At 44.3% G+C, this 72089-nt stretch overlaps 1 protein-coding gene, 1 long non-coding RNA gene and 1 pseudogene across 2 annotated transcripts; all 3 read left to right on the plus strand.

Annotated features, from left to right (window-relative positions):
• Positions 1 to 8951: 8951 nt before the first annotated feature.
• On the plus strand, positions 8952 to 19915 carry LOC100721869 (leukocyte immunoglobulin-like receptor subfamily A member 4; annotated as a pseudogene).
• Positions 19916 to 25634: 5719 nt separating this feature from the next.
• LOC134476920 (uncharacterized) lies at positions 25635 to 27810 on the plus strand. Its single transcript, XR_010048749.1, has 2 exons — positions 25635 to 25731; positions 26936 to 27810. It is a non-coding gene; the product is annotated as an uncharacterized LOC134476920 (long non-coding RNA).
• A 6764-nt stretch (positions 27811 to 34574) lies between these two features.
• On the plus strand, positions 34575 to 58611 carry LOC101789089 (leukocyte immunoglobulin-like receptor subfamily A member 5). Its single transcript, XM_063254037.1, has 4 exons — positions 34575 to 34611; positions 35241 to 35568; positions 58078 to 58368; positions 58524 to 58611. The coding sequence occupies exons 1-3, from the start codon at positions 34575 to 34577 to the stop codon at positions 58304 to 58306; spliced, it is 594 nt and encodes a 197-aa protein (XP_063110107.1). The 3' UTR covers positions 58307 to 58368; positions 58524 to 58611.
• Positions 58612 to 72089: the final 13478 nt, after the last annotated feature.

Consider the following 72089-nt stretch of genomic DNA (forward strand, 5'->3'; position numbering starts at 1 on the left):
TTTTGTCTTCCAATAGATTTAGTGTTTCTGTTTTAATATTCAGATCTTTGACCCATTTACATTTTAATTTAGTACATGGTGATAGACATGGGTCTAGCTTTAGTTTTCGGCAAATGGAGAGCCAGTTTTTCCAGCACCATTTATTAAAGAGACTGTCGTTCTTCCAGTGAACCTGCTTGGCTCCTTTATCAAAAATAAGGTGGTTGAGTGTGTTCGTAGTTGTGGTTGTATCTTCTAATCTATTCCACTGATCTTCAGCTCTGTTTTGATTCCAATACCATGTTGATTTTACTACTGTGGCTTTGTAGTATAACTTCAAGTCAGGGATTGTGATGCCTCCTGCTTTGTCTTTGCTGCTTAGAATTGCCTTTGCGATTCTAGGTCTCTTCTGGTTCCAGATGAAATTTAGGAGTGATTTCTCTAGATCTATAAGGTATGTTGATGGTATTTCTATTGGGATTGCATTGAATCTGTATAACAGTTTTGGGAGAATGGCCATTTTCACAATGTTTGTTCTTCCTATCCATGAGCAAGGGATGTCTTTCCATTTTCTGAGATCATCTTCAATTTCCTTTTTCAGTGTATTATAATTTTCACTGTATAAGTCTTTCACTTCTTTTGTAAGAGTAATTCCTAAATATTTCATTTTTTTGCTTGCTAATGTGAATAGTCCAGTTTCTCTTATTTCCCTCTCTGTAATTTTGTTGTTCGTGTATAGGAATGCTATTGATTTCTGAGTATTGATTTTGTATCCAGCCACATTACTGAATTTATTTAGTGTATCTAAGAGTATTTCAATGGAGTTTAGGGGGTCTTCTATGTAGAGTATCATGTCATCTGCAAACAATGATAATTTAACTTCTTCTTTTCCTATCTTTACCCCTTTTATTTCTCTTTCTTGCCTAATTGCTCTGGCTAGTACTTCCAGTACTATATTAAATAGGAGTGGTGATAAAGGACATCCTTGTCTTGTACCCGATTTTAAAGTAAAGGCTTTCAATTTTTAGCCATTTAGTATGATGCTGGCTGTTGGTTTGTCATAAATGGCCTTTATTATATTGAGGTAAAGACCATTTATTCCAATTTTCTGTAAAGTTCTTATCATGAATAAGTGTTGGACCTTATCGAAGGCTTTTTCTGCATCTATAGAGATGATCATGTGATTCTTATTTTTGGCTTTATTGATATGGTGGATTACATTTATTGATTTGCGTATGTTGAACCATCCTTGCATTCCTGGGATGAATCCCACCTGGTCATGGTGTATAATCTTCTTGATGATTTGCTGGATCCTATTTGCCAATATTTTATTGAGGATTTTTGCATCTGTGTTCATTAGGGAGATCGGTCTATAGTTCTCTTTTTTTGTTGGGTCTTTCTCAGGTTTTGGTACTAGAGTAATATTTGCTTCCAGGAATGACTTAGGAAGGATTGCTTCCCTTTCAATTTCATTGAATAGTTTGAGGAGTGTCGGCATTAGGTCTTCTTTATATTTCTTGTAGAATTCTGCAGTGAATCCATCTGGGCCTGGGCTCTTCTTGGTGGGCAAGGACCCAATTACATTCTCAATTTCATTAGCAGAGATTGGGTTATTCAACAGTTTTATATCCTCTTGATCTAGCTTTGGTACTTCATATGCTTCTAAGAATCTGTCTATTTCTTCTGTGTTATCAAACTTTTGAGAGTAGAGGTTTTCGAAATAGGTGTTGATGATCCTCTGTATTTCTATTGGGTCTGTAGTGATTTCTCCTTTTTCATTTCTTATTGCATGAATTTGAGCTTTTTCTTTCCTTTTTTTAATAAGGTTGGCTAGGGGCTTATCGATTTTATTTATTCTTTCAAAGAACCAACTCTTTGATTCGTTGATTCTTTGGATTGTTTTCTTAGTCTCTATTGCATTGATTTCTGCTCTGATTCTTATAATTTCCTCTCTTCTTTTGGCTTTGGGCTTGACTTGCTCTTCTTTTTCTAGCTGTTTGAGGTGTAGCATCAAGTTATTTACTTGTATTCGTTCTGTTTTCCTGATGTGGGAACTCAGTGCAATAAATTTTCCTCTCAGAACGGCTTTCATTGCATCCCACAGATTCCGGTAAGTTGTATCTGCATTTTCATTTTCTTTTAGGTATTGTTTAATTTCTTCTTTAATTTCCTCTGTGACCCACTGATTACTCAAGAGTGTGTTATTTAGTTTCCATGTGTTTGCGGAATTTTTGCAGTATCCTTTGTCATTAATTTTTAATTTCAGAGCGCTATGATCCGATAATATGCAAGGGATGATTTCAACTCTTTTGCATTTGCTTAAATATGTTCTGTGAGCTAATATATGGTCTATTTTAGAAAATGATCCATGTAATGCTGAGAAGAATGTGTATTCTGATGTTGTTGGGTGGAACATTCTGTATATGTCTATCAAACCCATTTGTTCACAGGTGTGATTCAGTTCTGTTATTTCTTTGCTCATTTTCTGTCTGGTTGATCTGTCCCTTGGTGTCAGTGGTGTATTAAGGTCTCCTGTTACAATTGTGTTACTGATAATTTGAGTTTTCATTTCTGTTAATAATTGTTTTATATAACTGGGTGCTCTGGAGTTTGGTGCGTATATATTTAAGATAGTTATCTCTTCCTCTTGGAGTTTTCCCCTTACGAGTATGTAGTGACCTTCTTTGTCCTTTATGGTCATTGTTGGTTTAAAGTTCACGTTGTCTGCAAACAGAATGGCTACTCCTGCCTTTTTTTGGATTCCTGCTGCATGAAGGATTGTTTTCCATCCTTTGACTTTCAGTCTGTGAGTATCTTTCTGGGTTAGATGGGTTTCCTGTAAACAGCATATGGTTGGATTTTGTTTCTTGATCCATTCTGCTAGTCTGTTTCTTTTGATTGGTGCATTGAGACCATTTACATTAATGGTTATTACTGTTAAATGCTGGTTAATTGTAGGAATGTTATCTCTCTGCTGTTGCATCTTTATCTTTCGGTTCTGTTTAATTATTTGCTTTGCTTAGTGGTTTTTTCTTTTGTGTATCTAAACTGTCTTTCAATATTTTTTGCAGGTTTGGTTTGGTGTTCATGAAGTTCTTCAGCTGTTCTTTGTCATGGAAGTATCGTATTGCACCATCTATTTTGAATGATAGTTTTGCAGGATATATCAGTCTTGGTTGGAAATCATTTTGCTTTAGGATCTGGAATACTTCACTCCATGCTCTTCTTGACTTTATCGTTTGTGCTGAGAAGTCTGCTGTGATTCTGATAGGTTTTCCTTTATAAGTGATTTGTCTTTTCTCTCTGACAGCTTTTAATAATCTATTCTTGTGTTGGATTTCTGGGATGGTGACTATTATATGTCTGGGTGTAGTTTTATTTTGGTTATAACTGTTTGGAGTTCTATATGCTTCACTGATCCTGATGTCAGTTTCTGATCTCATGCTTGGGAAATTTTCAGCTATTACTTCTGTAAATATCCTCCTGACATCCTTCATGTTGTCTCCCTCTCTTTCATTAATCCCTATCATTCTTATGTTATTCTTCTTTGCATCGTCTTGCAGTTGTTGAATTGTTGTTTCCTGGTTCCTTGTTATTTTCAAAAGATCTTTCCTTTCCTGTTCACTAGCTGCAATCCTGTCTTCAAGGTCTGAAATTCTATCTTCACTTTCATTAAGGCAGTTTTTACAACTTTCAGTGGAGTTTTTTATTTCCTGTATATCTCTGTGCATCTGCATTATGTATTCTGTTTGTTTCTTATATTGCTCGTCTAGGGATTCTATCTTTTTGTTTAGTTCCTCCAATTTTTTATCTGTGTTTTCTTTAGATATATTTAGAATCTCTTTCATTTCTTTTATCATTTCTTCTTTTATCTGGGATATTATTTCGAGTTTGAATTTCTTTAAAGCTTCCTGGAGTTGCTTGTCAATTTCAGTGGCTATTGTGTCCGATATATGAGGTGGATGGGATATATTTTCTTCTATATACATCGCTCCTAGGGTTTCTTGAGATGGGCTGGAGGTTTGAGGTTGTAATTTGGTCTTTTGTTTTGTCATTTTCCTATATTTCTGTGTTTCAAGTGTTACTTGAAAGCTTCCTCAGGATCTGTTGAAAATCCCCTTCTATGTTTGGAGCTACTGGGACTCTGGTGCCGCGCTACTCCAAGCCATTAGGCCTACAGAACCAGTGGCCCTCCGCTGCCTGCTCAGAACTCTGCAGTTCCAGACAAGCTGGGCCTCAGGGACACTGTGTGCCCACCTGCCCCTTGGAAGCTCCACAGTTCTTCAATCGCAGCCGAGTTAGGGTACTCACCACAGGCCGCAATGCTTCAGGAACCTGTGGACCCTCCCTGGTTGCAGAGATATCCACAGTCCTCCAGACACGCAGAGAGGCCAGTGAGGGCACCCCAGATCTGCCCAGCTCCTCCTCTGCAGACCTGTGGCCAGGCGCAGCAGCTAAACAGGCTGGGCTAGGCTGGTAGTGTGGGCCAGCCCACCTATTGGGAGCTCAGCAGGTCTCCAAGTGAAGCCGGGAATGGGGAGGCTGATGTGGAAGCCTTAAACCCACCTCTCTCCTTCACTGCACCTGGAAGCCTGAGGGAACTCCAGCAGTCTGGGCGCAGAAATCCAGAGTCCTCCAGACACGCAGAGAGGCCAGTGAGGGCACCCCAGATCTGCCCAGCTCCTCCTCTGCAGACCTGTGGCCAGGCGCGGCAGCTAAACAGGCTGGGCTAGGCTGGTAGTGTGGGCCAGCCCACCTATTGGGAGCTCAGCAGGTCTCCAAATGAAGCCGGGAATGGGGAGGCTGATGTGGAAGCGTTAAACCCACCTCTCTCCTTCACTGCACCTGGAAGCCTGAGGGAACTCCAGCAGTCTGGGCGCAGAAATCCAGAGTCCTCCAGACACGCAGAGAGGCCAGTGAGGGCACCCCAGATCTGCCCAGCTCCTCCTCTGCAGACCTATGGCCAGGCGCGGCTGCTAAACAGCTCATTTTTTTAATTAAGGGAAAACTAAATTAAAAAATAGTGGGACATATTATAGTAACTTTTTGTTTTCCTATTAACCTGATTTGAACCCCAGTATTGCTCTCCCCATCTTGTTCCGTCTGATTATACTATATTCTATTTTGTTTGATAATATCAAGTTTGAGGGTATAGGCAACCACTTTGAAGTCAATAAGATATACTATGATGCCCATTATGGTTTGACTATTATCTTTTTTGAAGTCCTGTAATGTCTCCAGTGTAGGTTTTATTGGTCTTGTTCTGTACTGTTTTGATAAATTCTATTATACCTGATGATAATAGGCAACTCAATTTAAAAATAGTAAGAGGCACAATGGTAACCACTTTTGACCACCCGGTAGTCTATTTTTGCATCATGTGCTATGCCCATCCTTCTGTTCTAACTGACTCTGTTTTGCTTAGTCACGTTGGGTTTTATTCTCTTCAAAAAAAGTAATAAGAACAGTGGGAGTAATAAAACCCAAAAAGTATAATTGTTATTGTAAAAAAGAGAGGAAAGGAAGGTGGACTAAGGTATATAACTGCATGTATGTTTGAGTGTGTAGGATGGAAAACCATATTACTGAGCTTTTGTTGGATCATTGAACGGAACTGTCTCCAATATCACTGTATAAATGTTCATTTTATACGCTTTAATTTTAAAATTTGGACAACTGTTTCTAAGAAGACAATATGTAACCTATTAATTAGTGATTCCTTACTGTATTTTTTCCTTGAAATTCTGTATTACTTGTACCCTTTTACTGCTTTTTTTTTATGTCCTTTCTTTTTTCTCTTTAAATAAAAGAAATAAATTGGGTGGAGGAGGAGCACTGTCCAGTGAAGGGGTTGATGTTAACCTTAACCTTTTACTCAGTGCACATAACCATCACCACACTTGGTATGATGTCTATGATGATGGGATGGCTGAGATCACAGCACCTCTGTCTGAGGACTCATGATGTCTGACTGACTTACCTGGAAAATTCCATCTCTGGTTCTCAGGTCAGGGAAACCAGCTCCCCATGAACTCAGAAGGGATGGGAGCATGGGGCCATGTGATACAATGTGAAGGCCAGGTTGGGGGCTACGCCCAGAGCAGCAGGAGGTGCTGATGGGCTGACAGACATGGGAAAGTCCCCTCAGAAATGATGGGACAAGGAACAGGGGCAGCACTGCAGGTTGGGTGTGTTTTCTGGAGTAATGGATGTAGGTGTAGAAGATATAACTGTGGATGTTACAGATATAGATAAATATTGGTATTGCTACAGATTTAAACCACCACTAGATGCTGCCTATTGACTGGTGGAATCCAAGGCCTTAGGAGCAAAGAGGAGCACAGTAAGTGGTCTCCATCACCCTCAACCTCACACAGGAAATGTGCAAGTCCTGGGCCTGACCTTAGGGCATGCTGGGTTAAGAGCCTTCCAAGTGGGGAGACCCACACTACTAATAAAGTAAAGTCATTACTTTTGCCTTCGCTTCTTCATCAGTAAGAGAGGAAAACATTTAGTGTATTCCTGTGTTCTGGAGTTTTCTTTCATGGTCAAGAGGACTTGGAGCTCAGATAACTCACTGACTCTGTTGTCTGGATCTCTTAACAGATGGGGGCTGAGGCAGGAGCATCACCGTGAACTCCAGTGAACCTGGGTTACATAAATAAGTTAAATTCCAAGGTAAATTACATAGTGAGACCATGTCTCAAAAAATTTACACAACAAAGTAAATTTTGAGAAACTGTAGCTATAAAATGTGGTAGTAGATAAGTGACTTAAAGTAGGTAACTAAGCAATAACACAGTGTATGATCAGGAATAAAAGACAGACTCTCCTGAAGCAGCCTTCTGAGAGTTGAATGGACTAGTTACAGTGCAGCAGGTTTGCTGTGAGTCTCACAGCAACTGCAAAGGAAAAATCTAAAAAGATCTGTGAGAGGAGAGGAGGCAGGGTCATCCTGGGCATCTTAGAGAAACACTGCACCAACATAAAACTTAAAAGGAATGGGGGTGCAGCTCAGCTCTGGGGTATTTTCCTAGGGGCCTGAATTAAATCCATGGCAAATAAGTTAAAACAAAAGAGAAATGCATGCAATGAACCAAAAGTAGTAATAAAAAAAAACAAGTTTGAAGTCATAAAATTGAATCTTTTAGATTTGGTAAAATTAAGAATGATTTCAAATAAACAATTTATCAAGGAACTCCAGGAAACCAGAAAAATTCAAAAGAAGCAAGTTCATACTTGTAAGAGTTGATTTTCAGTCACATTAATGCAACTGACTTCCTTCCCCCATGAGAAATCTTGTCTCACTGCTGCTGAGTACATGAGTCTCCCTAATGCCCTGCACCCTGTCTGGTGTTGTGGGCATCTCTCCTCCCTGCCCCTGACTTGCATGGAGGTTCCTTCTGTGAAGACTCAGTGTGCCTCTGCCCTCCTCTACCTGCAGCAGGAACCTGCACCTCAGCTGTATCATCTCCATGGCTGGGGAGGGTGATTGCTTCAAGGATGACTTTGCCATGCAGGTGGAAGGACTGAGGGATGGATGAGATCCTTGGGAGACTCTGAAAGGAAGGCCCAACCCAGGGTGACTGTGGCCTGGAGCAGTTCAGCAGTGAAAGGTCTGGGTGTATTGGCTGATGTGTCCTGGCCCTCAGTGAGGAGAGGATCATTGAGGAACACTTGGAAAGGATGGAAAACCCCACATCAGTCTGGAGCCCAGTCTGGAGTCTGGATGAGACCTGGGAAAAAGCTGTCTGGGTGTCAGTGGATGTCAGTTCTGCTTCCTGTGGGGCTCCTGACATGCCCACTCAATGAAGGGCAGAAACCAGGGCAGCTGTGAAACATAGTGTGTCAAGCACTGTGGTTTCCACACACTCTCATCTCGAGGTAGGAGAGACCATGACCACCACACTCACAACCCTGCTTTGCATTGGTGAGAATGGAATGTGGAGATGGGAACCCCTAGTCTGCAACCTGCAGTCCAGTCACAGTCCATCAGAACAGGGGTGGAGAAGGCTCCTGGGAGAAGAGGACCTGATAAGGTTCCCAGGCAAACCTCAACTCTCTTCCAGGGCTGAGTCTGGGCACCAGGATCCCAGTGCATGGAGTTGAGTGTGTCCCCAGCTGTCAGGGTATCTCCTTCTCCTCCTGTAGACAAGGGCACCCCAGGCACTGAGGATGGAGCACAGCAGGTGTGAGATGTTGCTGGGAGGTCTGGAGGATCCTGGGGCTAAGAGCTGGGATCTGAGGGGAAGAGGAAGGTGCTGGGACCCAGCTGTGATTTTCCAGCAGGGACCCTGCCCAAACCCAGGCTCTGGGCTAGGACAGGATCTATGATCACATGGGGAGACAGGGTGACCCTCTGGTGTAAGGGAATCCTGGGAGCCCAGGAATATTGGCTGTACAAAGAGGGAAGGTGAGTGCCCTGTACAAGAAAAACATCACTAAAACTCAAGGATGTGGCCAAGTTCTCCATCCTATCTGTGAAAGAGCACCATGCAGAGCAATATCACTATTACTACAGAGCCCCTTTTGGCCAGTTAGAGCACAGTGATGCCCTGGAGCTGGTGGTGAGAGGTGAGAGGACCCTCAGAGTCCCCACCCTATCCTCTGCTCTCAGGAAGGGGTCTACTCTCAGGGGTGTCCCCTCACAGTGCAGTCCTGGAGATAGTGTGGGAGGTGTGAGTCCATTTCACATGCTGCCTCCTCGTCTCCTAGGAGTCTACAGCAAACCCAGCCTGTCAGCCTTGCCCAGCCCTGTGGTGACCTCAGGGGGGAATATGATGCTCCAGGGTTGGGCATAGCTGGTGTCTGACCAGTTTGTTCTGACTAAGGAAGGATACAAGCTCTCCTGGACTCTGTAATCACAGTGAGGCCCCAATGGACAGGCCTAGGCCCTGTTCCTTGTGGGCCCTTTGACCCCCAGGCAGAGGTGGACATTCCATTGTTATGACTGTTACAGTATGGAACCAAACATGTTGTCTGAGCCCAGTGAGGCCCTGGAGATGCTGGTATCAGGTGAGCAAGTCTCTACTTTGATCCAATAATAATTCACTCCTAAATAATTGTCAGGGACCCCATTACAGAGGATTCCTAGAAGAAAGTTTTGGTCAGGACATCCACAGAGTTAGAAACCTAAATATGACTCACAGGGCAGCACAGGAGGCAGGGCTGTGGCAGGAAGCAGCCCCTCAGCCCGGCTTCTCCTCCCTTTAGTGCTGTTCAGGAAGCCCTCTCTTCTGACCCAGCAGGGCCCTGTGCTGCACCCTGGAAACAACCTGACCTCAGGTTTCGCTCTGACCCTGGTTATTTCAGATTCACTCTGTCTAACAAAGGGGCAGATGTTCTCACACAGTGCCCTGGCCGGCAGCCCCAGGCTGGGCACATTTAGGCTGACTTCTCCCTGGGCCCTGGGAGTGTCTTTCATGGGTTCCACTATATTGCTATGGTGGACACAGCCTGTCCTTTGAGTCCTTGGTCCTTTTTTACCCCTTGGACATTCTGATTGCAGGTGTGGAACACAGGGCTCAGTCAGGGACCCAGACTCTGCACAGGTACTGCTAGGGGAGTCCAGGAGGTGACGACCAAGGTGAGGCTGTGGTGTTGGGGTAGAGAGACAAGAAGGGTAGGAGGGACAGAGGCAGAGGAAACAGAGCCAGACAGAGAGCGAGGGCCCTCAGAGACAGCCCTGCTGAGGCCTCAGCTCAGAACAAGCTGGAGTAGCCCCTCACCACCTCATTCTCTCCAGGACAGCTCCCTGCCACACCCTCCCTCTTGACGCAGCCAGGACCCACATCCTCAGGAGAGAATGTGACCCTGCTGTGTCAGTCACGGATTCCTTCTGTCCAAGGAGGGGGCATGTGTCTTAAATCAGAGTCCCACTGTGGGGAATGACCCACTGTGTCTTAAATCAGAGTCCCAAGCTCAGCAGGCTCAGGCAGAATTCTCCATGGGAGCTGCAAGCTCAGCCTTGGGGGGACCTACAGGTGTTATGGCTCTCCAGACTCAGATCCATATCTGTTGTCACAGCCCAGTGAACCCCTGGAGCTTCTAGTCTCAGGTGAGCCTCCAGTGACTCCTGAGTGACTGAACTCAGGGTCACTTTGATGGTTTCTCAGCACAGACCTGGACTGGTTTGGTGTGAGGGACTCTGGGAAAAGCAGACAGAGGTGGACTCTTCCTAGGAAAATGATTTCTTTCTAGACCATGCTTTGTGAGCAGAAGCTTGTCTGGAGAGGTTGCAGCACAGGCAGAGGAGAGGGCAGAGGTCCATCCTGGTGCAGCCCTGCCCCACAGCCCCTGGAGTCCTCATTCCTAGGATAAACCCCTTCTCCATCCTCAGTGCCCAGCTCCACATCAGGAGTCCCAGGCCCTGTCCCAGTGTCCTGTGTCCAGGCTGCAGGCAGCTGCTCAGCCCATTTCAGTACTGGTTCCAGTCTTGGCTCCGCTGCTATCAAGGGACAGAGAAGAGGGATAGAAACGCAGATTCCCAGAGGCTCAGAATCAGGGCTGCATGGAGTGGTTTCAAAACTGAGGGGGATGTTGAGGTCCAGCCTAAAAAAGAGCAGCAGCTGAAGTGGGGAGCCAGGAGCCCAGCCTCTCACCTCTCCATCCCTCCTAGGAGGCCCTGAGGATCAGCCCCCCACTCCATGGAGCCAAGACCCTAGTATGGAGAGTGAGGGCACTGCTGGGAGGGGTCCTAGGCAGGGGCTGAGCTGTGGGGCAGCTGCAGCCTCCTCTGGAGATGCTGACTGGGGCCAGCCCCTCCTGTGTGGGCCTCCAGGTATGAAGGAGTGGTTTGACCCCCATCTAAGTTCCTCTAAGTTCTGACTTTGCTGTGAGTCCTGGAGAGGCAGCCTCCCAGGGTACACTCCAGGATGTGGCTCTGTAGGGGGTCTTATCCCTCTGTGCAGTGACAGTGGCACAGGGTGCCAGGCAGAGCAGCAGCAGTCAGATTTTTTCCCTGCAGCTCAGGGCACTCAGTTCTTCTGGGAGAAGGAGGCTGGAGCCAGACTCCCCAGGCTCAGTGCCCATATGCCCCTTCCTTCTGTATCACCTGGGACCCAAAGCCGACCTGAAGTGGTACCACCAGTTCTTCCTCAGGACCTCATGTCCCAGTGAGGCTCTCTGCCCCACAAAGTCACTCTATGTCCTGTCCCCAGCACTGGTCTGAGACTCCAGAGCACAATGATGGAGGAGAGGGTCTACAGGGAGTGTCCTCCCATGAGGAGGCTATTGCAGGCTGGAGCTCCCTGCCCGGGCTCTCACTCTGATGTCTCCTATGAAGCTAATGGGCAGGGAGGGATGCAAGGGGACACAGGTGAGATGAGAGGAAGTGGGACTAGACTGAGGGAGAGGACAGGGCCCAGCCCACTCCTCCTGATGCCCCCATCCCAGAGTCAGCTGCTCTGCCATGGTTCTGTCTGCATGGGTGGGCGAGACACTGTCTCTGCTCTGTTTTTGGAAATGCAAAGCAATACTTTTCTGTGGAAAAAGATTTACAGACATGGGGAATTATACATACAATAACGATTACCTGCATTTCTGTTTTCCTAGGAATAGGTTATATTTGTATATCAATTATACAACAATATAACAATGTCACACATTATCTAAGATGCTTTACTTGAGCTTTATTAATGAACTTTAGAAATATTTCAAAGTTGTATTCATAAGTTATTAACATGTATAAGGAATATTTAAAACAATCAAGCATTTTAATTATTTGAAAGTAAATTCTGTGATTTATATTTTATGAATAATAACACTATAAACAAAATGGGTATCATGTTTAATATTTTTATTCTATACTGTATTTTTCTTTCTCTCTCTTTCTCTCTCTCTCTCTCTCTCTCTCTCTTTCTTTCCTTCTGGTACCAGGAATTGAAATCAGAACCTTGCACTTGCCAGGAAGGTGGTATGCTACTGAGCCACAGCCCCGGCCTCTTGATTTTATATTCTCTCCTCTCCTCCAGTTTTTCAAACCATGTGTTCAGGTTACTGCCAAGTACACTAAAATAGAAATTATATTTCTTATAATCTCACTTGGCCACCAATGCTCTTGATTGAAATATGCATGCATGTGGCTATACATGTCTCACCACAATCTAAATAGGTACTAATGCATAATTTGTCATGTATCTAGCTGTGTTTATATTTGATATCTATCACTTTTGATCCATATTCTCAATGTTGTTTCATCAATATATTCTTCATTGTTTGTTATTGGTCATTCAACATAGATTGCCATTCTGTTTCCATGAAGCACTGACACTATAGCCATGTGCAACACACACAAACACACACTAAGTTACACACATGAATATCTTTGTGTGTGCATTGTACTGACGGTGTTTCTAACTATGTGATGCTGAGTTAGCAGAAGTCACAGGGAGGAGGAGGAGGCACCAGGGGACCTGGCTGGGTGGGGAAGGGGGTCCCCCAGACTTCACCCCTTGTGCTCCTGATGCTCTGGGGTCCTGAGGATCAGTCCTCACCCCTGAACCCTGGGTTCTCAGTGGTGGTCAGGAAACTCCTCTCCAGGGGAGGTCAGTCACATCATCCTGTGTCCCACACTGAGCACTGAGCTCACCAGCGTGTCTATTTAGGAATTGGAGATCACTTTTGTCATGAATTCTAGGCTTTGTGAACTCAGCTGAACTTTGCTCCAAAGGGATTCAGATGCAAGTCCTGAGATCATGCAGGCTGATGAGTCTAAGTGACCAGAGGTGACACTGCTGCAGCAGCAAAGGCTCATTAAGAGTCTGCATCACACTTGTCATGGTATTGAGACACAAGGATGTGAAGGTAGGGAGAGGCTCATGTCTGTCCAAAGATTCACACGTCCCACTTGTCTTCCTTGGTTCCTAGGAGCAGCTGAGACCATCAGCCCATCACAGAACAGCGCTCAGAGCCCAAGACAGGTGAGGAAGGAGAATTTTGTTATGAGGCTGGACACAGGTATCAGGTCATGTCCAGGAGTGCAGTGGACATGCAGAGACCAGGGGAGTTTCTGCTCTGTCCTGACCTGTGTGACCTCTTTGTCCCCATCCCCAGCCTCATAGCCCCAGGATTACACAGTGGGGAATCTCATCCAGATTGGCCTGTCTGGCCTGGTCCTGGTAGCCCTCAGGATTCTGCTCTTCAGGCTTACTGCAGAAGGACCCAAGATGCAGCCAGGATGTGAGCACAAGAAAGAGCCATCAGTGCAGGCAGTGCTTGGGCCTTTGACATGAATTCTACATCCCGGGGTGGTTCTAAAAGAAAGTTCTGAACCCAAGTTGGGTGACTCATCCACTGGGAAGGTGATAAGGTTTGGGTGCAGGGGAGTCTGGTGTGGTCTGGAGAGAACTCTCTCTACATTAAATGGCTCTCCTAGGGTGGTTTCTTCCCCCATCATCCCTGATCACCTCTGCACTCTTCACTCTCTGCTGCAGGCCTTCCCCACAGCTAGGTTCCCAGAGCCCTGTGTGACACAAGCAGGAGGCTGCTCAGCCTCTCTGGGTCTGACTGCAGGGCAGTGCAATTGCTCCTGCAGAGAGAAGCACCAGGCTAAGGGCACCACAGGCCACAGCCCCTCCTGTTTCCTGTGGGGCCTCCATGCTCAGTGCCCACTTGCAACTGGGGAGAGGTCAGCACTGCTCCTCACATCTCTTTGTTTTCTGCCCAAGAAGTCTGTAGTACAGTGCTGTTTAGTACAGTTATGCATTTGGGTTTATCATTGTTTTCTTTTTTCATACAACATAGCAATTTTTTTGTCAAAACTGAAAGACATTTGAAATTTCCCTCAAAAAACATAAGTAATGATACCCCTGATTTCGGAGAATTTTGTAACATTTATGCAATAATTACAGAGAATAAAATTTTAGTGTCAAATCTTTCTATTCAAGATGCTGAAAATTGATGAACTTTACAAATATTTCAAAGTTTTATAAATGTGAATATTTCATATTCACAAGAAGATTGTACTATGATTCCATATTCTATAAACTTTGTAAGTTAAGATTTGATGATTTTATGTTTTCTGAATAATAATTTGTTATACAGTGAAGGTACTGGTTTTGTGTATCACTAGTACTTCATACTATATTATCTTCCAAAAACGTTTTAATGTTCTCCCTAGGACTTACTGATGAAATATATATCAAGCCCAATTAATTTTCAGTTGCATACCCCCTTTAGTTATTATTATATATAGAGATGCATATTATTGTATCAAGATCTACATAGTTTATATCAAAGCATGTTTGTGCATATTCTCTCTTTTTTTGTTTTTACTGTACTAGAGTAAGGACTTTACTGCAAAGATTGAATTTTAAGTCCTTACTCAGTTCATATGTTTTGTAACACACAAAGCATGAAAGATCATTTATTCAAATAAATCATGTTTGCAGAGACTCAGAAGTCAGGAAATTACATGGTATGTGTGTCCTAGGAGCACATATATAATGACTGTGCTCAAAGTGTATGTATTTTATATGTTTGAATTTCTATCCATGTTTTTCACATTATTCACTAATTCTACTATTACATGTTTATTATAGTTTTCTACATGGATTTATGCATCTATAGACTAGATATACTAACATTTCTATCATGTAAAATACAGATGTGTATGTGTGTGTGTAGCAGTGTATGTGTTTCAAATCATGAGTTGATCACTTAAAATGAGGTTACATGGATAATGGACACCAGGACTCAGGCTTGGTTGCAGGCCCTAATGTTCACCCTCCATGAACCTAAATTTTAGGAGCCCTGAAGCCCAGAGTTTCATATTTGGACCATGGGTTTTCAACTAGTGAATGAGGAAATTTACCTCCAGAAGTATCAAGAACCCTGCCAAGAGCCCTGATTGTCTGTCTTAAGAGTATGGCAAGGAAAATAAAACACAGGGACAAATTTAATGATACTTGAATGGGTGGGAAGTCAGTGCCTCCTGATGGGTTCTCCTGTGACACTCTAGAACAGCCACTATTTATGAGGTGCTTGTAGTGATAGCCAGGGCTAGTGAAAGATTCCAATTCGGTTGGAGACTCAGACTGAAGACAGCATAGATGATGAAATGTAAGAATACCCTGTCCTGGAGTATAATCCCAGGATGGTTCAAGAGGGCATAGATGATCCTACGCTTAGAAGAGTCAATGGGAAATCTCAGATGGGTGGTAGCAGTAATCCCAAACTTCCATCACATCCCATAGGAAACTATTCAAAATGAGCCATGTGAATTTGTGGTCCCCAGCACAGGACAATCAGTGTGCATTGTCATGTTTCACAGGAAGCAAGAGCTCCTAGTGCTCAGTTATTTCCAGATTTGAAAACACATTCATTGCCAGTTCTGGGCTCGTTGAACTCAGCCAACATTTATTGCAAGGTGACTAAGACCCAAGTTCTAAATTTACAGAGTGAAGTGAGGCTGAAGATGCCACTGAGAAAGGGCTCCTATGGATGGCCATGGAGTTGTGTCATGATGGTAAGATGTGAGGCTGTGGAACCCAGAAGAAAGGCTCTGGTCCTTCAGTGATTTACACATTTTTTCTCTGTCTTGAGAAATGGAAACCCTCAGTCTATCACAAACCCAGTCAGACTCCAAGTCTGGGGAGTAAGAGAATTCTCAGTTATGGAGCTGCATCACAAGGTGAAATCTTCTTTAGGGAAGCAGGTGCCCTGTGTGGATTTTCAGGAATCCTGGGGGTGGTATTGGTCTTTTCTGACCTCTTTGTCACTAACTCCTATCTTCAAACCTCAGGATTGCACAGTGGAAAATCTCATCTGCATGAACTTAAGTCACCTGGTCCTACTGGCCCTCAGAATTCCACTATTCCAGGTCCACACAGCTAGAGAAGGATCCACATGCAGCAGGGAACTGAACTTGTGAGAGAGAACACTCACTGCGTACTCATAGTGGCGAAGACTTGGAAGTAAATATGCTTTCCTGAGATGTGTTTTGACTTTCAATATGCATATGGGTTAATACACATGTTCAAACTATTCAGCTGAATATTTGAGGAGTTTCATAATGTCCAGACCTCTGATGGAGGTTTGATCCTCACCATCACACAGAAAAGACAGAACAACTACACTATTGTTTCTGATACAAAGATCATTATTAAACTACAGTAAAAACCATTGAACAGGATTATCATGCCACCCTTAGCAATAAGGAAATCAGTGAAAATAATACAGCCTAAACTACTCATGTATTAACGTGTCACAGAATGAATAAAAGCCATACCTAAGCCATCATGAACCCTAGAAAACTGAACTATCATAGCAATATAGACACAAAGAGGAACCAAATTTGACATTCAGAAAAAATCTAGTCAATGCATCAACTCTAGCATCATTAACTGTGGAAAGAATTCAAAAAGCTTGATAAGAAGGAGATGAGAAATGTAAGATGAAATACCAAATTGGAGAATAAAAGAAATAGTATTCTTAGGGTAAATGTACTATAAAAAATAAAGAAATAAAGAAAAAAGTGTAAAAATAATGACAAAAGAAAAAAAACAAACAACAATAACAACAAACAAATTCCCCTTTGTGTTTGGGTGGGTGGTTTCTTCCTAAGGTCAGTAGGATGTGTTATAACTCGGGCCCCGGTATAAAATCCAAGGAAACAAGAGACTGAAAATTTAGATAGCAAAGGCTTTATTGAGCCAGTCCTGGCGGCACAGTCTCTCCCAGATCGACCCAAAGACTGCGTGCTCCAAGACTGGGAAAAGGGGTTTTTAAAAGTAAGGAAAAGTGTGTGTGTGTGGGAAACCCGCAAGGCCATTAAACCTGTTGACCTGCATCTGGAAACTGTATTGCTGTCCACTTAGCTCTGACAATCTCTGGAGTTCCTGGTGTTTCTCAAATTACTCCCATCCTACAGACTGGCACATCTGCAGCAATATTTGGAGAAGAAAGTGGAGAGTTAATTATTCCAGGACAGCTTGTTTTCACTAGTGGTTGCGAAGGGGTCAAGAGTTACAAGAAGCTGAAACTTAAGTTTTACAAAGATCTGATATCTAACTCATTTGATGCATACAGAACAAAAGGAGAGCACAGATTGGGGTTTGGGCCATAGTATTTCCTGGTAATTTCTTTGAAGCTAACCAGTTCTTAAAATTGGGTCAGGCTCATTTTATGACAGATCATCGCCAGGTCAGGAAGAGGTCACCAGAAACCCAAATTCTTTATGGTCTAGATAGATAGGTGAGGGGAGGCAATAAGGCATGCTACAGAACAGGAAAATGGCAGTTATGTTTATCTATCTTTCTGGAGAGGGGAATCAAGGTCAGGTAAAGGGTTAAACTAATATGCAAATCTCCCTGCACACAAGCAAGTTACTTCAAACAAGTGTAAATTAGTGGGCCATTCTAGTTTTCTTTAGCTCTTTAGCAGAGAATAGAGGCGCCTAACCGTGATTAACAACCCTTGTTAGCTTGTTTTAGCACCACACTTCTTTTTTGTAGAGGGTCGCTCTGGTTAACATATCAATGAGGTGAGATTGTTGCAATTCTTTACAGAGGAGAGTATTGCTCAACATATCAATTAGGTCACTTAACATATCAGTTAGGGAAAAAGGATAAAAAAACACATTAGTAAGCCACATTGCAGGTTTGCTATAATACACAAAATAATGAAGCTATTTTCTTAGAGTACAACATTCCCCTCTACTGTTTGTGACTTCTGGGCCAAATCCTTGGCCGTACTTAAGGTCTGCTGGGGACAAGCTTGTATGCTTGTTGCCTAACCATCATTAATTTTATACTCTGTATCTGATGCCTGATATATGCAGTCAGCCTATTTACTATGCAGGGGCCTAAAGTAACTAACACTAGAATCATAATGAGAGGACCGGCTACAGTCTCTATTATGTTGGTCATCCACGGTGGGAAGGAAAACGTTTGTTCTGCCCACCCTAGTGTTCCTCGCCTTAGTCTTTCTCTTTCTTGTATGCCTCTTTGGAGTTCCACTAAATTTTGTCTTACTACCCCGGACTTATTAGCATACAAGCAGCATTGCTCTCCCAGGGCCAAGCACAGTCCTCCTTTTTCAGCTAACAGGAGGTCTAGTCCTCTGCGATTTTGGAGAGCTACTTCAGCTAATGAGTCAATTGAACTCTCTAAGGCCTCAATAGCATTTTGGACTTGTTTTATTTCTTCATCTACCTGTTGAGATAGCATATTGTATTGGTATATACTAACTTCCATGGACATAGCGCTCACCCCGAGGGATGAGAATACACTGATCCCAGCCACAATAGGGAGGACCGGACCTCTCTTATTTATCTGGTGACTGCTAGAGATGAGGACCCAGTTTCCTTCTTCCTCGGAGTGCCAGTAGATTCTAGGCAGAACCTGGGTTAGTACACACACCTCATCTTGGTCAACAACAAACTTTTTTGAATCATACAAGGGAACCATCCTGAAGTACAAACCCACCAATGGCTGGCTGGGGCTACTAAGGGAGTAGTGTCACTAGCTCCTGTGATGCAATAGGAGTGAGAAAGGTCACAATATTCAGGGGCTGTGTGGCTGGAATGATATATGCAGGTACCAGTTATCCCCTCTAAACTGGTGCTTTTCCATAATGATTGGGGAAGGAGCATTTTGCATCTAGAGGGATCAGAGGCCAGTTTATCAGTGACTGTGATGTAGCCCTCATAGAAGGGGGGCTCTGGGGACATACACAGCCAGCATGGGATTTTTAAATCGCTATCAAGGGAGTTGTTAAGTAGCTCAGCCACTACTTCTAAAGGTTGGAATATCTCCGCTGTCATTAAAGGTGGGGTGGAGGCTTTGGGCTCAGTCGGTGCCCATCTAGACCTTCTGAAACCAGTTTTTTGTAGTCTTTGTGTGGTTGTAGGTTGCACTGAGGTTGGATCAAAGCTAGGCACTTTAATCTCTGTCCAGTGTTTGATGTCCCCTTCCCCCTTCCATGTACACAATCTTATTTGGGGCTGGCCTGTGTGGTAAATGCTCCCATTGCATGTGGCCTCAGTCACTTCGGTCGTCGGAGTGTACCTCCGAGGTCGACTGAGTGGGAAGTTAATGGGTGCCTTTTGAGAGGGGGCTGCCACTGGGTGGTGTCCTTTCCTGTAAATGACTACAGGGGGCTTTCTAGGTCGCTTATATAAGATATTAATACTAATTCCAGGATCATGTCCAGATTTATAAATCTTAACAGCATAAGTAAGTCCCTGCCCTAGCCACCGAAAATCCGTTGGATTTAGAAAGGTTAGCCAGACTGGGTCACAAGTATAAGCACCATAACAGTTTTTGTTTCCTATGTACTTGACAGTGAGATACTTTTCAGAGTTATAGTATCCATCTAGGCCTCCTGTGACACATGACCATGAATAACAATATTGATGTTTTGGATCGGAGGCACAGTACACATTATAATGGGGTCAGGCTGGTTCTTAGGACATACATACAAGGATGCCTGTTTGAGTTGAAACATAACTTGCAGAGCTTTAGGCCCTCGGCCAGAGCAGAGGTTATGGTAGACTGACCCACCTACCCTGCCAGGTGGACTGTCATCATTAATTATTCTCCCATTGAAAAGCATACATAGGTCAATGGTAACCTGATTTATCATGCCTTTAGCTCTCCCTAGTTCCCTTTTAGTTTTTTCATCTGAAACAATCCAGTCCCCATTCCTGGGGTTTACAATTACAATCGAGCACCAAGCTAAATACCACAGTACAGACATAATTTTATGGCTAAGAGTCCTTTACAAATTTCAACTTTAATGGGTTGCCAGTCCATTGTGCTGTCCATCAGGGACTTTCCTCGTCGTCTGTAGCTTCCAGCAGTTTGACTTGGGTGTGGTGGATCCACACAGTCTTCCCTGCTACCTTGACGGAGGTGGGAGTGCCGAGCACCACAGTGAAGGGTCCCTCCCAGCATGGCTCAAGCGAGTCCCGGTGATGTCGTCACACCAGGACTGAAGTTCCTGGCTCAATTGACACTTGGGGAGGCTTCCCAAGGAGGGGCTCAGGTGCTTTTTTCTGAACAGCTGGTGAATTGAGGCTGGAGATTCTGTAAGGACTTAATGAGATCTTGGTTAGTTATCTCGGCTAATTTGTCTTCTGACAACTCAGGGACTAATGGTGGAGGTTTCCCGAACGTAGCCTCAAAGGGGGAAATCCCAGAAATATATGGGGTGCATCTGGCCCTCAACAATGCAAAGGGAAGATGGCTCACCCAATTGTTGCCAGTTTTTAAAGACAGCTTAGTTAAAGTGTCCTTAATGGTCCAGTTCATGCGCTCTACTTGTCTCAAACTTTGTGGCTGATAGGCACAATAGAGTTTCCAACTGATTTTTAGTACTTGGGCTAACTTTTGGGTAACTTGGGCTATAAAAGCCAGGCCATTGTCAGACCCCATTGATAATGGAAGGCCAAATTGAGGTATAATCTCATGTAGCAGCTTTTTAACTACTACCAAGGCTGACTCAGACTTAGTGGGGAAGGCCTCTACCCAGCCAGTGAATGTGTCTACCATCATCAGGAGGTAGTGGTGTCCCTGTAAGCCAGGTTTTACCATACCTGTGAAGTCTATTTCCCAATGTTCTCCTGGAGAGGTTCCTCAATACTGGGTGGTTTCCAGTGGGGGATTTCTGGTTGGGTTGACCAATAAGCACTGTGGACATCTGGAGCTCAAAGAGGCAGTTAGTTTGGAGAGCTTTGGAATGAAAAACTGATTCCTGAACAATTCTTCTAGTTTAGTTCCTCCTAAATGAGTGGCCTGATGAACTTGGTGCAAAAGTTCTCATCCTAGTGCTTCAGGTAACAGCACTCGCTTGTCGGGCAGCTGGTACCAGCCTCCTGGAGTGTGGGGCTTGGCTCCAAGGTGAGATGCTAGCTGTAAATCTGTCTTCGCATAGACTGGCTCTGACAAGGCTGGAGGGATTAACATCAAGGCAGTTATTTCCTCTACAGGCCCCTCTGATGTGGTTGCTATTTTCTGGGCAGCCTGATCTGCCAAATTGTTTCCTATGATGACGGGGTCATCTCCTGTTTGGTGTGCTTTGCAATGAATAATAGCAACCTGCTGAGGTAGCCAGACAGCTGCTAGCAAGTCTAGGATCTGTGGGGCATTTTTAATCTTAGTCCCGGCCGAGGTCAAGAGACCTCGTTCATGGTAGATGACCCCATGTACATGTACAGTAGCAAAAGCATATCTGCTATCTGTGTAGATGTTTACCCTCTTTCCCGTGGCTAGCTTTAATGCCTCTGTCAGAGAGATGAGCTCTGCCTTTTGGGCAGAAGTGCCGGGCTCTAACCACTTAACCCAGAGTACCTCTTTCTCGGTGGTCACTGCTGCCCCAGCCACTCGCTTCCCATCCTGGATGAAGCTGCTTCCATCGGTGAAAGAGTTGTCAGCTTCTTTAAAAGGCTGGTTGGTTAGATCAGCCCACAAGTTCTGTTGCAACTCGAGAATGTCAGCACACTCATGGCGAGGCATCTGTTGACTTTCTAGGTCATCATCAGGCATGAGGGTGGCTGGGTTTAGAGCTGAGGAAGTCTTGAAAACTACTGATTCTGGGTCTAGAAGCAGGGCCTGATAGTGTAGAATTCTGGCATTCAAAAGCCATTTTTCTGGAGGGGTTTTAATAAGAGTCTCTAGGCTGTGGGAGGTTACCACAGAAATCTTTTGTCCAAAGGTGAGTTTCTTAGCCTCTTTGAGTAGCATTGCCACAGCGGCCAAAATTCTTAGGCACGGAGGCCACCCTCCTGCCACTGGATCGAGTCTTTTAGAAAGATAGGCTATAGGTCTCTTCCAGGGGACAATATCTTGAGTTAGAACTCCTTTTGCTATGCCTCTGAGTTCATCTATGAACAAGGTGAAGGGTTTAGTAACATCAGGGAGCCCCAGGGCTGGAGCCTCAGTCAGTGCTTGCCTGAGCTGTTGGAAAGCTTGCTCGCACTCATCTGTCCAATTGAGCAATTTTTGAGTCTCTCCTTCAGAGAGTCATACAATGGGTGAGCGATTTCAGTAAAATTTAGAATCCACAGTCTACAGTATCTGACAGCTCCCAGAAACTCCCGCACCTGTTTCTTAGTTTCTGGGGATGGAATCTGTAATATGGCCTCTTTGATAAAGTCCTCTTTCCTTCTTGTAATTTATAGCCCAGGTAAGTCATGGCCTGACAACACAGTTGAGCCTTTTTAGCTGAGACTTTATAGCCTAATCATCCTAAAGTCTTTAACAGTTCCTCAGTTGCCTCTTGACATGTTTCTAGAGATGTTGATGCTATCAAATCATCTACATATTGAAGGAGCACTATCTTGGGGTGTTCTTCTCTAAATCCTAAGAGATCTCTTGCTAATGTCTCACCAAAAAGAGTGGGGGAGTTCTTGTAGCCCTGAGGTAAAAGTGTCCAGGTCAGCTGTTCCTTTACCCCTGTATCTGGGTCAGTCCACTCGAAGGCAAAAAGGGATTGACTCACTGGAGCAAGAGGCAGGGTGAAGAAGGCGTCCTTCAGGTCCAGGACAGAGTACCAGGTGTTCTCCGGATTGAGAAGGCTGAGCAGGGTGTAAGGATTTGGCACTGTCAGGTGTAGGGTCAGAACTCATCTATGAATCTTGGAGGATCTCATCTATGATCTCGGAGATCCTGTACAGGGTGATAGTCATTTGTCCCTGGCTTCTGGACTGGAAACAAGGGCGTGTCTCAGGGAGAGACACAAGGAATGAGAATACCATTGTCTCTTAGTCTCTGTATGTGGACTTTAATCCCTTTCCGGGCTTGCAGGCTTATTGGGTATTGCCGTAAGCAGATGGGGTGTGCCTGAGGCAAGAGCTCCACCACAAGGGGGACTTGGGTGACTGCTAGCCCTGGAGGGTTGTTTTCTGCCCAGACTTCTGGAATCTCCTGTTTCCATTTGCTCAACAGTTTTAACTCTAAGTCAGTTTGTGATGACTCAGGTGCACTGGACAAATTTCCCAGCAGGCAGTAACTTTCCCCTTCTGGGACAAGAGCTAGCACTCTAATACCTTCCAATTTCAAGGGTGTGTCCCTAGCTTCAGTCTTGGTTCATTTGTAACAAAGTCAATTTGCACCTGTAGTTTATGGAGGAGGTCTCGCCCTAAAAGGGGGTCCAGGCACTCAGGGACCCAAAGAAAATCATGTTGGACCAGTCTATGTCCAGGTTGAGCCAGACTAGTTGTCACCTTTGGGTACAATTTCCAGCCCCCTGTGGCTCCTATCACATTGACAGAGTGCTTGCTTAGTTTTCCTAGTGGTTGAGTCAGCACAGAATAGGTGGCTCCTGTATCGACTAGGAAGTCCACCGGTTGCCCCCACAATTGGAGAGTTATCCGGGGCTCGGGGGGGTGGCGGCGAGTCCTGACATCCTCATTTCTGAGACAACAGGGCCTTAGACTCTTGTTCTGGCCTAGGCTTTAACTTTAGGCAATCTTTATGCCAATGTCCCATCTCCTTACAGTATGCACATTGATCTTTGTCTAGAGGAGGTGGCTAACCTCAAGCTTCCTTTTTCCTAGGGCTAGCTGATCTCTTGGCTTCTTTTTCACAAAGTAATTCCAGTACTTTAGTCAACCTTTTATTTGTTGCTTCTTGCAAGGTTTCCCTATTGTTAAAAACCTTTTGCATGATCTCAACCAACTGGCTGAGGGGCATCCTCTCCAATCCCTCAAGCTTTTGTAACTTTCTCCTAATGTCAGAGGCCAACTGGGACACGAAAGCAATATTAATTGCCCGTGTGTTTTCGGGTGCCATTGGATTGATTGGAGTATATAATCTATAGGTCTCTAAGAGGCACTCCAAGAACATAGCTGGAGACTCATCGGCTAACTGCTGCACCTCACTCACTTGGGACAGGTTGGTGGGCTTCTTAGCAGCCACACGAAGTGCATCTAAGAGCCTCAGGCGATATTCATCAAGAGCTTTCTTACCTGCATCCGTGTTGGGGTCCCACTTGGGTCGGGAGGAGGGGAACAAGTACTCAATTCGTTGCTGATCAGTGGATGGAGATTCATCCGGTTCTGGGACTCCCTTTTGCCCCAAAGCACAGATTTGCATCCTTTCCCAGTTAGGGAAAAAGGATAAAAGAACACATTTAGTAAGCCACATTGCAGGTTTGCTATAATACACAAAATAATGAAGCTATTTTCTTAGAGTACAACAGGATGGAATACACAGATACTGAAGGAGCAGTGAGTCACAGTACGAGCTTATTCTTTTCTACCCTCTTCTCCTGTGTGTGTGCTGAGTCCTGCCCCACACTTCCTACTGGGAAGTGTCAATCAATGATGTGGTGTCTTGTTTAATGACTGTATTCATCCTAGCAGCTCTTAGTGTTTGTGACCCTTTGTGCCCCAAGTCACTGCTATCTTCACCCAGCTTCATGCTCTGTAGTCCTGTGAACCCCCTTGCCCCAGAGTTCTCTCTGTCCATACACCCAAGTATGTGGCCACTGTCCAAGATGAAGCATGTCCTTGACCATATTGGCATATGGGAAACACAAACAGGTCTCCAAGTTCTGTGCCTTCTTAGGTTGCAAGGGGTGGGATCAGGGACTCTGCTGGGCTTAATGCCAGCACTTTGACAGGTGAATCACTTAGAAAATTGCATGCAAACAGCACATCTTATCATGAAAGGCACACACCACTAAGTCATACCTGAACAGAGCTCAGCTTTGCTTTGACTTCTCAGGGAGTCTATATCTGTGATTGACACTTCTGGGTATTTCCCACCCAGCAGGTATGGGAGGGTGACCCAGAAACCCTGAATGTAGTTACATCATAGCTTTTCATTTCTGGAACTGTTTAGTCCTAAGCAATTAACCTGTTCCCCAAATACATCATGATTAGTAACTTTTATATATGATAGAGGCTACAATGGATCTCTATTCCAACTCTAACAAACCACATGGAAGAAGTTATTTTCAGAGTAAATTCCAACATTGTATTAACAGTTCGTAATAGCCAAAGAATTTTCTTGGGGTAGCATTGCCAGTTTTGTCTGTTATTTCTTCCTGAGATCTTCAAACCTGGCCAGATTTACCTTGTGATTGCAAAGACAGGATTCCTTCTCAGAAGTTGGAGTTAGCATTCCAGGCTGCCTTCTTTTTTTCTCTGCACTGTGTTTAGTTGGTCCAGTTTCTCTGTGATTGCCAGTTTTCTTTGATTGCTTTTCCTTGATTCCCATGGCTGTGTTTTCTGTTCACTTCTGTAAGACATTGTACTCTAGGCAACTGGCTTTCTGGTCCTGGAGAGGCTGTGTTATGCTCCTGAGTTTAATCTACCATCTTCTAGGCTTTTTTTTTGGTACACTAACATCTTTGAAAACAACACAGTGCACAAACTGTAGAAGCAGTGTCAGTAGACTTCAATTTCAATAAAATAAGTTGACAGAGGAACTCATGACCATGTTGGGCTATTTGGATCCTGGTGGGAGAAAATGTTCTGAAGATATTTTCTACTTGTCAATCACCTCAGCTGATGGGAACATTTAGATGTGCTTTGCACAATGTCATTGTTTATGTCAGTGGCCCCCAGGCCTCATGCATTTGCATTATGCATTTGTGATTGGTCCATTGTATGGTGCTTGGATTGATGGTGTCAGTGCTACACTCACATAAGGGTGGAGCCAGATGTGATGTAATGGCAGGAAGAAGGTGTGTCTTGCTCTCTTTTGCCTGTTTCCTCCTTGCTGTTTGCAGCTGCCATGAACTGCGGCCCAGCCATGCCAGCCTGCCTTGGAGCCAACTGAGTATGGACTGAAACCTCCAAAAACTGTAAGAAATAAACCTTTTCTTCCCAATTTTGGGCTTCAGGTATTTTGTCCCAGCAATGAGTAAAAAGCAACTAAGACACACAACATGAGAGGTCCTTCTCCCAAAACATGGCAAGGGGTGCAAAGCAGTCACCTGAGCCATCACTAGACACAAGGAGATCGTGGCTGGGTGCCAATAGCACCAGTGCCCAGAAGGGAGAAAGGAGGATGAATCAGGCACAGCTGATGTGTTAGGGTCCAGGACTGCACTGCCTGGGGAGGAGGTGTGGGTGTCAAAGGACAGGATAGCTCTAACCACAAAGTGACACCTGTCATGGCTTTTATTTGTCAAATAAAAAGAAACAATTATACATATGTGTACATCAGGCTGTCTTTAAGCACAATTTAAACTTCCCTAACATGGTCCCTTAATGAAATCCTTGAATACACCATAAGGGTAAAGCACTCTCTCACTGCAAGAGATGCCCATCCCTCATTTGATGTAAACATTAAGTACAATATTTACACATTAAGAATATTAAATGAAGGAAGTTAAAGAGCAATTCACCTTGAGATTTTATAATTGAAGTGACATATTGTCCAGCTTCATTGTGAACCTTATTACCATATTACTGACGAGACTTTAGTGTAACTGAGGTACAGAAGTTGTCATTCATACAACTACAATGTAAAAACTGCCATCTAGCTGATTGACACACGTTAGAGTAACACACCTGTAGATAGCATTTGTGTCTTTTCTTTTTCTGCTGTGTCTATTTATTGCTTTTTTTAAAAAAAATTCAGTGTAAAGAGAAAATAACAAAATATCAAAATGAGGTAAAAGAGGAGTAAAGATGGTTAATAATTTGAATGTTATTATCTTTAAATTAGTCACTTACAGTACAAGATATAAGCATTTAATTGTCCAAGCCATATTAGCTCAAATCATGCTTTTCAGTGAACTAAAAGAAATTAGTAGTATAACTATCTTAACTATCTTGCGTATGTGTATGTATTAGCTTTTCCCTTATTTTCTCCTCTCTCTTCCCAGTTTCTCTTTCTTTTTCAACAGTTAATTCCCGTTTTATGTTTTTTCCCCCTTCTTTGAAAACACTGACTCTCAGGCTCTTTGCAGATCTCAAGTGTGCAGCACCATTTTGGTGACTGCTGTAAAGCAGAGCTGTGTTGGGGAAGTAGAGAGATGTAGGTCACGGGTCCTAATATAGTTGCAGGAGGAATGAGTCATGGAGATCTGTTCACACCATGCGGACCACACCTCACACAGCTATGGATGAGGAGGTTTTCTTTCTTCTTTTGAACAAAGAATGTTCTTTCAAGATAAGGAGGTTGATGAAGAAATTCTCCACTGGACACAAAGAAGATCTGAAGAGATGCACTGTGTGTGTCTCCCTCTGGCGGAAGACAGGAGAATTTCACTGCTAAGCATGTTACCTGTCTCATGCTGTCATCTTCAGAGTAGCTTTCCTTTGAAAAAAGTGAAAAATCAGGATGATCAAACAGAATTTAAACTTCTCTACTACTGTCAAAAATGAAAACTTTGTCCAATGATATACGACTTCAGCAGAGCACCTGTCTGGCAATTTGAGGCTGTGACTTTGATCATTGGTAGCAGAAAAAAAATGAAGATGATGTTTAATGACTATAGTAAATAACTTTCTATAAGAATAGGAATTGTTTGTAAAACAACAGACAATAAAAATGTATTAAAACCTCTGAGAAATTACACACACCATTATTTTCTGTAAAAGGTGAAACCATGAGAAAGAAACCAAATTCACAAAAATATTAGATGTTCATTAAAGATATTTTATTCACTTTACTGACACCACAAGTAAAGTGGACAGAAATAGTTTCAAAGATTTTTAGGAAATCCTAACATATTAAGTCCTGAAAAACACAGGGTAACAAAGGCTGAAATCTTTGACAGAGTAAGAAAATAGGGCTGGAAATGTACAAAATCAAAAATACTGACCCAGGATAAAATGGAAATGGAAGACAGATCAATACTGTAATCCTCTACTGAACTGCAAACTTTGAGAAGATGCATGTAATGAATAAAGCATATTTATTTGACAAATCATTAACATTTGTACATTCATCACTGTGCTCATGTGGCAGGGGCTGCTGCCTAGAGAAGCAGAATCTTATCTGGGTCTCTCAGGGCAGTGAGTACACAGCAATGTCTCCCTGTGGTTCCAGGTGCAGAGTATGGGATGTGCAGTGTGCACGCAATGGGATTGTCTGTCCCTGGGTTCAGTGCGGTCTTGGTTAGAACTGTTGAGCCCTGGGCCTCATCTGAAAGTTTCCATGCACCTGACCCCCACTGTGCTGTGGTGAGAAGGAGCTGGTCAGCTTCCTGTGTGGGCAGCAGGCAATGAACTTTGCAGAGTGTGACGTCGAGCTGAGACAATCATATCCTGTTTGTTTCTAGCTTTTTTTAAAACCTCTTTTAAAATATTTTTACTTTAATTTTATTTTTTATTTTAAAGAGATTTAGACAATTTAAGCAACACAGTATTTCACCAGAAGACAACCCATAATTAACAGTGACTACCATAATGTCTCTTTCTTTGAAATAGTTGAGCATAACTTCATATATGATGGTATCAAACATAACAAAACACTATAAAACCATTCAAGAGAATGAAAGTATTACAGGCTTTCAGAGCCAAATAACAGAATGAACAATAGCTACTATATTATCTCATTTTTCATAGAAAATTTGCTCATACTATCTCACATAATAAAATCCAATAAGATACAATGTGTTAGAACCAGTGAAAACAGAAGAACAAAAGCATGGTAGGACTTCAGAGTAAGATGATATTAAATCATAACTGGCCATTATAATGTCTTGTTTTCTTCAAAATAGCCGTTCATACTATCACAGATAATAAAATCAAACAAATCAGGATAAAACCATTCCAACTAATGAATGCCAAGGTGTCTGTGGCCCTCAGTGCACAATTCACTGCTCAGTACCTGATCTCCCTGGCCTCTCATGGCTGGAACACCTGTGCTCTTAGGTCCAGGTGATTCCCATTCACCTCTCTGAACCAGGTGTTCTCCAGGAATCCTGTCCACAGGGGGTTCAGGGACATGAGCTGGGGAACTGTGCTGATGTCTGCCACTGACAGAGGAAGAGGGTTCAAATCCCAGACCCTCTAATGTGACCCAGTCACTCTCCTCTCCCTGAGGCAGTAGGGTGATGAAGCTTCCTCTGCTATCTGATGTCTGTGTCTGAGGGTGGCTCGCTACTCAGTGGGCAGAAAGGAGTCCACACACTGTGAGACTGCTTGCTGTCAGCAGGATGGTCACCCACACTATACACACCCTTCACTACAGAGGACTGGGTGAGGAGGGGCAGACAGATGTCCACACCCTTTCTCTGCCTGCCATTGCATGGGGCTGGGCCTGGTGCAGCTTATCTGGAGGGAAGAGAAAGCTGTACCAGCAACAAACACTCTCAGCTTTGCAGCACAACACAACCAGCCTTTCAGAGGTACATGTTGTGCATTATGTTTTTTCATGGGCGATCAAGAATTGATTGCAGATTACATCTTAAAAAACATTTTTGCATTTTTTTCCTCAACATTTCAAGTATACTCAGGTGTAGCTGTCAGTCATTGTATGTGGGTAAAATGTGTTAACTGATTTTTCCACTGGTAGAAGTTTCACAACTGTTATCTTTCTCACTATCAGTAACATTAACCTGACCCCAAAATACAATGGTCACATCTATTTGTGGAGGGAAATTCTCTTCACAATCTGCTTCAGTGTTCTCTATAGGTTCTTTTCCTTAAATTTCCTGACATTCTTCTCATGCTATGCTAGATTTTCCTTAGGATTTCTGGAGTGCTTTTAATTATTGGCAGATATGAGCTGTTTAAATTTTAGTTTGGCAAAAAATCAACAGATTCTCAAGCTAATGAAAAAATCAGCCTTTGATCCACTTCCTCACATAGTCCCTGTTTCCATCTGAAGCCTCCTGAGCATCACATTCACTGTCACCATTTCTGTCCGGGTTCTGATGCTCTAAGCTCTCACCAGAACCCTAGGTAAACTCCCCACCCCCCAGCACTCTAGGCTGTCTCCTGTCTCTCCTCTCCACATTTCCAGATTCCACTCCTAGACCAATTCCACAGCCAATCCCAGTGCTGCCCTTAGGTCATGTGGATCCACTCATGTGGATCATTCCTGATCCATCCACCAGGTGATGTTACTCTCACTGCAGGTTCTCCTGCTTCCCTGTGCTCTGGTCACACTGCTCTGGTCACAGGTCATTTCTGCCAGGGCCCTCTGGCAGCTCTATGAAGCTTTAGACTTGAACACAGGGACCATGGGCCCATTGTGTCCCTGCACTTCCTGGTGTGAGGACCCTGAGCCTCCTGTCAGGAGAGCAGTCACCACACTCACCCCAAGTACACTTGAGATCTCAGAGCTGGGAGCTCCAGCCAACACTAGCCACTGTCCCACTGAGCAGAGTCCCTTCATGCACCAAGCACTGTGACCCCACCCTGAGAGGCTCAGAGGGAACCTCACTGCTTGGCACACTCTCTGTGTGACTGATGGTACAGAGCAGAGTCAAGGAACAGCATTTGTCACTGTCTCCCTGCAGAGCCCAGAGCACCAGGACTCCCAGGTAGTGACCTACACACAGGAGCAGGCCTCCAGATGGAGATGTAAGGGGTCCCCCCTTGTTCCCCAAGTCAAGATATTTCCTGGATTAAGAGACAGATCCTCAGCAGAGGACAGGCAGCTGAGTTCCATCACAGGCAGCTTCCCAGACTTTTCCAGCCTGCACCCTCATTCTCATCCCCACTCTTTCCTCCTCCAGACAGCTGACTCAAGGTTCTTCCAAGATTGACCTAGTCCTAGACAGGAGCCAACCACAGATCCTTTCTCCCAGGAACTGGGGCCCATAGCTGGGCCTAGTGTGTACACCCATCTGGTCTTCCTCCAGGTCAGGCGAAATCTCAGACCCCACAGTTCAAGGAATGGCACATGGGGGCCTTAGGAGGGACAGGAGCTGCCCCATGGACACTTAAGACTGGGCATCCTGGGGTTGTGGTGTGGGACCCTGTAGTGTGCTGGACATCACCTCACCCTATGGTCTCAGGTAGCTACACTAACACATCTGAGTATATAACAAATTAATTTTGACAGTAACTAAGACAGCCAAGGACATCACAAGGTGATTGTTTTTTTATAAAATTAAAAACAAATCAAGCTCATGATGTATCTATAGTTTGGAGTAAATGAAACACCTAAATACACTGAAATAGAAAAACACAAAACAATGATTTATGTTTGCATAATAATTAACCCTTAATTTTGACCCCTTAATTTTGACAAAGAAGTAAATAGTAATCAAAGCAACTAGTAGTAACTTGAATTCACACAATATAAATACAAACTTGTCAGTAAAATCTAATAAAGTTTATGAAACCATTGAAAAGGAAAACAAATAATGCAGAAATAATAAATGCAGAAGGAACATGTCTCAGCTTAGGCAGTAGGGGAAGATGATGTCACCACAAGTAACTGTCCCTCACTGTTTATTAGAGGAAAATGAGAGCACAGGACCCCTGAGTTAAACAGTACCAAACAACACAATCTGGAGTCTAAAAATGTGAGCAAGGCGGGGTTGGCCCAAAGGCCACAGCTGCACGGGTAATTTATATCATCAGTTATTTTACTGTACTGACAGGAAAAGGCCAAACGTGCTCACCTGAGCAGCTGAATAAAAAAGTTCTATTGTATTTTAACAGGTGTTCACAGTTTCAAATAATACCATATCATCCATTTAATTGGAAGGAACTTTATAAAGACCTAGAAGAAGCTTCCTGATTCCTAAGGAAAAACTCGTATATTTGTCTCAAGAATTAGGAAAGAGAGAAGGAACTGTGCTGCCTGGACATGGGAGGAAGGTCACAGGGCTGAAGGCTTCAGTTCAAGGGCAGAGCAGTGTTGGCTGCTGCCACACCCACCCCTCCACCACATGGACAGCTTTCCCTCCATGGTCTTTCCCTGAGAGATCTTTTCTGTGCTTCCAGGTGCCACCCTGGGTTTGTGAGATCTCCGTGCCCAGCTCCAGTAGTCACAGTGTGGGCTCTATCTGCTCCTCAGCCCACCCACTGTCACCATATTTGCAGGAAGTAGAGGTGATCCTGGGTGTGTTGAGGCCTCACAGATCCTGGTGTAAGATGTTCCTGAACCAGGGCTGCATTTGCACTGTGAGGCTTTCCAGCAGGAGACATGTGTGTCCACTCAGTTCCATTTTACACTGATCACCTAGAGTCGTTTTGCACCAGACCTTAAAAAATGCTAGAGTCCTTGACTCAGCATGAAGATCACCCTTAGGACCTAGTGCAGGTGCCAGCAAAGCACCACTCCTCATGCCTGGTGGAGATGGGCTGGTGGCTCCTTCAGTAAGAACCACACCCTGCTTTTACTGCAGCATCGTTAGATCTAAGGGAAGGTGAGGTTTAAATTGGGTGGATGAGGAGCACTATCCAGTGAAGAAGCTGATATTAACCTTTCCCTCACACACATAAGCCATCACCACACTGGGTGATCCTCTGTGTCCACTCTAGGAGCACTGTGCTCTGTTCACCACCAGCACTGATCCTGGCAGTCATTGTCCCTGGGTGTCACTCAGTGCTGGGTTCAGTAATAAGCCAGACTGACTGGAACAGGTGAGCTCTGTCACTTGTCCTGCACAGTTTGCAAGTTGGTGTACAGAAGCCTGATGGGCTGGAAGAGGGTTTGCACATACCTCAGCCTCAGGTCCGAGTGATAATCCCAAAAGCTCAGGCATAATAAATGTGGCTTTGGGGAGGAGCCTGGATCACGTACTGGATAATGGCTGTGTGACCCTGTAGTCATCCACTGAAGGGTTTACAGCCAGGTGACTTATTGGAAGGTTAAGCCTGGTGGAAAGAGGTGGCCACCATGAGCATGGGCTGGAAGCTTATGTCCTCCCCAAACCCCTGACCCCACTCAATGTTTCCAGGCCACCACACCATGGACTGCTTCTCTTCTCCCACACAACCTTGCCTTTGAATCAGCTGACTGTGAACTGAGCTCTGCACCAGAAATAAAATAACCTTTTGTTTCCTTAACTTGTGGGTATGCATTATTTTGTCCCACCACAAAAAAGAACAATGAAAACAAGTATGAGGTGGGCAGCAAATCTTCCTCACAGGGTCTGATGCCCATGTTAAGTATGGTATGACTGAGCTCATAGCACCTCTGTCTGAGGACTCATGATGTCTGACTGACTTACCTGGAAAATCCTACCTCCTGTTCTCAGGTCAGGGAAACCACCTCCCCATGAACTCAGAGGGGAAGGGAGCACGGGGCCATGTGATACAAGATGAAGGCCGGATGGGGGCTATGCCCAGTGCAGCAGTGGGTGCTGATGGGCTGACAGACATGGGAAAGTCCCCTCAGAAATGCTGGGGCAAAGAAATGGGACAGCACTGCAGGTCAGGTGTGTTTCCTGGAGTAATGGATGCAGGTGTAGAGGATATAACTGCAGACATTACAGATATAGATAAATATTGGTATTGGGTGCTGAGGCCTGAGGATCAGCATGACCTCCAGTGACTCTTGGCTACATGAGTAAGTTCAATTCCAGCCTAAATTACATAGCAAGACTATGTCTCAAAAAAATTAAACAACAAAATAAACTTTAAAAAACCATAGCTATAAAATGTTATAGTAGATAAGTGACTTAAAGTAGGTAACTAAGCAATAACACAGTGTATGACCAGGGATAAAAGACAGACTCTCCTGAAGCAGACTTCTGAGAGTGGAATGGACTAGTTACAGTGCAGCAGGTCTGCTGTGAGTCTCACAGCAACCACAAAGGAAAAATCTAAAAAGATCTGTTAGAGAAGAGGAGGCAGGGTCGTCCTGGGCATCTTAGAGAAATGCTGCACCAATATAAAACTTAAAAGGGACTGGGGTGCAGCTCAGTGCTGGAGCACTTTCCCAGCGGCCTGAGTTTAACCCTTACAAATAAGTTAAAATAAAATAGAACTGCATACAGTAAACCAAAAGAAGGAATAAAAAACATTTAAATCAGAAAACTGTATCTTTCAGATTTGTTAAAAATAGGAAAGATTTCAAATAAACAATTTATCAAGGAATTCCAAGGAACTCCAAAAATTGAAAAGAAGCAAGTTCATACCTGCCAGAATTGATTTTCAATCACATTAATACAACTGACTTCCTTCTCTCTGGAGAATCTACACCTCACTCTTTCCTAATCACCCAAGTCTCCCTAATGCCCTTCAGGCTGCTGATGTGGGCGTCTCTCCTTCCTGCCCCTGATCTGCATGGAGGTTCCTCCTGTCAGGGCTCAGTGCCTCACTGCTCTGCACAGAACTCCACACCTGCAACAGGAACCTGCATCTTCCCCAGAGCATCTCCAGGGCTCGGGGAGGGTAGTGTGTGTAAGGATGATTTGCTGTGCAGGTGGAAGCCCTGAGGGAGGGAGGAGACCCGTGGGACGCTCTGAAAGGATGGACCAGCCCAGGGTGACCTGGAGTGGCTCAGCAGTGAAGGCTCTGGGTATTATCACCTTCTGTGTCCTTGCCCTCAGTGAGGTGACGATCACTGAGGAACACTTGGGAAGATGGGAAACTCTGCATCAGTCTGGAGAACAGCCTGGGTGAGACCTGGGAAAAAGAAGGCGAGTGTTGGTGGATGCCATTTCCACTTCCTGTGGGACTCATGATGTGCCCGGCTTATAAAGGGCAGAAACTAATGCCCAGACGTGAAAGCAAACTGTGGTCCCCTCTATCCACACAGCCTCGCCTGGAGGTAGAAGACACCATGACCACCATGACCCTCATGGCCCTGCTCAGCATTGGTGAGAATGGAACATGGGGATGGGAACCCTAGTGTGGAACCAACAGTAAGGCCCTGGTCCCTGAGGAGGTCCAGGGCTCAGCAGACTCTGGGGAACAGAAGACCTGCTCAGGCTCCAGAGCAAACCTCTCACAGGTAGCATTCTTCCAGGGCTGAGTCTGGGTCCCAGGAACCCAGAACAGGCAAGTGAGTGTGTTTCGAGCTGTCATAGGTCCTTCCTCCTCCTGGGGACAAGTGGCCACTGTTGGGCAGTGGTAATGGAGCACAGCATCTGTGAGTTGGTGCTGGGAGGCCTAGAGGGTCCTGGGGATGAGAGCTGGGATGTGAGGGGAGGAGGAAGGTGCTGGGATCCAGGTGTGATTTCCCTGCAGGTACCCTGCCCAAACCCAGGCTCTGAGTTGAGCCAGGATCTGTGATACCATGAGGGGAAGCAGTGACTCTCTGGTGTGAGGAGACTCCAGGGGCCCAGGAATATGTTCTGTACAAAGAGGGAAGCCAATCGTTCTGGAGAAGACACACATCAATGCAACTCAAGGATGTGGCCAAGTTATCCATCCTATTTGTGAAAGAGTGCCATACAGGGCTACATCGCTGATACTACCAACCCTCCCCCCTCCCCCGGCTGGTCAGAGCACGGTGATGCCCTGGAGCTGCTGGTGACAGATGAGAGGACACTGAGGATCTCAGCCTCAGCCTCTGCCCTCAGGAAGGGGTCTGCTCTCAGGAGTGTCCCCATCTCACTGCCCAGCTCTGGGCACAGTGTGGGAGGTGTGGGTCCATTTCACACGCTGCCTCCTTCTCTCCTAGGAGTCTGCAGCAAATCCAGCCTCTCAGCCCCGCCCAGCCCTGTGGTGACCTCAGGAGGGAATGTGATGCTCCAGTGTTGGGCACAGCTGGTATCTGACCAGTTTGTTCTGACTAAGGAAGGATACAAGCTCTCCTGGACTCTGGAATCACAGTGAGGCCCCAATGGCCAGGCCTAGGCCCTGTTCCTTGTGGGCCCTTTGACCCCCAGGCAGAGGTGGACATTCCATTGTTATGACTGTTACAGTATGGAACCAAACATGTTGTCAGAGCCCAGTGATGCCCTGGAGCTTCTGGTATCAAGTGAGCAAGTCCCTGCAGAGACCCAAGCATGTTTCATTCCTAAATAATTGACAGGGGCCATACTACAGAGGATTCCTAGAAGAGAGTTTTGGTCAGGACATCCACAGAGTTAGAAACCTAAATATGACTCACAGGGCAGCACAGGAGGGCAGGGCTGTGGTAGGAAGCAGCCCAGCAGCCCGGCTCCTCCTCCCTCTAGTGCTGTCCAGGAAGCCCTCACTTCTGACCCAGCAGGGCCCTGTGCTGCACCCTGGAAACAACCTGACCCTCAGGTTTTGCTCTGACCCCGGCTATTTCAGATTCACTCTGTCTAACAAAGGGGCAGATGTTCTCACACAGTGCCCTGGCCGGCAGCCCCAGCCTGGGCACATTCAGGCTGACGTCCCCCTGGGCCTGGGAGTGGTTTCCATGGGGGCTTCTATACATTATATGGTGGACACTGCCTCTCCTTCAAGTCCTTGGTTCCTATTAATGCCCTGGACATTCTCATCAGAGGTGAGGAGCCCAGGACTCAGTCAGGGACCCAGACTCTGCACAGGCTCTGCTGAATGAGCCCAAGAGGCTAGGATGAGGCTGGGGTATCACGGAGGAGATAGAGACACAGGAGACGTGAAGAGAGGCAGAATGAGAGAAAGCAGAGACAGACAGAGGGTGGGGGCTGAGTTGTGGGGCTGCTGCAGCCTCCTCTGGAGATGCTGACTCAGACCAGCCCCTCTTGAGTGGCCTCAGTTTCTCCAGGTATAAAGGAGAGGTTTGGCCATGAACTTCAATTTGCTCTTTCTGCTGACCTTGCTGTGATCCCTGGAGAGGCAGCCTCCAACGGGAGCCTCCAGGACCCCACAATGTCATGGTCCTGTCCCTCCATACAATGACAGTGACAATGTCCAGGGAAAGGCACAGGGCCAGGGCAGAGTTTCCAGGCTTCTTCCCCCCAGGTCAAGAGGCTCAGCTCTAGTGGAGACAGCAGGGCAAATGTCCAGCTCCATGTGTTCATCCCCATCTGGGCCTCCTGCTGGTTTCTCTGGGCTGGCAGTTCCCCTCTCTCAGCCGCCATTTCCTCCTAGGTAACCTGCATGAAGGGGTTGATGATCCCATGTGCAGCACTGTGAGAGTGTGAGGGCAGATGCAAAGGCCCGGTGTGGGCTGGCGCACACTAGATGCTCAGCAAAGTGACAATTTTCCACTTTCAAGGCAGCACCCCAAGCCCAGGAATACAAGGGAACCTGAAGGTTGTGATCAGGGTCTCCGTGGCCTCCTCTGTCCTTCTCCTCTTCCTCCTCTTCTTTGGATACTTGTGCAAGGGAAGGAGTAGGAAGGCAGGTGAGCAGGGTATGTGAGATCTGGGCCTCAGGAAGCTGTGGGTGCTGTGGTATCCTGGGAAACCAGTCCTAGGGAAGAAGTCTGTGCAGAGTCTCCCATGCAGAACCTCACTGCAAAGAAACCAGCACAAAACACAGGCGCATGTCCCTGTAGGAGTCTCCGGGGTGGTCTGCACTTCTCCTCAGGCCTCATTAGCTTCCTAGTCCATGGGGTCCAAGGCTTCCTTCCAGCACTCCGTGGCCTGCAGAATGTGTGGTTCTGAACTCCTAGCTGAGACTCTGTCCAGCTACTGGCCCAGAGAGAAGTGACTTCCCATGTCCTACAGGGGCCATGGGGCCAGCGCCCAGGGACAGAGGCCTGCAAAGGAGGTCATTCCTGTCTGAGGACCATGAATCCCCTGTCTCCTGCCCTCACAGAATGCTGACTCCCCAAGGGATCCCCAGTTCTTGCCAAGCGACTGCAGCCCAGGAAGAAAATCTCTGTGAGAGGAAGATGGGTGGAGGATGGGAGATGCTCTGAGGTCTCAGCATCACAGGGGCAGGGGAAGCTAGGGCTCAGAATTAAGTCAGTCTAAACTCTGACACTGGGTCAAGGGACATCATGTAGCTGCTTGGCCCTGTGTCCCCAGCTGGACAGGGCAGGGGTTGAGACAGTAAGAGTACCCAGGACACTGGCCAAGAGGTGACCACTCTTCTGTCCATGCAGATGTCACAGTAAACAATATAGAGCCTAAGCACAGAATGGAGCTTGATGCTAAGGTGAGACCCCATCCTATCCAGGGCACAGGGACTTCCTGTTTCCCAGTTAAGCCCAGGGACTCTGCTCTGGCCACTCAGCTCTCAGGTGCCTCACAACTGAGCACTCCCTTCTTGAAGCTCTGTTATGACCATGTTCTGGGATTATTCCTATGACCTTGGCATCCCTTCCCTCTGACCCTGTCCTGTCCCTCAGCCTCTATGTGGCTGTTCCCTGCTCCTGGGTCTCAGAAGGACTGCTAGTGAGTGAGCTGCCACTTAATCCATTCACAAAGGGCTCCTTCATGACCTGCCACCATGGGGTTGCAGATACAGTGGTGAGCACAGCCCCCTCCCATCCCGAGCCAACTCGAGGTGGAGGCCAAGCACAGAGCTATGAAAGAAAATAAAGCAGAGAATGGGGTAGAGGACAGGAGGGCCAGGGATAATCAAGGTAATAGCTTGGTAAGATGACTGCTGAGCAGAAGACTTCATGCTGGGAGACACATGCACCTCCAATGTGCCAGCACTCGAGGCACAATACATGGCAAATACAAAGGTCCTGAGACAGAGACAGGTTCCTTCAGAACAATGAGTATTGTGGCTACAGCCCAGACATTGAGGTTGGATTGTCAGTATGCAAAGGCAGCACTGCAGGTAGCAAGCTGCCAGACCTTCCAAGCCTTAGGAAGGCAATGAATGTCCAATGCTGAAGAAACAGAGTATGGTTTAATTTCTAAAAACTACCGCTGGACACTATAGGGAAACCTGGTTGGAAGAGACCAATGTGGAACCAAGGAAACTCCGTCTCTTGTTTCTATGCCTGTGTTGCAGAGTGCAGCTGATGAGGGTCCCCAGAGAGTGATGCATGCTGAGGTGTAGCACTCGGCACCCAGAGGAAGAGGGGCCTCCCCTTCTTTGGCCCTATCTGGAGAGCTTCTGGACACAAAGAATGGACAGGCAGGCAAGGACAGGCTCATGGATCCTTAGGTCAGTCTCACACCCTCCCCAGGGCTCAGGCTTCCCCAGAGCCAAGCAAAAACCCGCCCTCTCCACTTTTCCCTGCAGGCTGCCACCTGTGAGGGTCCTCAGGATGTGACCTATGCTCAGATGCTCAGCCAGGGTTCAGTTGTGCTTCCTACCTCCCAGGTCATGGCCCACCCAGAGGAACCCACTGTGTACACAGCCCTGGCATCCAGCAGGCCTAGAGCTGTCCTGAAGGAGACTAAGTGACACCTCATCCAGGGAAACCTCACAGAGACCTCCAGAGATTCTGGAACATTCTCAGGCTCACCTGACTCTGTGGTCAGAGAGAGCTCACATCTGTGTGTGTTGGAAATAAACCAGTGATACTTCAATAATTGCTGAGTGAATTAGAAATGAAATCTTGGGAGAGGATTGTGAAATAAATCATAATGCTAATGACAGCATGACCTTTCACAGACAGAAAATGACAAAATTAAGATGAATATTGTGGCAAACACTCTGAAACAATCTTTGAACTAAAGCAAAACATCAAAAATTTAGAAAAGATATGTGAAATAACTGTAAATCACATAAGATAAAAATATTATTACCTAATAATGATGGCTTAAATACAGTTAATACACATTACAACATTAGAAAATAGCAGACATCTGAACAGATTCCACATGTGTTTTATCACATAACAGCAGGACATTATGAATAATTTTATGCCAACATGTAACAAAGTATAGATGAAATTGTCAAAATCCCACAGATGCAATTTACTAAGTGGAGATAAACAAAATCAGAAAATCTCATGTGTGTTGAGTATGTTGACCCTGTAATTAAAAAATTGCCCGTGCAAACTCTAGGTCAACAATCTTTGCTAGTAATTTCTTTCACATTTGAGAAGTACATCAAATCACAAACTTCCACAGACAAGTCTCACAAGTACAAAAAGAGAAAAGACAGCCCAACATGTTTTATCAACCAGGAAAATTATTATAGCATAACTTGTCAAGGAAACTACCAAATGGGAAAGTCCCAGTCTGAACTCGCACATCAAGTTAGATTTGCCCTTCAGTCATCCATGGAGGCCCTTGGCTGTAAGCCCAGCTACTCAGGAGATTGAGCCTAGATGGTTCAAACTTGATCCCAGCCTGGGCAACTCAGCAGGAACTGTTGAAAAATAAATAAAGAAGGGCTTGGGATGTAACTTAGCACTATCCATGTTCAGTCCAAAGCCACCCCTCAAAAAAAATAGAAAAAGCTTCAATAAAAGATAGTACATTATGATGATCAAGGAGCCATTGACGCTGGAGATTGATCATATGTGTGGGGATAAAGAAAGCCCAGTCCAGAAAACAGAGAGACCCCCAAAAGCTGTTCCAGCACCAAGAAAGAAAGGGGGCCAGGCCAGCCAAGCAAACAGATTGCTAGGCAGTGGGGTTGAAATTAACAGCCTTCTTCTGAGGGTATAAAAGTACTACAGGGTTGAGCAGTTCCTTCCCTCCCATCAGGAGAAAGGGCTCCACATGACCCCAGCTTTGTCTCTTTATTTGCTCATCTTCTCACTGTCCTTCCCCCTGGGAACATCTAGAGCTGCAGCTGATCACTACAGATAATACTAGTAAGGATTTTTTTTTTTAGTATGAAAGGCAGCAGTAGGTTAAAATTTAAAACTACATAAGAGGTCACTAGCCAGGGACAGCCCCTCCACTCTCCCATATAGAGCCATGAGCCTGCAGAATACTCTTAAGCAAAACTCACCCAATGTGGGGTACAGTTGTATTACCACAATTACTTTTGTCTTTCCCTTTCTGCAACTTTTTTTACTGCCTCAAACAGAAGTGCTGTACTGATTGAATAACACCTCTCCATTTTCCTGAGTCTTAAGTCTCTATTAATCTGTATGGAATTTCATGTTTTTAAGACGTTGATCTAGGTAATGTATGAAAGTGTAGTTGTACAATATTTATTGTTTTGGTCTGGCTCATTTAGGTTAGCATAAATTTTTCATGATATATTTGTATGGTTCATTCTGTTATGTTTTAAGTATAATGTTTAAGTAATTCTCCTTAAAATGAATATCTTATAAACTGCTGGCTTGGTTGCTTTTCTCTCATTGCTGAAACAACAAACCAAATTTTCAAAATGAAGAAAGGAAAGATTTGTTTGGCCCACAGTTTGTGGAGGTTTCAGTTCATAATCAGCTGGCTCCAAAGCAGGGTGGCATTGCACAGGGCAACACTTCCAGACAGCAGAAGACAGCAAAAGCAACAATAAAAGATGAGGAAAGGATGAGCCTGTTATCTTCCTTTATATTGTAACCAGGCTACACTCATCCTGGCGTAGTTGTAGTGATGACACCATCTCTTTGCCCTCCTCTTGCACAGTCTCAGGATGTTTACAAAGTAAAGGTCCTGGCTCCCTGATGAGTCCGTTAGTTAAAATTCTAACCTTCTCAAGTTGACACATTGTATCAACCATAACAGCTGCATACATGGTCATGCATCCTTAGGAATGGAGACAGTCTGAGAACCACATCATGAGTCAATGTTTTTGTGCACACCTTACAGTGTACATTTTATACAAATGATGTGATCTCTTACACACAAATGCTAGAATATGTGTGCACACATAGTGCATAAACAGTGCTCCTTGTCCAACAGTGGCATAATTACATCATCAGGTTTAATGCAAATTACTTGTAGACTGCATACCTGGCAACACAACTGCTTAACAATAAGCAAAGATCCTGAGAAATGCCTCTGGATTGTAAACATGAGAGAAAATTTGCACAAGGAGAAAAGGAGATGATGAAAAAACGTTGTACACATGTTATGTGAGGATACAGCCACGGTTTATGAGCAACAGAAGTATAGTGACCAGAGAAATCATAACATAGCCATTGCTTATTAGTAACAAGGATGGTGTACAAGTAAAGTTACTTTTACTAGTAACTGTATTCACTTTGCACAATGCTTGATTAGTGCATGTTGTTTATACAGATGAGCAGGCTCCATCCTGGCAAATGTGTGCATGTGCAAAATACACTTTAGTTCTTTCCTCTCAGTCATTTGCTCCACTCTTCTCCTAGGTTTACATTTTCTTAGTTCTCTCCAATGACTCAATGATAATTCAAAGGCAAATTCTTTAATCTTCATGAGTTCATGTATTTCCTGAAATTTCTTTTTTGATGTTTAGTTTTATTACATTATGACCTGATGAAATGCAATAGTAAATCATTTCAATTGTTTTGAATCTCTAAGGCTTGTTTTATGACCCACACTCTGCTCTATTTTAGAGATCTAAATGTAGGATGATGAGAAGAATGTGTATCAGATATGTTTGGGTGCTACAGTTATGCACATCTGCTAAGTCTATTATATATATATATATATATATATATATATATATATATAGTATTCCACTTTGAATTTTCTGTTTTTTTTTTTATTTTGAAGAGAGTAAAACCAAATGTGACAAAACAAAATAGGGTCAGTCAAAACAAAAGGATGGAAATAGTACATGAAATAAAAATAAAATACAACGTGATCAAAAATAGTTACCATAATGACTCTTGCTATCTTAAAAAGAATTGCCCATATCATCAGGTGTAGCAAAATTGAACAAAACAGTACAGAACAAAACCATTAAGAATGAAACATTGGAGACAATGTTTGGGAAGGTCTTGGGAAGATGGTCTTGATAAATAGCAGGGTAGAGAGCTTCTCTGAGAAAAACAACTCACTTGCTAGAATTTAACAGGATGGAGACCAGACTAAATGAGAAGTATTTTTATGAGCCAGGAAGAAACTGGGGAAAAAGGAAAAAGAAAGAAATGATATAAAAATGTGGACAAAAGCCTGGAACCAGATGATATACCTGGGGCCAGTCCCACGCTGAGCTGGGCAACCCTTGGAGTTGGACGATTTATGGTTACAATGAAGTCGAAGTAGCATCGAAATCAGGCCTCTGGCAGGAAGATGCAGTGAAACAGAGAGTGGAACCAATGTGGAAAGCTGTATTAATCCATGAGTGCTAAGAATTGGGTCCCGCAGAGGGAGTGACATGCTGGATGGCATATTGGAGACGGGCAGGATGGGCCTGAACCAGGAACCACAGTGACCTCAGTCAGCCACCCCTGGCCCAAAGACGGATCTGATTGGGCAGGGTCACGTCCTTGATCAGGACCCAATAGCCAGGGATGAAACCATCTCGAACCTGTGACATCTGCACATCACAGACCAACATGCTGAAGACATTTACTAATTGACTGGCTCAGAGGAGAGGGGCCAGCCCACATTGTCCCTGTGTGCACCTCAGATCAACAGTAAACTGGAGAATGTAGCAATCCCCTGGCCAGCATGCTTCAGAAAAACCATAGGCAATACGGAAAGGGCCTGAGACCTCCACCATACACCTGTCTGAAAGAAACCAGAAACATGACAAGAGAAAAAAAAAACAAGATAAAGCCTCCAGCCACTGACCCAAGGAAAATAAGTCCAGGAGAGGTAAATACAGAAGAGATTGAGGGCAGCAATCATGCAATATTGGCCACAGCATCAGCAGAAATAAAGGAATACCTTTATGATCTCATAGACTATCTTAAAACTGAAATTGTAATTTAATTGAGGCAAGATATAAAAGGATCAATAAAAGAAATGCTAAGCCCCTCTCAAGAAGACACAGATGGAAGAACGGACATACCCAGAAAAACAAGATAAACCTTTGATAAAGAATATAAACAAAACCTAGAATACATGAAACAGATCCAAAGAGATTACCAGGAAATTAAAAATGCAATTGAAAGCTGGCAAAATTCCTTCACAGAAACTAAAGTTAGACTTTCAAAACTTGAAGATAGATTTGTAATGTGTGATCATGAAAGAGAAGATCTCTTAAAAATAATAAGCAAACAGGAAGTAGCAATACAAAGGCTAGAAGATGACAAGAGAATCTCTAACTTAAAAATAAAAAACGTGAGCAAAGAAGCAAGAGTAAACACAGAAAATACACATCATAAGAAAACATTTTAAGAAACACATTTTAAAGTAAGACCATCAGAGATCTTCACTGGCTATCGTATTGTCTCTTGTTTTCTTCCAAATAGTTGTCCACATTTGCTGTCACAGTGAACACATACTGAATATTATAGTACTAAATTGATCAGAACAGGAGGATGAAGGCATTTTAGGTCTTCAAGACCAGACAATAGGGGAGGCAAAAAAGGGTGCCATAATGTCTCTTGTTGTCTTTGAAATAGCTCTCCATAACTTTACATACATTGAAATTAAATAAAAGAAAGTGGACTAATACCACTTTGAAGAGAGTATAGTAGTATTGCTAGGTTTTATATCATAATGTTACAGAATTAGCACTGTGTATCTTAGTGTCTCTTCTTCAGAGTATCTGTTCATTATATCAGGCATTATATAATCTAGTCTCATAAACTGTTTAGAAATTATAAACTTGTGTGAATCTCTACAGGTATACCTATCTTTTCTGTATTATAGGGAAAAGCAGATCAAAATAAATTCCCAGAAAAACATGAAAAAAAGGCATATAAAACCACAATACTAGGTGGTCTACAGTAGTTAATATGCTGTCTCTTGTTGTTTTCAATAGAATTGTCTATATCAGCAGGCATAATATAATTGAACATAGCACTACATAGCAATAATAAAAAAAACACAACATTGGAGACATTATAAGAATTCAAAATCAGTTAATAATCAAACCAGAATGGGTTTCTTATTGCATCTTGTCATCTTCAGAGTAGTGGCCTCTACTCTTAGACTTGATACTGTCAAGCATACCAAATTTGAATAAAATCAGTCAAGACAAAACAGGGATCTAACAAACCAGATTTAAATAAGATCAGTCATAGTAAGACAGTGTAAGTAATACAGGGCTTCAGTTTCAGTTAATAGGAAATTAAGGATAGTTACCATAGTATATCCTGATATTTTGGGGATAGCTGTGTGTGCCCTCAAATCTAGTATGAGTAGACAGACTGGAACAGAATAAAATCAAACTAAACAGAGCAATAAGACTAATGTGGCTTTTAAATCCTGATACACTATTAACAATGTTCCTTGCCTTCTTTTTTAGAACAGTTCCCCACCTTTCCTTTTCTCAGTGTAAAAATGCTTTTTACATTTTGGGTCCCACTAACTTATTTAGATTTTAGATTAGGGGGCAACCCGTTATCTATCTAAGTGATGCTGAACCTTTTTACCTCTGATCTTATCTTGAGCTGTCTGTATTCCTTTACCTACTAAGGCCTCAAGGTTTTTTTTTATAGTTGAGTAGTTCTCCTCTGCACAAAAGTGTCATGACTTTCCAATCTATCTGCAGCTGCGGGACGTGGTTCCCTGTCACATAGAGCATTGTTTTCTCATCTTTGACATTCAGTTTATTAACCCTCTTTCAGGTTGAGTATATTTCCTATTCAGAGCATCTTGTTGGGCCCTATTTCCTAATCTACTCTGCCTGTGCTTCTTTTTGTTAGTGTATCAAGGCCGTCTATATTAGCGATTATGGCTAACTTTCTCTGCCTCATGTCAGCTATGCTATTTCTCTGCTATTGATTGTCTACATTTCTCCTTTATTTCACTGTCTGCCCCTTTCATTGAGGCCTCTCTGTCATTGTTGCTGGAACCCTAATATTTTTTCTCTCTCTAGAATGTCTTTCAGTATTTTTTGTTGGACTGGTGGTTCAGAACTCCCACAGTTCCTCTTTGTCATAGAAACATCTTATCTCTCCACTAATTTTGAGGAACAGCTTTTCAGGGTACATCAATCTGGGTTGGAGGTTATTTTCTTTCAGGGCTTGGAGCACTGTGCTCCTGGTTCTTCTTGATTTGATAGTTTGTGTGGAGAAGTTTGTCGTGATTTTGATGGGTTTTCCTTTATAGGTGATCTGTTTCTTTTCTCTGACTACTTTTAATATTCTGTGCTTGTGATGAATTTATGGGATCCTGATTATTAAATGCCTGGATATAGCTCTGTTTTGGTTGTAGGTGGCTGGAGCTCTATATATCTCATTTATATGGATATCATCTCTTTTTCCTATGCTTGGGAAGTTTTTCTTAATTATTTCTGTGAATAGCCTTTGTAAATCCTTTGTGCTTACTGTTGCTTCTTTGCTCACAGTTTTATTCTTAAGTTATAGATCCACTTGTCATTTTCTAGCCTTTGTATTGTTGCTTCCTGTTTGCTTGTGTTTTTTTTTAAAGAGATCTTGTCTTTCATGATTACACATTGCAAACCCGTATTCAAGTTTTGAAAGTCTAACTTTAGTTTCTGTGAAGGAATTTTATCAGTTTTCAATGTTTTTTTTTTAAATTTTCTGGTAATCTCTTTGGATCTGTTTCATGTATTCTAAGTTTTGTTTATATTCTTCATCAAAGGTTTATCTTCTTTTTCTGGGTTTGTCCATTCTTCCATCTGTGTCTTCTTGAGAGGGGCTTAGCATTTCTTTTGTTAATCTTTTTATAACTTGCCTCAATTGAATTAGAATTTCAGTTTTAAGATAGTCTATGAGGTCATGAAGGTATGCCTTTATTTCTGCTGATACTGTGGCTGATATTGCATGATTGCTGCCCTCAATCTCTTCTGTATTTACCTCTCCTGGACTTATTTTCCTTGGGTCAGTGGCTGGAGGCTTTATCTTGTTTTTTTTTTCTCTTGTCATGTTTCTGGTTTCTTTCAGACAGGTGTATGGTGGAGGTCTCAGGCCCTTTCCGTATTGCCTATGGTTTTTCTGAAGCATGCTGGCCAGGGGATTGCTACATTCTCCAGTTTACTGTTGATCTGAGGTGCACACAGGGACGATGTGGGCTGGCCCCTCTCTTCTGAGCCAGTCAATTAGTGAGTGTCTTCAGCATGTTGGTCTGTGATGTGCAGATGTCACAGGATCAAAATGGTTTCATCCCTGGCTATTGGGTCCTGACCAGGGACGTGACCCTGCCCAAGCAGATCCCACCATCCCTCTTTGGGCCAGGGGTGGCTGACTAAGGTCACTGTGGTTCCTGGTTCAGGTCCATCCTGCCCGTCTCCAATATGCCATCCAGCATGTCACTCCCTCTGCGGGACCCAATTCTTAGCACTCATGGATTAATACAGCTTTCCACATTGGTTCCACTCTCTGTTTCACTGCATCTTCCTGACAGAGGCCCTGAATTCACCAGCTCCTGATTTAGATGCTACTGGGACTTCAGTGCAACAATGAATCTTTTGACTGCAAGATGTGCCCAGCTCAGCATGAGACTGGCCCCAGTGAGAGCATTGGGTTCCAGCCTTTTGTCCACATTTTGCCTTCTTTTTTTTTTCTTTTTCATTTTCCTCTGTTTCTTCCTTGGTCATGAGAATTCCTCTCATTTCATCTGGTCTTCTGCATGGTGTTAAGTTCTAGCATATGAGTTGTTTTTCTCAGAGAGGCTCTCTACCCTGCTTCCTATTAAGCCACCATCTTCCCAAAACTCTTCCAGTCATCTGTTAATGGAACTATCTTATTTCTCCATCAATTTTCAAAGATAGTTTTGCAGGTTACATCAATTTGGGTTGAAAGTTGTTTACATTCAGGAGTTGAAATTCTTCACTGCAATTTCTTCTTGACTTGAAGGTTTGTGCTAAGAAATGTGCCATGATTTTGATAGGCTTACCTTCATAGGTGATCTATTTCTCATCTCTGATGGCTTTTAGTATTCTATTCTTCTACTGAATTTCTCATATCCTGATTACTATATGTCTGGGTGAAGATTTATTTTGATTATTGATAACTGGAGTGCTATATGCTTCAGTTATGTGTATATCAGATTCTTTTCCTATGTTTGGAAATTTTTCTGCTATTATTTCTATAAATAATCTTTATATGTCTTATGTATTTACCCCTGCTTTTTTCATTGGTAATTATCATTCTTACACTGTTTTTCTTTACATCATCTTGCAGCTCTTGAATTGTTGTTTCCTGGATCTTTGTTATTTTTTAACAGATATTTTCAACTTCTGTTCTGTATTAAAGGTCTGAGAGTCTCTCTTCAGTTTCATTCAAGTGGTTTTGCCAGCTTTGAATGGAATTTTGAATTTCCTGAATATCCCTTGAATCTGTTTCATGCATTCTAATTCTGTTTTATATTGTTCAATCAAGGTTTTCATTATTTTCTTATGTTCTGCTATATTTTTTTTATCTAGATCTTGTTTAGATACACTCAAAATTTCTTCCATAATGCTTGTCATTTCTATTTTCACCTGAGAGATTTTTCTGATGTGGTTTCCTCTACAAAACTGCAATCTTTTAGGGAGAAACTGTATGTAGTAAATAGATCACACTTATTCAGAAAATTGTCAATATTTGGATATCGATCAGTATGTTGATGCTACAAAGAGTGCTGCTTGGAGGAACAGAATCACATCTGGGTCCCTCAGAGGCCAGTGAATATATATAAATGTCACCTTGTGGTTCCAGGCACAGCACTATGTGATGCATACATTGGGATTCATTGGTAATGGGTTAAGTGTGGCTTTGGTTAGAGTTGTTGCACCCTGGGCCTCATCTGAAAGTTTCTGTGAACCTACCCCCACTATGATGTGGTGAGAAGGAGTTGGTCATCTTCCTATGTGGTCAGCAAGCAGTGAACATATCACAGTGTGATCTGGAGCTGAGACAATCACATCCTGTTTGTTTACTAGCTTTTATCAGTTTCTATCTCCTGCTTGCAGAAGAAACATCATGCTCCAAATCAGTTAGCCTCCTGAGTCCTGGAAATCCTCAAAGGAAAAGCAGTAGAGTGGCACAGTGGGGTAGCCTGTCCAGAGACACAGGATCCATGGTACCTGTGGCAGGCTGCATTTATGCTCTGTTGGGCCCGAATCCAATCAGATCAAGCACAGTCATGAAGGACAGGGTCTGCATATGCACAGGTCACCTCCTGAGAGGTTGTCTCTTCAGGATACTGTTTGGTCTGGATCCTGTGTGTGATGTGCTGTGTCCTCCCTGTCCCTGTTCACCATTCAAACATGAAGGGCTTCCCAGGTCGGAGTTATGGGCCAGGTGCCGGTGACATAGTAGCTGTTCCAGTGAATCCTCTGGCAGCTCAAAAGCAAGTAGTCCCAGTGACTGAGGGTCCCCTTCTATTCAGGAGCTGAAATGGCTCTGCCTTGTGCTAAGCCAGTCTCTTGCAAGAACCTCTGATTTTCAGAGTCTGGTCTCTGGTGTGAGCTGGAATCACTCACTGGGGAGAAAGCCCCAGTGCTAGAAACTAAGATGCCTGTGAAAACCAGGGTCTGCCTACTCTTTTTTTTTTTTATTTAAAGAAAAGGAAACGAAAAAAAAAAAATACATGGAGATTAAAGAATAAAAGGGTAGAAAAATAATACTAAATTACAGACAAACAAAAGGTAATAAATTGCCAGTTGATAAGTTACAAATTGTCTTCTTCGAAATGGCTGTTTAGGTTATAGAATTAAAGTATTTAGAATGACATTCAAAAAAGTGACCCTACAAACCATTCTGCTCTATGGCCGAACAAAAGCTCCGTAATATGATTATCAGTCCCATCTATTTGTTTTACATCTCTAAGAGGATAAGGTTAACCATATCAAAACAGAACAGAACATTTAAAAAAAATTAAAAAACTATTTAAAGAAATACAGATTTCAAAGCAAGTCCACTGGAGATCTACCTTATCTAACTGTCTCTAGCTTCTTACAGATAGTTGTCCCTAACTTCACCCACTTTCTATACTTATTGCATATTATAGAACTAATCAAATCATTACAGGATGATGGAGTCTTTTTAGGTCCTCAAGTTCCAAATTAGGGAAGACATTTCCAACTACCATCGCATCTCTCATTCTCTTTGTGATAGCCGTCCCCATCTCTGCATATGCTGAAGTTGAGCTGAAGAAACCAGTCCAGAGTCATTTTAATCAGCAAGCAATAGATTGCTAGAATTTATATTATAATACTACAAAATAAGCCTCGGGTTTTTCAGGTCTCTTCCTCAGAGTATTTGTTCCTATCCTCTCTGTATTATAGGGAAAACCAATTCATAACAAGACAGCGAAACAATTTCCTAGATAAACATGCAATGGATAAGACTTACAAAACTATAATATAAATGATCTTCCGTAGCTACTATGTTTTCTCTTGTTATTTTCAATAGATTTGTCGACAACACTGGCTTATTATAGTTAAATATACTATCACCTATTTTTATAAAAACTTATCTTTGACTGCATTGTAGTATTTGAGAGCTGTTACTGATTCATACCAGTATGGATATCCTTTACATCCTGTCATGCTCAGAGTAGTTTCCTCTACTTTTAGGGTTGATTCTAACACGCATACGGATTTCAAATAGGATCAGTCAAGGCCAACCAATAGTCTTATGATTCAGATACAATTAAGATCAGTCATAGTAAGACAATGTAAGTAATACAGGGTTTCAGCTTAAGTCAATAGGAAAGTAAGGATGGTTACCATGGTATAACCTGCTATTTTTGGTTCTAGAGGTCTGTGTCTTCAAATCTGATATGAGTGGACAGACCAGAACAAATTTAATTCAATCTAAATATGGCACTAGGACTATTGTGTCTTTTAAATCGTTATACACCATTAGCAATGACCTCTGCTTTTTTTTTTTAAATATAGTTTCAGAGCTGTCTCTACCAAAGACTAGCTTACCGTCTCTGCCTCATGTCTGCTACTCCACTTTTCTGCTATAATTTGTCCACCTTATTCCCTCATTCCATGGTCTGCCCCATACACTGAGGCCTCTCTGCCACTCTAGCTGTAATCCTGATATTTCTTCCTCTCTTTCTCTGTAATGTCCTTCAGCGCTCTCTGTAGGGTTGGATTGGTGGCCACGAACTCCCACAGTTCCTCCTTGTCTTGAAAGTATCTTATTTCTTCATTAAGTTTTAGAGAGAGTTTTGATGGATATATGAGCTTAGGTTGCATATTTTTTTCCTTCAGGACTTGGAATATTTCTCCCCACTCCCTTCTTGACTTAAGAGTTTGTGTTGATAAGTCAGCCGTTATTTTGATAGATTTCCTGTTATAGGTAACCTGCATCTTTTCTCTGGCTACTTTTAATATTCTGTTTTTTTGGTGGATTTCTGGGATCTCGATTATTATATGCCTAGGCGTAGATCTGTTTTGGTTGTAGGTAGCTGGCGTTCTGTATGCTTCTTTTATCTGGATATCATTTCTTTTTGCTATACATGGGAAATTTTGCTTTAATATCTCTGTGAATATTTTTTGTATTTCATTTTTGGATGTTCCTGCTTCCTCACTCACATTCTTTATTCTTAGGTTATGCATCTTTTTATCATCTTCCAGTTTTAGAATTGCTTCTTTCTGGTTCCTTGTTATTTTTAAGAGGCTTTTTCTTTCACGTTCATAAGCCCTAAATCTCTCTTCAAGTTTCAGAAGGTTGTCTTTAGTTTCTGTCAAGGCATTTTGCCAATATTCAATGGAGTTTTTAATTTCCTGATTTTCTCTTTGGATCTGTTTCATGTATTCTAAGTTATGCTTAAATTCTTCAGATGCTTCTCTTTCTTTTCTGATTTCCTCAGTTCTTCCATCTGTGTTCTCTTGGGCAGGGCTTGTCATTTCTTTAATTAATCTCTTTATATCTTGCCTCACTTGGATCAGGAGTACATCTTTAAATTCCTCTATGAGATCATGTAAATACTTTTTAATTTCGGCTGATGCTGAGTCGAGCAATGGATGGTTACTGTGCTTGTTCTCTTCAGTGTTTAGTTCTCTTGGGTTTAATTTCTCCTGTTGAACAGCTGGAGATTTTTTTTTATTTTTATCTCTTGTCATGTTTCTGGTTTCTTTCAGACTGTCCTGGAGTTCTCTGGCCCTCTCCGAATTGCTTAGGGCCTTTCAGAAGCGTGCCGGCTTGAGTTTTTGCTGTCCTCCCCAATTTGCTGTTATCTGGGGTAGGCTGGGATGCAGGGGCGGTACAGTCTAGTCTCTAGCCTCTGTGTCAGTTAGTTCATAAATTAGGCTGTACTTTCTGGTTGTCACTGAGTTGTGACCATTCTGCATCCGCCCATTGGGCCCCAAGCAGAGGCCTGATCTAGCCCCAACAGCTCCTGCCAGTTCTCCCTGAATCAGAAGCAGCTGGGTAATGGCACAGGATTCTGCCCAGGTCCCAGCCGTTCTCTTCCAAACCTCTCTGTGATAGGAGCTCTAGAAAAGCAGATCTGCCCAAAACCAAGATGGCTCCCACTAAGTTCTCCGTGCGGAGCTGAAGCCAGCAAGCAATCAGACTCTGCCAGGACTCAAGATGTCTCCCACCAGCCCTCCCTACAGGGGGTCCTGGTGATGTCACCAAGCTGCGATTTCTGCCGCCAGGCTAATATGTCTGCACCAGATTCTATGTTATTGATTTCCCCGTGGTGGCGGGCCAGCTGTTCTCTGGCCAAACCCAGCCGCCGCAGGGTTTTCTATACTCACCAGAGTCCGGTGCAAGTCCCCGCTCCGGGACCGCCACACACCAAGCCGTCCACTTTTCCCCACCTCACGGCTCAGCGCTGACTGGTCAGATTTCTGTGCACTGTTTAGATTCGAAACTCCAGAGCTCTGTACATCTGCTCTGGTGCAGCGGTGCAGAACTGGCTGCCACCTGGAGTCTCGATCTGGGTCTCAGTTTCCGCAGTCCCCAAAAGCAACTCAGCTTTTCGTGTTGGGTCCACGAGTCTGTTCATTGATTTAAGGGCATGGGATTTGCAGCCTCCGGTCTCAGCACGACTTTAAATCCTCCAGCTGTACTCGCTATGGATTTGTCTGGTCCTCTCCATGCTGTCTTTTTTTTTTTTTATCTTTGAGTTTGAATTCTCTGGAGAGATTCTTCGCTGGATCCCCTAGCACGCCACCATTTTCTCTCCCCTAATCAGGGTCTGCCTACTCTTCTCCATCTTATCCAGGATGAGGAGATAAAGGGCTATCCTGCTGCAGAGTCTGAGAGGAACCTTTGTGGGAGATTTGTGATAACTAATCCCACATTTGTGTCCTATTGTTTGAATCTTGGAGATGTCAGCCTATTCTACTGTACACACAGTATTATTTACACACAAAATTTCAAGAGAGACTTTGCTCAGGTTTGACCATTGCCCTGAGTGAAATCTGAATTCTGGGAGACCTGTTGTGTCCATGCTGATGTGAGCTGTACATTGCTCAAACACAAGGCAACACTGGACATAAGGAGGCTTTGAGTTGGGGAAAAATCTCACAGGAATGTAAATGAAATAACAATGGATGGGAGAGAGAGAATGGTTCTATACTTCCTCTTTAAGCCTGATCTCCTGCTCTCTCACGAAGTCATGACAGTCTATCTGCCACCTTGGCTAAGCTTTGTTTTCCTGGGATGATGTGTGGTCAGCCATGCTCACACAAGTAGGGACCCTGATCTCTGAGCTCCACTGTGGATTTATAAACAACTGTCTCACTGATAGCTCTTCTATATCTGACACCACAGCACAAAGAGCACCAATTGGTGGGTGGGATTGGAGCTCCTTGAGCAGACAGCCTCCCTGCAGTTGCCAACCCCTGCAATCCCAAGGTGCCGTCTTCAAGGGTGCAGCCTTGGGTTCTTATCTCTCCCCCTTCCTCCTGCCAGGAATCTACAGCCAAAGACTGCCCTGTGCACACAGGATTGTGAGCAGAGCCCAGGACCACGTGAAACTCAGCACCTATCAAACCCATGTGGAGGCCAGGCTGTCCCATTCACTGAGTCCACAGAGCACCTCAAGCAAAGACCTGGGCTTCTCCTGGGCAGGATTCCACAATGATGATGTTGCTCCTTCTCAAAATAGCTCTAGATGAATCTTCAGAGCACGGGGCCATGTTTCAATCTCCAGTCTCTGAGCATTACTCAGGCTCCCGTGACTCCATCAGTGACCTCAGATGTGTGGCAATGAGTCACACTCAAGACCTCACTACTGGAGGCTAAATTTGCTGAGCCTCTCCTGTAATAATACCTTAGTACTTAGTGCAGATGTCCAGCCCACTTTCTTGGAATTATGTAGTAAAGTTTCACAGTGAGAAAGTATATTCTGTATTTGATCTATCAAAAAGGGCAGTGCCTAGCCATGAATATAACTTAGATTAAAATTAGAATAAAGAGTAAATGCTAAACTTCATGTCATTGCCCACACCTTCCAGAACTCAGGAGCTCACAGGGTATGAGGAGTGGAAGCTGTGATGCAGGAAAGCAGGAATTTATCTCTGTTCCTTTGCTGCAACTTTCTCCCTTCTCTAGGTCAATGGTGGGAATTGAGATTCACAGGTCCATTTTGTCAGGAAGCCTCACAGAGAGCCTCACAGAGACTCACAAACCATAATATGTGACATAGATGGCAAATTACTTTGACTTCTGGCATCAGATAACAAGCAGAATCCCTCCCACACTGTCTCACACATCCTGCCCTCCTGGAATTGCCGGGATAGAGACTTTGCCCCAGCACTGAGAGTGTAAACTTATCCTGAGCCTAGCTCCTGTGGACAGGGAGCCATCAAAGCTCTCTTCACTCTGTGTGCTCTGGAAGCGGGTTCCTGCCAAACACCCAAGGCTCCCTTCATCCCACTTCTTCCCTAGAATCAGTGTCTGTGCAGAATAAGCTCTGGCCCACTGCTCTGAACTAGTGGCTCCCTAATTGTTGGAATTAGAACACACTGTTCCCTGCTATAGAATTCTCCACACTTCTAGGGCACTCAGTGTGCACACACAGTTTCCCTTCATCTCTCAGCCCCAGTTAGGAGAGTCTGTGTTCCCCATGGTGTCTGTGGCCCTTGGTGAATAATTCATTCTTTAGTACCTGCTCTCCCTGGCCTGTCATAGTGGAACATCAGTGCTTTAAGGCCCAGGTGATTCCCATTCACCTCTCTAAGCCAGGTGTCCCAGGAGGGTTCAGCACCACCTGACAGGGAATTGGGCTGTTGTCCACCTTTGAGAGAGGAAGACTTTATGAACCCCAAGACACTCTAATGTGACCCAGTGACTCTTTTCTCCCTGGCACAGTAGGCTGATGGTGCTTCTTCTGCTGCCTGAGGCCTGTGGCTCAGGGACACATGCTGTTCAGTGAGTGAGAGGAGTCCACACACACTGTAGGCCTGCTGTGTGCAGGTCTGCCACCCATGCTGCAGGACACAGAGTACAAGCTTCAGAGGATGGGGCATGGAGGAACAGACAGACATCTACAACCTTTCTCTCCCCGGACCCTGCATGGAGCTGGGCCTGGTGCTAAGAGGAAGCTGCACCAGCAGAAAAAACACTCTTAGTTTTGTAGTACAACACATCCAACCCCTCAGAGGTACATGCTGTGTATTTCTTCAAGAGTGGTTGACCACAGCTTACAAATCAGGCCTTAAAAAGGTTTTACACTTTGTGGTCATAATTTCCTCTATATACTCAAGCATTGGTGCCAACCATTTTTTGTGGGGAAAACATGTTAACCAACTTTCCAATGGTAGATGTTTTGCAGCTGTTATCTTCCTCCCTAAAAGCAATGATCACCTGACCTGAAAATACAATGGTCAAATCTATTTGAGCAGAGGAATTTTTTACTGTCTGTTCCAGTGTTCTCTGTTGGTTCTTTCTCCTAATTTTTGTAGCATATAGTTTTGATCCTATGTGAGGTTTTTTCATAGATTTTCTGTGTTACTTTATGTTCTTGAGAGACAAGATATGTTTAAACTTTAGTACACAACAAGGATAGAAGCTCCCTCAAACTTTTAAAGAGCAACCCTTGATCCACTTGCTGAGACTGTCCCTGACTTCATCTGACTCTTCTTGAGCATCACATTCACTGTCTCCACTTGTCTCCATGTTCTGATGCTCTAAGCTCTCTCCATAACCCCAGGTAAAAACGCCATCCCCCTGAACTCTAAGATATCTCCTGCCTGCTGCTCCCCACTTTTCCAAATTGCACTCCTAGACCAATTCTCAAGCCACTCCCAGTAGTGCCCATAGCTCATGTGACTCGGGACCATTCTTGATCCATCCACGGGAGATGCTGCTCCTACTTGGCTCTAGTCACACTGTTCTGGTCAGACGTCACCTCTCTCTGCATCTCTGGAAAATGTGGAGACTCAGAATTGAATACAGTGACCAAGGGCCCACTGTATCCCTGCACTTCTTGACATGAGGATGCTGAGCCTCCTGTCGGGGGAACACTCAGTATGCTCCCCCAAAGTGCACAAGAGGTGTCACAGTAATGACCTCCTTCAGCTCAGTTGTTGTCTTTGTAAGCTCCATGTTCTTCAGCACTGTCATCTTTCATGGTGCTTTCTTCACTCAGGACAAGGAGGGGCTCACTGCTCCCCAGATGCTGTGACCTAAACAATGTTGTTCTGCAAGCCACGGTGAAGCCCTGCAGCCCCTCTCTTTCTCTTTGGTCTAACACAGAGCACAGGGAAGATGGAGCCTCTGTATCCCCAGCAGAGCCCTCAGCCCTGGAAGAAACATCAGGGAGCAACAGGAGCAGCCACTGTCCCTGGATGGTCACAGCACCAACTGTCACTGTCCTCACACACAGGTAAACATCCCAATGGTAAAGCACACACAGAAAACAAAGAAGTGCACTTAGGGCTTGGCCTGCCCCCTCCTATCCACGCAGGGCCATACTCTCTTCCAGGACAGCCCAGGCTCTGGGGACAGCGAGCCCAGCTGAGCTGTCAGCCCACTGCACTGGTGTGGTGACAGCTCCAGTGACTTGCTCTGGAGCAGCTGACATCTTCAGGTCCTTTAGGTACCTAGAAGGAAAACCATGAACATGGGAAATAGGAATTGGAGTTCAGGAAGCAGCAAGTTTATTTCAGCTACTGGATCAGTCAATGTGTGATTACTACAGTGAAATCCTGGAGGCAGTCACTATAGAGAGAGGAAAACCTGGTAAGGGGAGAAGTCCCCTCCACCTCCTGTTCCTGCAGGATGAGTGATCAAATGCTGGGTCCCCACTGAAGATCTCCCTTTCAGCACACAGGCCATGTGCTACTGTGGACCACGAGGTATTTCTGGAGTCTGGGAAAACTCTCGTAAGTAAACACTCATTTAAAAACAGCCCAAGAGTGACAGTACAGAGGAGGCTCTCCAAAAGTGAGTGTCCTGATTGGAGTCCAGCTTCTGAGGCCATGAAGGACAGAGCCTAGGTGCTTCCTCTGATGAGTCGGCTCTAGCCCTGTGGGTAGGTCTGAGACTAAGGAGAACTCAGAGCTAGGCTGATATTCTCTACAGAGCTTTGGATCCTTAGCCTGTGGAAGCCAGAGCCTGGCCGAGGGAGGAGCTCTGTCCCCACTGGGTGGGTCCACAGAGGTGGGGACAAGAGGCTACAGAATAGCATTTTCCACTTCAGTTCATCTGCGTGTCCTGCAGCACTAGGGTCTCCTTGGCAGAGATGGGGCAGTCAGAGTAGGCCAAATAAAGTGCACCATGCCTGTTCTGCTCTGCCTAGGTCAGGGCTGGGAGGAGAAAGGCACCAGGCTGGGGTAGAAAGGGGGATCATGTGAGGTATCAGATGGAACCTCTTCCAGGGCAGTCTGCACATGGTGCAACAAGAACCCATAGGTGAGTCCTCCCCAGCACTCTGTGTCCCACCCCAGCTTCACCTCCTGGCCTTCAGCTGGTTCAACAGAGGCTTAGGCGGAGGTTTAGTAACAGGGAGATGCCTTGGAATGATCTAGGGGACAAAGAAGGTCCTGGATTCAGGTTCTGATTTCCTTGCAGTGACCTTCCCAAAACCCTCTCTCTGGGCCCTTCGAGGCTCTATGATCCTTTTGGGGAGTTCTGTAAGTCTTTGGTGTCAAGGGACCCTAGGATTCCAGAACTGTATTCTGAACAGAGAAGGAAGATCAAAGTTCTTGGAAAAATCAAATCTACTTGGAAACAAGGCCAAGTTCTCCATCCTATCTATGATAAGAGATGATGCAGGGCGATACCACAGCTACTATCACTGCCATGCTGGCTGGTCAGAGCCCAGTGATGCCCTGGCACTGGTGGTGACAGGTGAGAGGACACTCAGGGTCCAAGCCCAATCCTCTTGCCTCAGGAAGGAGTCTACTCTCAGGGGGTCCCCTTCTCACAACCCAGCCTTGGGGACACTGTGGGGGGACACTGTGGGAGGTGTGGGACCATTTCACATGCTACTTCCTTCTCTCCTAAGAATCTACAGCAAATCCAGTCTGTCATCCCTGCCCAGGCTTGTGGTGAAATCAGGAGCCAATGTAACCCTCCAATGTCCCACAGGACAACTATGTGACAGGTTCATTATGACTAAGGAAGGAGAAGCCAAGCTGTGTTGGAACCTAGAATCCTGATGTCTTCCCAATGAACAGTTCTGGGCCCTGTTCCCAGTAGGCCCAGTGATTCTTGGTCCCAGGTGGTCATTTAGATGCTACAGCTATGACAAGGAATTTCCCCATGTGTGGTCCATACCTAGTGACCCCCTGGAGCTTCTGGTCTCAGATAGCAAGACCTATACCTGTCCTCTCTCTGCTCAAAATATTACTCAGACCCTTAAACGAGGGGCCATCTTTTTGCAGTTGGAGTGAGGATGATTTGGGAATTCCAGTCAGGAAGGGTCCTTCCTCTAAGACAACGGGGCTTCTTCAAGGTGAGCTCACCCCAGCCCTTTGATTTGAATTTTAAAATTGCCACATGGTCAGGGGAAGGTGTTGGAGCAGCCTCGGGGTTCATTTTGGACAGTGTGCAGTGGCAGGGTGCTCAGGGACATGCTTGGACATCACATTTTCCTATTTTCATTGGCAGAATCATGTACTCTCAGTCCCCCATGCTCAGGGTCCAGAGTGCTCTGGGAATCCCATCTCCCCACCCTCTGCTCCCAGCTCCACAGTAGGTGAGTCGTGGGCTCCATCTCAAACATCCTATGTCCAGGCTGCCTGGAGACTCTCTGCCCATCTCAGCTCTTCTCACAGCCTCAACTCCTCTTGTGTCCAGAGACCTGCACTTCAAGTGGAGGTGTGGACAGGACCTGGGCAGGACAGTCTCTTCTCTGGTCATTGATTTTCTTCTGTATGCATTTCCTGGGTGGGAAAAGCAGTGCCATGTTGCTGGACTCTAAGAGTTTGTGGTGATGAATGTAAACCTCACACAGAGCAGGGTCATCAATTAAGCAAATCACTTCATGATCTAGAAGACACTCATGGCCATGGTCTGAGAAGGAACCTGAAAGTTGTGGTTGCGATCTCGGTGACTTTTCTCATCCTGCTCACCGTCCTTGTGCTCTTGTGATTCCAGCATCAGGACCACTGCAGGAAGGCAGGTGAGGAGGGAGAGGATAACCTGGACCTCACCTAGGGAGGGATCAGCAGCTGGGCTGAAGACCCCAAAATCTAGAGAATCCCAGGTCTGACACGGATGATGATAAGTCTTAGTAGATGCAACGAGGGCTCCACGTGGGTGTCACAGGCCTGCCTCCATCTCATCACCAGGACCTGGCTCTGCTGGGCACCTACCCAGAGGACTCCCGCAGCCACCAGGTAAATCATCTTCCTTCCACCCATTGCCTCTCACCCCACAGTTCCCAATTCTCTCCAACTGAGTGGTTTCCTTGCTTAAATCTGTGCCCCCTGAGCTCCCTGAGGGCAAGGACCCTCTTCTGTGTCTCCCCCCTGCACCTCACCAAGCTCCCTACAGGCTGCTGCCCATGGAGTGAGGAGCAGTGTGCTGCAGCTTGATCTCTCCCTGCTGTCTCCACAGCCAGCCCCACAGAGAGCACTGCCTCCTTGGGGGTTCATTGTCTGTGAGGCTGGTAGTGTGCCTGACTCCCACCACTACCAAGCAGTCTTGTTCTCAGAGCCACCAAGCAGTCTTGTTTTCAGAGCATACCAGAGCAGGGGACAGACAAACAGTGATGACAGAGCACAGGCGAGTCACAAAGGCAGTGCACAGTGCTGTGAGCCACACAGGGCAGGGAAGGATGAGTGCCTGTGGGAAGAGAAGGAAAGGCTCTAGGGAACAGTGCAGAGAGGACCCTCTGAGCACGTGTGTCATCAGAGACCTGAACACATGGCTGGCCTGAGATGGCCTGGAAACAGGAAGAAGCATTCCTGAAAGGGAACAAGAACTGTGAGGTCAAATGGGGACATGGTGCCTTGTCCAGGAGCAGACTGAGGCCCAGTGTCACTTGAGGTTCTGGATAAAGGACAAATGCAGAGCTCAGAGGGTTCAACCCCATGGGTCTCTGGGCTCTGATGGGGCTCATGAAGTCAATGAAGTTTGCTCAGTGAGTTTGCTCTTAGTTGACTGCCATCACAGTGTTCACTCTGGAGTTCCTGTGGGACCCAGTGATGGTGCAGAACAAATTCAAGGTACAACCTTTGTCACTGTCTCCCTGTGCTTGAGGACCCCAAGAAGTGACCTACACTCAGGGGCAGCTTTCCAGGCAGGGATGTGGTGAGGTCACCCCTGCTTCCCCCATGTCAAACTCATTCCAGGACCTGAAAGACAGTTCCCCAGGAGACAGGCAGAGGACAGGAAATTGGGTGCCATCTACTGCAGGTCCCCCAGCTTTCCCAGGCTACACCCTCATTCCAGTCCCCACCCTCTTTCCCTCCCTTCAGGCAGCTGACTCTGAAGGCAACCAGGGAGTGACCTATGCTCAGCTGAACAGCTTCAAGCTCAGAGGGGAGCCAACCACAACCTTTTCCTCCCAGAAAGAGAAGTTCCCAGCTGTGCCCAGTGTGTATGCCTGCCTGGCTGTCCATCAGAACAAGAGAGACTTTAGACCCCAAAGTGCAAGAATTGGCACATAAGGGCCTCAGAGGGACAGGAGCAGCCCCGTGCACACTCAGCTAAGGACCGTGGGCAGGCTTGGCCCCAGTGCGGGACCCTGAGTTGTTGTAGAGGTTGCCTGACTGTGAAATTCAAGGCAGCTACATTAACACATCTGAATATTTAACAAATTGGTTTTTCAAATAACTAAGACTCAGTGAAGGACATTACAAACTCTTCAAATTTATCATAAGATCAAAAATATGCATCGAGGTCATGAAGTATCTGTACTTTATAGTAAATAAAAACCTTAAATAAACTAAAATAGAAAAACAAAAAATTCTTTGTTTTCCAGGTGCAGGAAAATTGCATTAATTTTGACAAAGCAAGAAAGTAGGAAATAATGACCATAGCAACCATCAGTAATTTAAATTAAAACTATATATATATATATATATATATATATATATATATATATCTCCTTAAAAGCTAATAAAGTTTATGAAACCCAGAGAACATCTCAAAGGAAAACAAAATTCACAAAAGAAATACAGAAGGAAGGGATCTCAGCTTGCAAAGCTAAGGAAGATCATGTTGCCACCAGAAACTCTTCCTCACAGCAAACACACAACCTGGAGTCTAAAAATATGAGCAAGTTAGGTTTCACGCAAGAATCAGGGCTGCATGAGTCATTTAGGTCATCAGTGTATTTTACTGCATTTACAGGAAAAAGGATAAATGTGTTCACCTGGGCAGATGAAGAAAACCAGTCTATGGAAAGCCAGCAGGTGTTCATTGAAAGAGTTTTGGCCCAGACAGGACACTGTAGCCAGTAAAGCCAAGGAGCTCCTAACTCCCCCACCCCTAGGAATTTACCTATGGCACCAAACAAAGACCAATGGGCTACCTGTGCATCCCTAATGCCCCCTTAGGTTCCACCTTAAATCGAGGCTACTTATATGCCTCCACTCCACGTGTTCCACAGAGAGATCGCTGGCCCTGGGGTGAGATGTCTTGCCCCAGGGGATCAGGGGTGTCTCTCCCCTCATTCTCAAAAATAAAGGTCATTTATATTTCATACTTCTTATCTTTTCAGCCGCTGCCAGTCCCCCACAGTTCTATCATATGGTTCCCTGGCCGGAACGGCAGATGAGAGACTCCTGGGGTTTCTTCCCAGTTTGAGTCCCCTGTCATTCAACACCAGGACTGAACTGCATCCTGCATTAATTCGTCACTTCTACAATTGGGAGCTGTAAACTTGTCGCTGCCGGTTCGCAAACAACACCGACCCAATTTATCACAGGTGAGAAACCCTCCAGACATTGCCACTGGGCCAGGCCCCAGTCGGGTTTTCTCCCCCTTTCTGTGGGTTCAAGTAAAGCTCTCACGTCCTTAGATAGCCCAAGGCAGGGTCTTTCTGGGCAACCTGTGTCCACACTCGGAGACTCTCACGTCCTTTGGGTTCAGATAGCCCAAGGCAGAGTTTTCCTGGGCCAGCCCACACTGGGAGACCTCACGTCCTTCAGAGCTTTTTAGGTTCTCACGGGCAGAGTTGTTACTGAACCCACGTGAAATCCACTCATATATATTGGTGACTGCCAATTCTTATGAAGTTTTAGAACCATATAATATACCAATCTGTCTGTAAGTAAAAAGTGATGACTTACACTTAGTAGACCACGGTCCGTTGCCTCATCTGGCTATAACTCTGTGGGCTTAGACCCCACACCAGATTTTATCTTGGGGACCACTTCCTGTTCGCACCCCCCCCCCCAAAAAAAACCATACCTATATATGACTTATCACACTGATGACAAGTTTACAAAACTCTCTTTCTTTAAGCCTTTGTTTTGGGAATATGTCCTTTCCCGCCAGTGTCCCTGTCCCTTTTGTTTCCTTGCTGCCTCCTCCCCACTCCCCCCCCTCACTGTGAGCACTGACCTATTCCCAGTCAAAATGGAAAATGAGCCCAAACAGTTAGAGATACGTGCGGGGCTGCTTTAGGCTTTAACACCGTGCCCCAACTCCATGCGGTATCTCAGCTCTCATGCAGTGGACCTGCGTGGAGTTTGGCTCTACCACTGTGCCCTAATCCATGTGTCCCACGAGCAGTTTCAGCTCCACATGGCGGTTCACCTCTGGTGTGGTCAGCTACTGGCTGTGCCTCCAGGAGCAGCCCCAGTTTCACACTGTGTCCCAACTCTGCCTCCCAGCTCTGCCCCCATGCACTCTGGGCCTGCCACCACCGCAAGCCTCCTGGCACTGCCTCTGCCTTGCTCGTTTTTGGGGGTAGTCCCAGCCCCGCCCAGCCCTGCATGCTACATCCTGACGTTTGCCCCACCTTCACTCTGCGTGCACCACCCCCACCCTGGTGCCCTGCCTGCCCTAAGCACCACACCCACTCTGCGTGTTCCACCTAGGAGCTGCATGCCAGAGAGATCCCAGCCCCCGCCTGCAAGTGTGGTTACAGCTCTCTCTGCAGGTGCACTCTGTCTGCCAGCACAGACAGGTGCAACAGATAACTCATATTGCTGATCTGATGCTGCTCATGTTTTCAGATATAAAGTTCAGATTGTTTCTGCTGCCTTTTCTTGTGTGTTCCAGCCATGACAAATGTTTTCTTTTAGATCCAGATATATGTTTAGAGATGTTTAACAACTAAAATTAAAAATAAATATATATTCCTTTTGCTGGGAAGCACTAGCTCTTTTCCAAAACAAGGAAGGTGGTGAAAACACATGAAATGATTCAATATACTTTAGACTACTAAAAGAAAATCACTTCAAGGGTTTTGTTGAAAGTTTTAATGTTGTCTGAGAAGTGAGAGGAAAGGTAATTTTCTGGTAATAAGTAAGAAAAAGAAGGACAAAGAAAGTGGTTTTGTCTTCAAGTAAAAATGTCTGCCTGTCCCAGAATGTGAAAGAAGATAGGAAAAGCTCAACTTGAGGGTATATAGTAAGTTGTATAAAGCTTGAGAGGATGTGAATTTTATTTGTGTTGGTTTATAGTACTGCAAATAACAGGTTTGAAAAGAAGTAAATGTGTTCAGAATTTGACAGTATTAGATCTGTTTTGGTAGATTTATTCGTAAGATTGGTGAAACTTTACTGCAAAATGTTTCCATTAAAATGATATTATACTCCAAAAGGGGGAGGGCAGACTGAAGCCTTTTTAAGTATGTAATTTCAGTAAAACGATGGCCTGCCACACAGCACCCTGGGAAAAAAAGTGATGTGTCATCCAGATGAAGCCTGCTCTCTGATCTGGAATGCCAAAACCATGTTTACATTACAGGCCACTCAAAGATGGTAGCAGGGCCAGCACTGCAGCAGAAGCCAGACTTAAACTTTTTCCCAGTCTATCTGCACTGCTAACCTCATAAATACCCTGTTGATTATACTTAACTCCTGCATGCTGACTTAATTCTACAGATACCTTCTACTGTAGTCCAAATCCCAAACAAAAAGGCAAAACTTGACCTTCAAACATCATAGAGACCTTAATATGACTTTTCATATTTTCAACAACAGAAATAACACTTGTGACACTTGGAGTTCTGAGACAGGTAAACCAACACAAGGTGGAGCTGCCTGGGCTCCCCCATGGACCATGCTCAAATGCAGCAGAAGACATTGGGCAAGAGAGTGCCCCATCCTGGCATTCTTTGATACCTTACTCCAGGGCTACTAGACTGTCCTAGCCACCAGAGAGTGGGTAAGCCATTCTAACTTCTAGCCCTCAAAGGAAATGTCAACACTGCCAGATTCATCGCTGAAACTTGCTGCCACAGACTCACAGAGCTCAGGGCCAATGACAACTCCCTTTAAGGTGTCTGTCTCAGAGTCCAAGTCCCACTAAAAGTCTCAAGTAAGACATTCTCTATACTTGTGGACATAGAGGCCATATGCACAGAGTTCTTCCTGAGTTTTCAGGCTGCTATAGTAAGTCCCCAATCTCTATGATGGGGTATTGGTGGTCAACCTATGCCATTTACGAACAGGGCCTATTTCATACAGGTCCCAGTCCTAAATCTTAAATGCCTTTTATTCCCTTGTGTTTATACAGGCTGACCCAGACACTGAGGTCTCAACAGCTTACACCGGTTATCACTAGTAAACCTCTCCTCAGTGATATAAGACCACCTCCGTCCTTTCTTATTCACCAGTTTCTCAGGCAACCTCATCAAGACTGACAGATACATTTTGTCTTCTCACTTTGTTTATACTTTTTCAGGATATATGAGAGCCTTTCCCAAAACCAGGGAAACAGCTGATATACTTGCTAAAGTTCTGTTACAGCAAATCATTCCAAGGACTACAACCAGGTTACAGTGACCCATACCTGATATTCTTGGCAACCTCAACAGTGATCAAAGTTGCTAGACTGCCATTCTGGTTTCGCCTCACTCAGGCCCTAGATCTAACCATCGTATTGCCTACTCATCTCTGCCTTACCAAGGCCTCATAGCCACGACTCTCAGGCTGTCAGGTTTTGTTATCCAATTTGGTTTCTAATTTCTTATTCTTTTTACAGAAGGACTCTTAACAGTATTTCCTAAAGACTGTAACATCATTCATACCAGAGACAAGCCTTACCTACATATCCTTTTAACTTTTACCCTTTCGGATGGGGGAGTAATCACCTTTCATAATTTCACTCCTCCTAACCCCATGTTTAATTTTCAGAATTCTGCCTTACCGTGGAAATGTTTCTACCTCAGCATGGTCCTAATATAATGACATATCTAAATCAAGGGCACCTCCCCTTATACCTCACCTGGGTCCTTAAATATGACAGTGCCATGTCTCCTCATAACATCTTGTCTCTTTGTTTTTCCAGTCTAACATATGTACATTCATCAGTGAAGTTGTCCTGGCTAAAACATCTGACACCAGCTTCTACCTGGGCATCAACTGTTGACTCCCCTAGACCCCAGTACAGTGCTCTCTGCCAGCAGGAAGCAGTTAAAGAAAGAAATATTCACCCCTTTTCATAATAATAATCATAAGATGGGATATGAAAGAGTTTTGGCCCGGACAGGACACTGTAGCCAGTAAAGCCAAGGAGCTCCTATCTCCCCCACCACTAGGAATTTACCTATGGCACCAAATAAAGACCAGTGGGCTATCTGTGCATCCCTAATGCCCCCTTAGGTTCCACTCCAAACCGAGGCTACTTATATGCCTCCACTCCACTTGTTCCACTGAGAGATCACCGACCCTGGGGGAAGATGCTGTGCCCCAGGGGATCAGGGTGTCTCTCCCTGCATTTTCAAAATAAAGGTCATTTATATTTCATAGTTCTTATCTTTTCAGCCACCACTGGTCCCCCACAGTTCTGTCATTAACAATTTCAAATATTAGGAAAAGTTATCTATTGAAGTGGATGGAAATTTACACGGCACCTGGAAGAAGCCTCCTACTTACAGAGAAACTTCATATCTTTACCCCACAAATTAGGAAGGAGAGAAGGAACTATGTCACTGGGCTCCTGTTCAACATTTCTCTGGAGGGCCAAGCAAGGATTGAAGGCAAGATGAGGACAGCAAACAGCAATGACACTGAGGACAGAAAAGCTAAAGGATGGGCTGTGACTCTTAAAAATTATAAGAGTCATCATATGAAGGCAGCTTGATTCTGTTCCTATAAAACAGAAATTTATTAAGAGGAAGATAATAAACATATCAAAATAAAACTTTTGCAAAATGAAAATTAATGTCTCCAGATATTTGTGGATACCGGGAAAGCAGATAGACCTGAATCAACATGGGGAACAAAGGAGCCCTCAGCCTGTGCTCCCAGGAAATCCAGGTTGTGAGAACGCACACACCGTGATGTGTTAGGAAGTGTTTCTGGGGTGGGACAGAGAGCCTTGGGATGGATTAGGAAAACAGAAGGGAAAGTTAGACTCAGAGGAGGCAGAGTCTCACCCAACTCCCAGGAGGTAATCTAGGACAGTTTCTCAGAGGACAATGACAAATGGACAGTTCACCTCCAGTAGTGTCCCCAGCAGGGCATTCATGTGCAGGACACAAGGACCTCACTGTAGACTGGCCTTGCCTGTGATACTGGGTATGTGGGGCTCAGGAGGACTCTTCTCAGGGTGGATGGCTCTATTCCTAGGGCAGAGCATCTTGAGCTCCTGCCATGGCCACCTCTCAGGGAAGTTAGAAATGGACAGTTCAGTTCCTGTGGTGTCTATGAGAGCAGGACATAGGGACCTCATTGCTACCAAATTATGCAGGTGCTGTCAGGTGTGTGGAACTTGGGAGGAGTGGTCACAGGTGGACAGCTCCATTCTGATGGCAGAGCAGGGAAGGTTCCTGGTACAGTGCCCTTGTATGATGTTTTCAGCTTTCCCATCATGGTCTTTCCCTGGAGAGATCTTTCCTGTACTGCAGGGTGCCACTCCAGGTAAGAATGATCTCCATGCCCAGCTCCAGTGATAACACTGTGGTCTCCATTTGCTCCTCAGCCCATCCACCGGCACCATGTGTGCAGGAAGCAGAGGTGACCCTGGGAATGTTGAGGGCCCATGGCTCCTGCTGTGAGATGTTCCTGAATCAGGGCTGCATTTGCACTGTGAGGCTTTCTAACAGGTGACATATATGTCCACTCAGTTCCATTTTATACTGATCACCTAAGAGCCAGTGTGCACCAAACCTCAAAAAAACCCTAGAGTCCTCTTTGACTCAGCATGAGGATCACCCATAGGACCCAGTGCAAGTGCCAGCAAAGTACTATACTTTGTGCCTGGTGAGGATGGGCAGTTTGCTCCTTTATTAAGAACCACACCCTTTTTTATTGCAGGGTCTTTTGACCTGATGGAAGGCGAGGTTTAAATTAGGTGGATTATGGTCACTGTCCAATGAAGGAGCTGATATTAACTTTTTCCTCAGGACACATAGACCATCTGCACAGTGAGTGATCCTGAGTCCACTTTAGGAGCACTGTGCTCCATTCACTATCAACACTGATCCTAGCAATCATGTGTCCTTAGGTCTCATTTCATGCTGGGTTCAGTAATGAGCCCACCTGACTGCAGTGGGTGAGCTCTATCACTTGTCCTGAACCTGCACAACACAACTTCAGGTCTGAGTAATGACCCCCAAAGCCTCATTCACTCATAAGTGCAACTTTGGGGAGGAGCCTGGATCATGTGACTGGATCAGAGCTTACTGACACCTGAATCCTCCTCCAATGAGTTTACAGTTAAAGTGTGGTGCTGGCAGGTGAAACTCGGTGGGAAGAGGTGGTCACTGTGAGCATGGGCTGGAAGCTCTTATCCTCCACAATCCCTTCAACCAGCTCACTGCTTCCTGCCCGCCACACTATGGACTCTTTCTCCTCTCCCACACCACAGAGCCCATAAGCCAGCCAAATAGAGACTGAAAACTCTACAAGCTGAGCCAAAATAACACTTTCCTCCTTTAAATTGTGGGTGCCTGGAACGTTGTCACAGAAACAAGACAGCAACTAAGAAAAAGAGAGGTCAGCAAATCTTCCTTACTGGATCTGATGCCTGTGTTGAGTATGGAATGACTGAGCTCATAGTACCTCTGTCTGAGGACTGAGAATGTCTGGTTCATCTGCATGAAATATTCCATGTCCTGTTCTCAGGTCAGGGCAACCAGCTGCCCATCAACTCAGAGGGGAAGGGAGCACGGGGCCATGTGATACAGGGTGAAGGCTTGATGGCGTCTATGCCCAGTGCAGCAGTGCGTGCTGATGGGCTGGAAGTGGGAAAGTCCCCTCAGAAATTCTGGGACAAGGATCTGGGATAGCACTGCAGGTTGGGTGTGTTTCCTGGAGTAATGGATACAGGTGTAGAGGATATAACCACAGATGTTACAGATACAGAAAATTTTGGTGTTAAACAGCCACCAGATGCTGCCTATTGTCTGGTGGAACCCACAGCCTCAGGAGCAAAGGGGAGCACAGTAAGTGGCCTCCATTACTCTTGAAATCACATAGGAAATGTGCAAGTCCTGGGCCTGACCTTAGGGGATGCTAAATTAGAAAGCTTTCCCAGTGGGGAGACCCAAACCACTAATAATAAGAAATTACACTTGCTTTGGCTTCCTTATCACTGCAGATCTGTAGGTGAGGGAAATGTTTAGTGCAATCCTCTGTCCTGGGCTATTTACTTTCATGATCAGGATTTGGAGCTGAGGTGACTCACCAGGCTCCATGTCTGGATCTCTGCACAGATGGGTGCTGTGGGCTGAGTTCCTGTCCTCTGCTGTGGTCCCTGTGAATGTGAGCTCGTGTGATAAAGGAAAGCACAGTGTTTATTAGTAATTGAGAAATACACATTCTTCTTGGAATACACATTCTTCTCAGTAGTACATGGGTCATTCTCTAAAATAGACCATATATTAATTCACAGAACATATTTGAATAAATGCAAAAGGATTGAAATTATTCCTTGTATGCTATCGGACCATAGCGCCATGAAATTAGTAATTAACAATAAAAGATACTGCAAAAATCCCACAAACACATGGAAACTGAATAACACACTCCTGAGTAATCAGTGGGTCACAGAGGAAATTAAAAAAGAAATTAAGCAATACCTACAAACAAATGAAAATACAGATACAACTTACTGGAACCTATGGGATGCAATGAAAGCCATCCTCAGAGGAAAATTTATTGCATTGAGCTCCCACATCAGGAAAACAGAACGAATACAAATAAATAACATGATGCTACACATCAAAGAGCTAGAAAAACAAGAGCAAGTCAATCCCAAAGCCAAAAGCACAGAGGAAATTATAAAAATCAGAGCAGAAATCAACGCAATAGAGACTAAGAAAATAATCCAAAGAATCAACCAATCAAAAAGTTGGTTCTTGGAAAGAATAAATAAAATCAATAAGACTCTAGCCAACCGTATTAAAAGAAGGGAAGAAAGAGCTCAAATCCATGCAATAAGAAATGAAAAAGGTTAAGTCACTACAGACTCAATAGAAATACAGAAGATCATCAACACCTATTTCGAAAACCTCTACTCTCAAAGGTTTGATAACACAGAAGAAATAGACAGATTCTTAGAAACATATGAAGTACCAAAGCCAGATCAAGAGAATGTAAAGCTGTTGAATAACCAAATCTCTATCAATGAAATTGAACATGTAATTAATTCCTTACCTACAAAGAAGAGCCCAGGCCCAGACTGATTCACTGCAGAATTCTACAAGAAATAAAAACAAGACCTAATACCGACACTCCTCAAACACTTTAATGAAATTGAAAGGGAACCAATCCTTCCCAAGTCATTCCTGGAAGCAAATATTACTCTAGTACCAAAACCTGGGAAAGACCCAACCGAAAAAGAGAACTACAGACTAATCTCCCTAATGAACACAGATGCAAAAATCCTCAATAAAATATTGGCAAATAGGATGCAGCAAATCATCAAGAAGATTGTACACCACGCAGGGATGGTTCAACATACGTAAATCAATAAATGTAATCCACCATATCAACAAAGCCAAAAGTAAGAATCACATGATCATTTCCATAGATGCAGAAAAAGCCTTTGATAAGGTCCAACATTCATTCATGATAAGACCTTTACAGAAAATTGGAATAGATGGTCTTTACCTCAATATAATAAACGTTGTCTATGACAAACCAACAGCCAGTATCATACTAAATGGCCAAAAATTGAAAGCCTTTACTTTAAAATCAGGCACAAGACAAGGATGTCCTTTATCACCTCTCCTATTTAATATAGTACTGGAAGTACTAGCCAGAGCATTTAGACAAAGAGAGAAAAATAAAAGGGGTAAAGATAGGAAAAGAAGAAGTTAAATTGTCATTATTTGCAGATGACATGATACTCTACATAGAAGACCCCTTAAACCCCATTGAAAAACTCTTAGATATAATAAATAAATTCAGTAATGTAGCTGGGTACAAAATCAATGCTCAGAAATCAATAGCATTCTTATACACTAACAACAAAATCACAGAGAGAGAAATAAGAGAAGCCACACTCTTCACACTAGCAACCAAAAAAATGAAATATTTAGGAATTACTTTTATGAAAGAAGTGAAAGACCTATACAGGGAAAATTATAATACACTGAAGGAAGAAACTAAAGATGATGTCAGAAAATGGAAAGACATCCCATGTTCATGGATAGGAAGAATAAACATTGTGAAAATGGCCATTCTCCCAAAACTGTTATACAGATTCAATGCAATCCCAATAAAAATACCATCAACATGCCTTATAGATCTACAGAAATCACTCCTAAATTTCATCTGGAACCAGAAGAGACCTAGAATATCAAAGGCAATTCTAAGCAACAAAGGCAAGGCAGGAGGCATCACAATCCCTGACTTGAAGTTATACTACAAAGCAACAGTAGTAAAATCAACATGGTACTGGAATCAAAACAGAGCAGAGGATCAACGGAATAGATTAGAAGATACGACCACAACTACAAACACACTCAACCACCTTATCTTTGATAAAGGAGCCAAGCAGGCTCACTGGAAGAACGACAGTCTTTTTAATAAATGATGTTGGATAAACGGGCTCTCCATTTGCCGAAAACTAAAACTCGACCCAAGCCTATCACCACGTACTAAATTAAAATCTAAATGGATTAAAGATCTGAATATTAAAACTGCAACAAGAAATATATTGGAAGACAAATTAGGTAGAAATCTTGAAGACATAGGGGTAGGTAGAGTATTCATGAACAGGACTCAAACTGCATGGGAAATACTTCCCAGAATCAATAACTGGGACTACCTCTTATCAAAAAGTTTCTGTAAGTCAAAAAAATCTCCAGCATAGTGAAAAGAAAACCCACAAATTGGGAAAAGATCTTAGTGAACTCCCCCTCAGACAAAGGACTTTTGTCTAAAATATATAAAGAATTAAAAACAATCAGACCCCCAAAATTTAAAGACCCAATCCAAAAATGGGCATCTGAGATGAATACACACTTCTCAGAGGAAGAAATACAAATGGCAAATAAATATATGAAAAAGTGTTCATCATCATTGGTTATTAGGGAAATGCAAATTAAAACCAGCCTGGGATTCCATCTCACTCCTGAAAGGATGTCCAGGATCACGAAAACCAATAACAACAAGTGCTGGAGAGGCTGTGGGGGAAAAGGAACTCTCCTACACTGTTGGTGGGAGTGTAGACTGGTACAACCTTTGTGGAGGCCAGTCTGGAGATTTCTCAAAAAGCTGGGATTGGAAGTCCCATTTGTTCTAGCTATTCCACTACTAGGCATCTTCCCAGAAGAACTGAAAGCATCATACCAAAGTGATATATGCGCACCTATGTTTATAGCAGCACAATTTGTAATTGCCAGATCTTGGAAACAACCCAAATGTCCATCAACCGAGGAATGGATAAAAAAGCTGTGGTACTTCTATACAATGGAGTACTACTCAGCTATAAAGAAAGATCACATTGAGGTATTTATCAACAAATGGGCGCAGCTTGAAACCATACTCATAAGTGAACTGAATCTAACTCGCATCTGTGAACTCCGAATAGTTTCCCTAGTGTAGGAAAAGGATCAAATATATAAAAGCATGTGATAACCATGATTCCCCATTATAT

This window comes from Cavia porcellus, unplaced genomic scaffold (assembly GCF_034190915.1).
Source record: "Cavia porcellus strain 051 isolate PalLab524CR breed Dunkin Hartley unplaced genomic scaffold, mCavPor4.1 scaffold_7, whole genome shotgun sequence".
Lineage (NCBI taxonomy): Eukaryota > Metazoa > Chordata > Mammalia > Rodentia > Caviidae > Cavia > Cavia porcellus.

Excerpts from the sequence above, each read along its gene's own strand:
- LOC101789089 (XM_063254037.1), top strand. The coding sequence starts at position 34,575 with ATGACCACCATGACCCTCATGGCCCTGCTCAGCATTG. Across the intron at positions 34,612-35,240 it reads CATGGCCCTGCTCAGCATTG|AGCACGGTGATGCCCTGGAG; the intron begins GTGAGAATGGAA and ends CCGGCTGGTCAG. Across the intron at positions 35,569-58,077 it reads TCCTGGACTCTGGAATCACA|TCCCAATGAACAGTTCTGGG; the intron begins GTGAGGCCCCAA and ends ATCCTGATGTCT.